Source organism: Phaenicophaeus curvirostris, chromosome 3 (genome assembly GCF_032191515.1).
Source record: "Phaenicophaeus curvirostris isolate KB17595 chromosome 3, BPBGC_Pcur_1.0, whole genome shotgun sequence".
Taxonomy (NCBI): Eukaryota; Metazoa; Chordata; class Aves; order Cuculiformes; family Cuculidae; genus Phaenicophaeus; species Phaenicophaeus curvirostris.
Window position 1 is genome coordinate 35003044 of NC_091394.1, and position 60948 is coordinate 35063991.

A 60948-nucleotide genomic window follows, 5' to 3' on the forward strand; every position below is an offset into this window, starting at 1 on the left:
AAACAAAAAAAGTAACAGTGGATTTAATTGTTCCACCACAGGGAATGAGGAGGTAAGAGAGAGCTGGTCTGGCTGCTCCCCACAGCGCATGGGCAACCCTAGCATTTGTGTTAAGCAGAAAATTTGAGGAGCAGTGGCAGGTGTAGGAAGTAGTAGTAGCCAGGGTAGATTGTGTCCTCTGAGGCAATGCCCTGTGCCCCAGCACAGCCCAGGCAGTGTGCTCTGCCCCAGAAGAAGGGCAGGACAGCACAAGGAAGAGCCTTGCTCTTCAGGGGAAGGGGATGGTTTCTGCTCCCAGAATGGAGAAGCAGGTGTTAAAATACGACTCGCATATGTGTAACGCTGGCTGTGAGGAGTGGCAGGTGGCAGAGCCCCAGCCCGGTCAGAATTTTCAATGTTATGCAAACTGGAACCAGGCTTATCCCCACTGACATCACAAAAGCATGATGTGCCCCACATGCACACCCCTTATCCCTTTACACTACCCAGGAAAGCGCATTTCTACATGTTATCTTACACAGCCATGGTATTATCTTTTACATGCGTGCTTACGCCTCTTTTAACACAAGGCACCCTCAAAGGATGAGTCCTCAGGCACACAAGACACTCCTGATGGGAGCTGCCAGTCTGTACTGGAAGGTAAAGGTTGACACCAATGTGATCACAAAACACCTTCCTTCTCCTCACAGGGATTTAAGCTCAAATGAGATGCAATTGGATTATTAAAGAGGTGCAGTCCTTAAACCAAAATCCATAGTAATGTTGTGGAGACTGTTCTCAATAGTATCCATGTAGCATTGGCCAAGAAGGATACATTTCCATCCTAGGTAAAAAAATATAAAGCACAATTTAGATATAAACATCTGTTGTATTAAGAGCAAGGACTAGGACCCTGGCTTCAGTGAAGGGAAATCAAAAACTCCCCTGGAGTTCTGCAGGACTGGTATCTCACCTGGGTTTCTCTCACTTAGAGCAATGCGGTGGTTCTCATATGCTCATATGCATCTTAGACTCATCTCCCCTGCTGTATCTCCCTTCCTCCCTTCCCTATGGGTGCCCTCCATTCACCCCCACACTCTTGCCCTGTCTGGGCACCCCCTAGACATTCCTGCTGCTGACGAATTGAAGCTTCAGGAATCAAAAAGGACCAAGAGGGACAACCATTCTCTCTCTTTGCCTTTGTCACTCCTTCATCAAGCAGGTTCAGAATATTCAGTCATCTAGTTTCTCCAGAGTATCAAGAAGGTGGAATAGGTGCAATGTCAGAAATTGGCATCTTGCTTTAGGCACAAGTGTGCCAATAATGACTTATGTTAATAATTCCAGGAAAATCTGTGTTTATGAAATGTGGCACCCGATACCTTCCATGAGACAACAAGAGGTCATCTGGGTTGGACAGCCACCAGTAAATGCAAATAGCAACACATAGTGTAGTGGTTACTGGCCTTCAAGACTACAGCTACAGCAAAGATCTGCTCAGAGGGAACTGAGCCAAGTGAAACTCTGCTTCAGTACTAAGGGCATATGCACTGCTCAGTGGCCAGAAATAATGACGTGATTTGCTCACAGAATATGCCCTTGCAGATGGTGGTACTTGGTTTCTGTAAGACTTTTTACAGCCTGAATTCTCCAAAAAATTATGTTTGTATACTTTGGTTTTATTTATGTGTCTGTGTCTGTCCTTTTATCTGTTTGTGTATAATGCTATATCTTTGGGAATAACACAATGAATAGATCTAGATCTCAACAGAGATGTAGGTATAGATAGAAGAAACCTATGAAGAGGTTACCCAACACTGCAACAGATGATGCCATGTGTGCACATCCAAAATTCATGGGCTGACCCCACACCTGAACAGATAAATCCCAATTTTAAAGCTAAGGACAATTTTAAGTATTTCTGCATAAAGAATTCAGTCATCTCTGAGGCAATCATCTCCATATCTTTAGAAATACAGTCCCTGAAGAAAACTTGAAAAAAAGAACCACAAAGACTTGTACTATTGCCTTACTGGGAATAAAAAAGAAACAAGGATGATGTCTAAGCAACTAGCTAGTAATTTGCTAATATGTGCACACGTGCACACACAAAACTTATTGTTTGTTTTACCATAGCTTAAAAAAAAACCAGACTTAACCGATGCTATTTTACCAGCCTTGAGTTACAGGCATTGCTAACTAAACTTAGCAGCAGCTCTTTGCTTGCCAAACTTTGTGGCTGCTGAGACACGTCACAGACCCTTAGGGGCCAAGCAGCTCAAGCCATGTGTGAGAGCCACAGAGGTGTTTCACACCCCACAATCCACCTGCTCTCTCATTAGCCTCGTGGGCAGCTCATGCCTTGGCATAAACGGGCTGAATGCTCAGAAGTTGTATTTACTGAAGACAGTGGCCACTATCACATACTGCATTCCTATGTGTAGAACTTGTGAATTCACCAGATTTTGTGTAGAGGTCATCTAGATGCCCACGTATTTGAAAGTCTTGTAGATCATGCTTACATGGCCTCCATCGACACACCTGGTTTGAGGGGAATACACAAGTTGTAGTGTAGATGATTCCTAGTCCCTGCTCATGAACAAAAATTAATTTATAGCTATCAGAGCATAAAAGAACTGCATCAGTAGCAACTACCACAGTTTTCTTGAAAACAGGACAACTAATACTTTTGAAAACAAATCTCAAGCTCAAGATTCCTCTCTCAGACTCCAAGGATTTTTCTGTTGAGTCAGAGCTGTTGTGCACAGCTCAGCATTTTGTTAAACCAAGCCACGTACTGAGAGTTGTCTTGATATTTCCTCTCCTTATGGGCCCATTCTAGAAAGCTGTGGCTCCCGAAACAGCAGAGGAGAACGGGAGTGTTGACTCGCTGGAGCAGGGCTTGTACTAATTGGATCTCCCAGTAGGTCTCATCCTGTCTGTAGTCTCAGCATAGGACTTCTGAACAAGGCACTGCTTTGCTGAGGCTCCAAGTAGCACTGCTGCTAGCTTCGGTTTAAGCTGAAATTTCACAGAGACATTTCACATAGATGGTCAGGTTCAAAAAAAACCCCCTCAAAAAACAGGAGGTAGAACCTGAAAAATTAGGAAATTATAAGCAAATAAGGAACACAGGAAAGAGTATTGCACACAAAGGGCAATTAACATATGGAATAAATTAGGAGAGTAGGCAGTGGAAGCAAAGCATGTAAATGAGTTCCACAGACACCTATGTTTGCTGCTGGAGAAGGAGGGGATGGGGGAGGAGGACGGAAAAGCAGGAAGGTGAAATTAAAAGGGCTTTTCCTGTTCCCGTAGCCTTTTCTCATGGTTCTTGTATTCTCCATATGCTTAGTATGCTGAGACCCCAGACCAATAAGTACATGTTATTTGTGGGTATTGTATGTACAAGCACACCTAGACACACACTTTATCTTGGTTTACATCAAACTCCCAGCCCACCTTCAAAAACAGTATTGCGGTCTCTATCACAAATTAAAACATGAATGTAATAATTTCCCTGAAAATTAGAACTCTCAGTTTTACTGTCCTCCTGGGAGGACAGTAGAGAGTATTGATAAATACATACATACATACACACATAAATAAATAAATAAGAAAAGATAAAGATTCACAAGCAAGTTCTGACTTGAAAGAGTAAAATACAGTATGCCTATTCATGGGAGGGAAGCAACAGATTTTGTAATATTAAAAATAGTTTGGTCACAAGCTCAAGCTGCCAGAGGTAATTTTAGAGCACTAGTTTAACTGGCACTTTGATGTCTTACCCAGAACTTAACACGACATTATTCACGAAGAAGTTTGTTCCCACTGCACAGAACATACAAACATCACTGCTGTTAGCAGGAACAGGAGATCAACATAAATGCAGCAGAGAGAACAGCCCCTTGTGCCCATATACTTTTTACAATAATGCTCCAGACTTCACTTTCAGGAAGGAGGGGTTCTACCTTGAGCTCCACCTGATTCACTTATGATGGTTTCTTAGCTGCGGCCAGGTTTGGCTCCCATCCCCGGGCTCCTGCTCCAGGACCAAGGGGACGTTGCCTCATCAGCAAGGCAGAGTTGCCCACTGCAACAGAGGAACAACTAAATGTAGGCAGGCTTTCTCCTGGGTTCTGTAGGCATTTTAATTTATCCTGGTGTTAACAAAGCATTTACTGTAGCCCAGGCAGCAGACGAGGCTGGGGAACAGCAGTGGCAGATGCTGAGGAAATAAAAAGAGCTGGGTGAAGTGGTGTAAATTGAAGATTTTACATGCTCTGCCAAGAGTTTTGATTGAGAGATATAGCGAGGTAGGAGATCATCACAGACAACCTAATCCACAGCTCACACAAGGGGGCCAAGGCTGCCAAATGCTATGCCAGCCCTTTGCAAAGGGAGCACTTGGACATGCAGGAGGGTACTCACCTGCCACCCTCTCATTAGCAGCACTGGCACTAACTACAAGGCCAGACTTGTGTTTTGTGTAACAAAGGTGACCAGTGCTCCACACGCTTCAAATAATGCAAGCCTCGCAGTGGATACCTGTTTCTGTGCATATTCCTACTTTTTTTTGCTGCTGGGTGAATTTGGAATAAAACACAGGATCTTTTAAAATGGCTTTTGAATTGCATCTTTAAAAAGCAAACAGTGCAAAAGAAAAATACCACCGCCACCATGTAGGCACTGCAAATTCACACATCAAATAGGAATTAAAGTTGAATGGAAAACTTCTATGCTCACATTCTTCTTTTGCAATATCCTTACATTTAACTTCTGCATACCTCCAGCAGTGAGTTTATAGCTATAGTCTTCTGCCTGATATAAGTAATGCAAGCACACAAGACTGGCACATCAATGGGATTTAGTTAAAGCAAATTTTACTCATGATTCCTTCCATGGATACAGGCCTAATCCTTCTTTGCACCCAATAATCTAAGAAAGCAATTACAAGGCGCTTGTAGTTTGCTTCCTGAAAATTCATGCTCTGATGTAAACTCTTTCCTATCTTTCTTTTATTCTGTACATCTATACGATGCTTATTTTCCCTGTTGCACAAGAAATCCCACATGGCTCTAAGGGGAGGCGCAGAGAAAAGTGGTTTACAACAGAGTTTGAAGAGCAAGAGGCTTGCATTTACTTCCAGCTCTGCATGGGGCGGGATGTTTGGCCTTGAACAATTTCCTTAACAACTCTGTGCTTTGATTTCCCTCACTAAAGGGCTAACACTGGCACTGTCCTACAAGCGTGACACAGAGATGTCATCCACTGTAAACGCACAGCACTCATATGGCTTTCATTCCTGCTGGAACTGCTGTACTGATGAGTGAAACAGCAAAAGCTCCCACTTCCTCTGTTCAAGACTGCTCCTCGCCCCAGATCCCAGACAGCCTGATCCCAAGGCCTTTTCCTGCTAACAAGAACTGCCCAAATAGAAGCTAATTTAGGAGTAAGCCTCCTGAGTGGGGCCTGTGTGCTATGCATTTCCTAGGGAAATTGCTTCTGTCTTTGCAAGCCCCTGCACTGCTGAAGTTTATCAGCTCTCCTGTCTAATATCTATTATTACAGTGGGAGGAGAAGGAGGAGGAGGAGTAACATGCTTGGCTGTAGTTGGGGTCAATCAAGTATCTCACTGGACACTTACCATCAAAAATCTCTGCTCAGTAACTATACAATATGCCTAGCTAGATCTTTTTTTTTTTTTAGGAGAGGATTTATTGTGTGCGCCTTCTGCTGCTTCAAAAGTAAATAAATATGGAAGACCTTTTTGTTCCCCCATTTTCATTTCATACAATTTCCTGTTCTGTGCTTAAAAGAGGATTTTTTAAAAAGCCCCATCTTAACAGGATTCCTCATGAAAAACTAATGGATTGACCGAAACATCAACTAACAATGGAAAGTGAAATTACATTTTTAGAATAAAAACTCCTCCTTCCTTGGTGGCACTTCACTATAATTGACAGAGGGGTCACTTCTCAATTTCATCATACTGCTAGTAACACATGGCCATATCTCCAGATATCTGCACTGTTGCAGAAGGTGCAGCTTGATGCAACAACAGCTTTACTTTTACAGACAAGGACCCCCTGAAAATCCCTAAATTTATCACCTGCCAGTCTCCTAGCCCCAAGATATCCAAAGTCCTAGGGCCAGGAACACCAGCATATAACCCTTGACCAACACAGAGAGATACACATAGACCCGTTTAAAAGGAACAGGTATTTGCACCACCCACTTTACAATCAGCTTTAGGTAAACCCAGTAAGTAGCGAAGTCTGGTAGTGAGAGTCCCCTGACATCAGGGTGGCCACTTAGCTAGTTTCCTTGGAGACACACTGGAAAGGAAACAGGAACAATTACCGAGCTTGGCTACCTTATGTTCCACAAGTTATGGCTTCAGATGCTGGGGTGCTGGCAATATACCCCCCTGTACCAAAACCACACAACTCCTGGCTGAGTGGCTCCAAAAGCAATTTTGTCTCACCAAGCAGTGCTGTAAAGGGCATGCAAACACTGCAAGCCACCGCTCCCTCCTGACTTACAGAACCTCTCCTTGCCTAGTTGACTTATCTGACTCACTCAGAACAAAATTTGGAGAAGAAGGTCTGATCGTGCCCTCACTTGCCTGGGAGGCATTGCTGAACCATCATCGGAAATGGCCTGATTGCTATGAACAAGGGGAAGCACATCTTGAAGAGGCCTAGGCAGGGATGCCAAGACATATCACGTAGCTCAGCTATGTTCAGAGTCCTTTTGTGGAAGTTCACAGGAGGCGCTTAGGGACAGGATGAAGGGCAACAGTTGAGGAGCCACAGGTCTGTCCATCACTCAGAGTGCCCTACGGAAAAGTCTGCCAGGACACATTCTGCCAGCAAGATTCACGTTGAATACCAAAGACTGGTCTGGGGGAGGCCATTGAGTTTAGGGACAAACCACTGCTTTGAGGAGCAGTCAGGGAAATGTGACACAGATGCAGAAGAAATGCGGTGGTAAATGCATGCAACTATTCCCACCCTGGACACTGCCTGGGCAGCACCAAGGAGAGAATCTGAAGTGACAGTATTGCTTTCTTGCTCAATGGGGTGAATCCAGGACATAGGCACAGCTCAAAATGTGACTTCCCCATCACTTTGTGTTCAAACCTTGGTGTTATTTATAAGCAGGGTTATGGGGTTCGCTTCATTTCTTTGAGAATGTTTCCTTCTCATTAATTTTATCAGTAAAGCCAGAAAGACGGATCTGTTGGTAAGGGCGTGAGGGATGACACGATGCCTCTGCTGCTCAACCTCTTTGTCCAGTTCTCCAAATGCTGAGGCATGGAAGCATCTTTCCTATAGTAAGGAGTCCCCCTGAACTCAAAGGATGCAGACTGTCCCATGTATCATTATCTGCAGGATTCGGCTCTCCATCTGGCAAATGTAAGCTTGAATAGCATAGGCTCAAAGTAACTTTTTTGTCTTTATTTTCTAACTTGCACTTAGAAACAGACCAGTGAGTATTTTTGGCAATGTTTTCTCCTGCTTCCAAGTCAGTTAGGCTGATCTTAAGATAAGGACGCAGATACACAGAGATCAGATTTTTAAAGCACTGAAGCACCTGAAAGTGCAGAGAGACACCTAGCTGTTTCCCATAGCTGTCAGTGCAGAACTGGGCACAGACTAGTGAATTTAATCCTAGTACCTCTACACTAGAAAAATGTGAAGAACAAAGTGTAGCTTACAGAAGGGATATGGTGCCTTTTGCTTCTCTGAATCGTTGACAGCTTGCATGTCATGTTTTGCAGCTTAATCCACACCTGCAGGTTGGAGACAGTATTAGTGCAGGAGCCTGTGCTAATCAGTTGTAATCTATTGTATTCCTCAAACAGACAACAGAAGCGTGGTACGTGTGTACTGCGTTATGATCCAATCTAGTCCTATCTATCCCCCATAACAGAAGTAACAGAAGAGAGTGTAGGTCTTCCAGGTCCCTGTCTGCCTTCCAGTCTCCCCACCACCATCACCTCCATCCCATCCAAGAACACCCACCAAGCTATCAAGCTGGCCATGAGGTGAATGAGCAGCCCCACTAAAAATGTGCCTATATAGCACACGCTATCAGTGTTCACACTAATAAGAGTGAAATGTTCATTAGTTTGGACCCTAAGCATGTCAGTGTTTATTCTTACGGCTTAACCAATCATCATGTGCAATTTTTGTTAAGAAAATCAACACTTCCCGTTGAAGAATGTATATGAGAGCAAATTTTTACTGAAAAATAGTAAAGAACTTCAAGATTATACTGGCAATGGAACTGCAACTGACATGGCAATTAGACACAATCTTAGTCAATAAGCAAGATGAACAACGAGATTATTGTGTTAACCTGGGAAAGACGGACAAAATCCTTCCGGCTCTCATGTACCACTTCCTTTAAGGTGATGATGACCGTAATTTATTAGATTCCAACTTCTCCAGTCGAGAGTCCAACTGGCTTTACAATAGTGTAGTTACTAAAGTCCCTCTCTCAAGGAGTTAATTGTGTACAAAGCTGCTACTGCATTGAATTGCTTTTATTTTTAAATCTGTCTGCCTATTGCTATTTTTAAGGTAATTATCCCAGTGAATAACTTCACCCGTGACAGACCATGTCTCATGCAAAGGGGAGTCAAGAAAACTCCACAGCTTCTCCAAAATCTGTATTCCAGGCTGTGAGTTTCATTTAAAGCCTGTCTTTCAGATATAGGCAGAGCACTGTGAGCACCCTCCTAGCATGGCAGGGTTTGAGCTGCCTCACAGAGGGATGCTTTACGCCCTACTTGAAGTAGGGCTTCTCCTCTTGTGAGACCTGCTAATGCATCTTCAGTCAGCCTGGTGCAGGAGCCTGCACACCCAGGGGGGACACAGAGCAGCATCCATCTCAGGGAGTATGTGGGGAGCACCCCTGCAGTGCCAAATATCAGGGTTCAGCTCCCCTGGGTGCACTAGGCAAAGACCACTGCAGGATTAAGTAGCACAAACCTACACCTGCAAACAGGGAAATGAGACACGGCGGCCCTCCCTCTTCAGTCCTGCCAGCACGCCCCGCAAGGGCAGCAGGATCTGTCTGCAGGTGTTCACTGAAAACAGCACATAAATGTTTCAAACGCCACTTTATAGGTGTCACTCCAAAGCCATAAAGAAAATAGGTGGAGAGCCCCAGCTCAAGCCCTCAAATATCAGATATTCTTCTCCCTCCTGTGTGATTTTACAGGCTGTGGAGTGATGTTAGCTGAAACATCCATTGACAGCTTTCCTTCAAAAACTCAGCATAAAACCACTCTCAGAAGTGTAAGCAACGCTGCCTAGAGAAGACTTATTAGATTTATGGGCAGTAATTAATATTTAACCTTTACCTCCAGTGAAGCAGCTGTGCTGCAAGGTTAGCAGGAGTCACCACATTGGTAAACAATAATTGCACTGCACATACAGCCCCGAGTTGAGCCACCCTACAATTATGAGGAAGGTTTCCTGGGCCTCTTGCAAAGACCCTCAGGTTAGGAAGGCCTCAACTAGGCAAGCTGGGAAGACCCTTCTTCATCCTGTAATACAAACTTTAAGGCCAGGTTGGCCTAGGCAGCTGAAGCCTCTGAGGACAAGGCATAGACAGCACCTAAGAAAGAAGGATCCATCAGGCCACCAATGTAGCGCTGGGAGCAAGAGTGATAGGTGCTCTCTGCTGTGTTTTTGTACACTGAAAGATACATTCAATACCTTCAAGCACTCTGAGTTTGTCTATTAGGCCAGTGGAGAGGGGATAAATGATAATTGAGCTCAGATGTACTTCGCTTCCTGTGAATGCTGTGGGATGGGAGAAGCACTGCTCCCCTCTCCCTCCATTTTGACTTCCAGACCAATTTTGTCCCTTCTCTGGAGTGGGTCCAACCATAGGTCTCTTCAGCTGCTTTGGCTGAAAGAGACCCTTCCCATTGCTCGCCTCACTGGTGGATGGGAATACCTTGGGTGCAGCCCAAGATGCCTGAAGGCTCCAAGAAATTCTCCTGCAAAGACGGATAAGAGTCTATGGAGAGCAGCAACGCTGGTGACTCTTCACAGAAGATCCATCTTCTTGACACCTGGCCAAGTCTTTCTCCTCTGAAAATAAAATAAACAAGCAGTAAAAGGGATTGTCTTCCGTATGAGCCAAGGTAAAGACAGTTTGCCTACTTTTAAATACCAGTAAGACTAGCCAAACACCAATACCAGCAGAACACCGCTACAGATATTTATGAGAGGCCAAATCAAAAAGTCTTGAAGTCATCCATGAGTTATGGCTGCAAGGGCTTCATCTGATCTCTCTGATCCTGCAGTCATGTTAGCTCTGTATTGAGTCCAATATATCGAAACGTGACTGGATTCAGTCGAGTCTTCTGCAGACATCCAGTCCTTTGCCAAAATACAGTGAGGGGTGGGACCTGCTGCTGCCCTCACTAGCTTATTCAAGAGGTTAATTGCCTGCATGTGCCTTATCTCACATTTGCATTTGTCTGGCTCCAGCTTCTGGCCCCCAGTTTTGGAGAAGGTCCCTTCTGTGCCTGGTATTTTCTCGCTAAGGAGGTATTGTCATGCAGGATACTTGTTGCTCACTGCAGGCTTCCCCTCCCAGCCTGCGGCACCAGCCCCAAAGGCAGCAGCAAGTCACAACCTGACACTAAGTAAACACCCTGGCTCCATTTGAACGGAAGGGCTGTCCAAGTCGCCTCGAAGGGAAAGGAAAAAAATAAAAAAAGGGAGGAAAAAAATGCTTGCAGGGCTCTGCTGTATTTGTTCTAGTCCCCTTTTACTGTCCAGGGTGAGGGCAAAGGAGAGGACAAGGGCCTCTCAGCCCACTTCTCCCAGCCCTTCTAGCCCTGGCCGGGAAAGCATCCATCCCTGTCACCCCTGCACGGGCTTTTGGCTCCCCTGGCGCTGGAGACCGAGTAAGACCTCTTGGATATGGCCTCTAAGCTGATAATTGCAGCTCCTTCACTGGCACAAGGCGGCTCTCATGCCATTTTGACCCAAACTATGTCTTCTTTCTGTATATTTTTAATTAGACTCAAGAATGCAGAAAAACCAGCGTGAGATCCTTTCATTTCCCTTTGTTTAATATCTGTTATTATGACATTAAGTGTGGGGTTTTGTTGTGGTGACGAGTTTAAAATCCCCCTCGATTCTGCTGCTGTAGCCACGGGTTCGCAACGGTTTTGTGTACATTAAAGTGGTCATTTTCGGATTAGCTCTTGCTTTCCCTTTGATGCATGTGAAACGCTGAGCCAGTTAGCTGGAGAAGGCATTTTACCTCTTTTGTTGCCCTTCCTCAAAACCAACGGCCGGGAGAGGACGAAAGCCCCCTGGCTCTCTCTTTAAATTAGAAAGGAATTTCCAAAGGGTTTAAGCTTTAGTTGCCACTTCTGTCTGGGGTTGCCTGACCAAAAATAGATGGGGTTTGTTTTCAAAGGAGCAGGCGACAAGGAGCCTCCTCTTTGCTGCTGCTGTTGTTGTCATCATCGTTGTCACCCTGTCTGTTCCCTGGGAATTCAAGAGTTCTCAGAGCAGAACCCGAGCTGAGAAGTGGCACAACCTGAAACTTTTTTCTAGGATACACATGCTTTAGTTAAGGTAATCAGCATTTTGGGGCTATCAGAGGGTTTGGTTTTTTTCCCTGTTTCTTCTTTTGTTTTTGTCATTTTTTTCCCTTTTTCTTCTTGATTTGGCAGTTAATGGGAAGCAGAACGAAGGCTGGACTGAACAAACGCTACATTTCATGGACGCTTTATGTTCTACCGACAGCCCTGTGATTTCTTTCCATCTACATAAAACCTACACTCTGCGTAGTTATTTCTGCTGTATCTCTGATATTTTCTTTTGAGGAGAGAACGTCTTCCAGCCTTGAGCCCTTCCCACTTTAACCATTCGTATTATTACAACTAATTCTAAGAGCTCTTAATAAAGAAAAAAATTTTAAAAAAACCAAACACAACAAAAAAAAATCAGTCAATTGGAAAAAATAGGAAAATATAGTTTAGTAGAAAAAAATCCCAAATACACACATACAACTTTTCTGTCATCCTAGAGATGATCCCAAATATTCTTGTGAAAGTCGGGCAAACCGGGGAGAGGGGTAGAAGGTCAGGAGGGAGAGGGTGTTTATGTCAACACTGCTCGGTGATGGAATAATGCGCCCCAACGTGAAGTCACAGCCGCGGGGCATGTGAAGTCACAACTTCTCCAGGTGACAGGTGCTGCAGCAATTCAGATGCGAAGGAGCCTCTCCCTCCCCCTCCCACCCCACCACCCCCTCCGAAGGCATCAATAACGGGGAGCGGGGGCCGCCCCTGCAATCGCGGCTCCTCTGCTTTACATGCAAGCAGGAAAGCAAAAGGGTCATAAAATATTCCAGATCCACCAGAATTATTTTTATCTTGGGAAACTTGCTTCCTTTTTTTTTCTTTTTTTTTTTCTTTTTTCTCTTTTTTTTTAACGCTAATACGTGCCTAATCAGCGAGATTTGTTTTAATTTAAAAGCCAATAGAGTGCAGCTGAACTACGCTACAGAAATCCGATGTAAGGATAATTTGGAGTATTTAAAAGCGCTGAGTCAGCAACGGAGCCCATCTCCATGGCTAGAATATTGTTTCTAACTCCCGCTGCTGTGTTTCGCTTACTGTTATACCGATTGTATCGTGTAATTATTGTTTGTTTTCCAAAAATGTAATTACTTTTCTCCCCCCCTTTTGTTTCCCGTGCAACGTTAAATCTGCCAAACGCCTGATTAAGGCAGCTCAGAAATAAATAAAATGAGAAAAATATAATAATAATAATAATTTAAGAGGGTAATTAATGAAAGGGGAGGAGGTCTCTTTCTCTCCCTTCAGCCAAAGATTTTTCTCTCTGAGGCATCTTCTTGAATCGATCGTTTAATAAAAATACCAGCACCTGTCGAACAAAATATTTGGGAACGCTCAGCCCGGTGTGAGGAAAGCGTCGGCTCCCGGGTAGCCCCACGCCTTTCTCGGGTTGGTTTGTGGGTTTTTTTGCCTCTTCGCCGGGGAGGGCGGCGATTCCGCACAGAGCGATCTGTGAAGGGGGGGTAATATCAATAACAACAATAATAATAGCGATGGATGGATGCATGCATGCATGCGAGAGGAGGGTCTGTCCCTGCGTGTCACCCTCCCCTCGCCGTAGGCGGGAGGCGGCGGGGATGGGCGAGGAAGCCGCCCAGCAGCCAAGAAAACGGGTCCCCGCCCCGGCATCGGTGGCGAGTTTGACTCCCGGGTGGAGGAGAAGGGAAAGGGGGAGGACGCTGGCGAAAGGTCGCGTTGCTCTTCTTGGGGCAACTTTGAAGGGTCGGTCCGGAGGAGAGAGGAGGCAGAGGGGGAAGAGGCTGGAGTGTCAAAATGCAGAGCATCCTCCGGCTCTCGCAATGCTGGAGATGTCCTGGCGAGAGCCGGAGGAGTAAAACGCCCGGAGTGGTGCGCAAGGAGAGGTTACTCGCTTTCCCTTCTTCTTTAATGTAGGATCCGGGAAGGGTGAAACCGTGTAAAATCCGTTCTCCCCATCAATGACACCCGCTTTGGTTTAAAACGCTGCGGAAGGGTCAAATCCCCCGCGCCCCAGCGAACCTTCCCTTGAGGAAAGCACCGGGCAGCTGAAGGCGCTTCCCACCGCACCAAATACCGCTGCCGGGCTGATTTTTTTCCAAAGGGACAGATAGACAGGGTGGAAAATCTCACCCTCGCCTCGCCTGGGTAGGAGGATCAGCCGCGGCAACTCCTGTCCTCAGGAGCTGGGTCTGGGGCTCCTCAGCAAGGCGAAAGGGAGAGTCACTGAAACCGCAGGTTTTATTTCTGGCAAACAAAGCTTCCCCCAGCCAGCGTTTGTGTGCGAGGCGAGTAATTGCGCTCCCTTGCTTAAATAAATCATCGATGGGTGAAATTACACATGCTCACTTAAAATGTAATGTGATTAAGAGATTATGGGATCGCAGTTAATGCCTTGCCTCGCAGCTTCTGGACCCAATTCCTGACACCAGAGATCTATCAGCCACAACTGTCCCCTCGGTGCGGGGAGGTGGCTCCTCCTGACACCGGCTGGCAGGGGGGGTTCTCCCTCCCCCGCTGCTCCCGAGTGCCAGGGAAGGCGAAGTTTCCGTTCAAATAAATAAATAAATAACTTGTTGTTGCTGCTGTTTGGGGGGCGGGGGGTGGTAGAAATAAGTTAGGTGGAAAGGCAGGAGATGCGGTGACGGGGAGCGAGGGGCTGGGGCTGCGCTTGCAAGCTGATTACCTCTCATCTGAAAGCTGCTCTATTTCCTCACGCATCGGGTAAGTCCTTTATCATGAGGTGGCACAAGCCCTGCCGGGGGCTATTGGTCGCCCCGAGGAAGAAGCCGGGATGGCAAGCGGTATCCTATCATCAGGCTGCATAATAACCCCAGGCTCGCCACAGCTGCGCTGTGACCCTTTGTGATGGAGCCGATAGCGCTCCCGTGAAATAATGTCCTCCTTTTGGGTGTGAAATTACCATGTTTATTAATTGAGCTAGACACGAAGGTTACCTTTTTCTTTCCAAGCCATGAAAATTTGTGATTCAGGGTAAATGGTTCCCCCTTTATTCCCTCACCAAGTTGCGTTGCCAAGGGGTTGGGAGAGTAGGACCAGCTGGGGAGAGGAGATGGTTTGGAGGGTCGAGAGGGACCGGGCTCCATGCGCCCCGCCTTCCCACGCACGCACTGGGGGAGATGGGTCTTGCCAAAGGGTACGGCTCTTCTCTCTTCCCACGCACATTTTTTTTTTTTTTTGCGTTGCAATTAGGCTTGTAACGAGCTTATTGCAGTATGTGTTTCTGGGCCAATAATGCTTGTATTTAACCTAATTAAAGCCGACCTTTTAAAAGATCTGAAATATAAACACGCCTTTCTTTCCTTTTTTTTTTTTTTCCTCCCCCCTCCTTTCCCACTCTGGTTTAGCAATTTAACGTTTGAATCTCTGGGCTGGAACTCGCAACCTTTCACCAAAGCACGGAGGGAGAGGAAAGGAGGGGGGCAAATTAGCAAAAACCCGCGGATGAGGTGGAGGGACTGGCTTTCCCCGAGCATCCGCGACAGGCTTCCAGGTAGGCAGCTCCCCTCACCCTCCTGTGCCTCCTGGAGCGATATCCCGCACTTTTCCCCCTCCTGCCCTTGCCGCGGGACCCATGCCGGGACACGCAGCTCCCGGGGATGGGGGGGTGGGTGTAAGGACAGGGATGCGCTTCCCCCTGCGCGGAATTTTCAGCCGAGCGCTGCCTGCCGGGGGGCGGGCGCAGCTGCGTGGGGCCTGACACGAGCTTCCCTCTGGAAGCTGCTACAATCCCGCCCGCCTGTCGCTTCCCGGATGAGGGGAGGCTGAGAGGCTTGGGCAAAGCCCCTGAAACAAGGCGGTAACGACCGTGTCTATTAATGCCTCTTACGCTCATCACACGGGAACTCAACGAGCCTATTTCCCGTGACAGCCCATCCTCGCAAAATTTCAGCGGTTTTTTCCCATCAATGGGAATTATAAACTTTTTTTTCCAGTGCAAACACGACACTATTTTTTTAATTTTACCATTTTATATTTTACTGGATAATCAAACTTATCCTGAGATTCCCCCCAGCCTTCCCCCCCCCCCCCGAATGACATTACAAAGAATTTTGTTAAAGAAAGCCAGACTAATTGCTGCCAGAAGAGTCTTTTCATAGAAAAGTCTGGTTTTCATAAGGCAGTTTCTGTGGGTGTTGCGGTTAAATCCAAACCTAGTGGAAAAGGGTTTTTTATTTTTTTTTTATTTTTTTTTTCAAGGCGATTTTTCTCAGCAGCAGGAAAGACTCACGCTTTAGTTAAAAACTATTCAGGGACTCACGGGGCAAACACTGTTAGGGGAAAAACGCCGGCGCGCTCCTGAGCCGCCGCATGTCTATCTCCCCTCTTCTCCGGTGCTCTTGCCCCTCATCCGCAGCCGAGGTGTCCCGGCAGCTTCCCCCGGACTGGGGCTCCGCGGGAGCTCCGGGGCGAGGAGGATGGAGGGGCGAAGGGATGCCCCGACACCCCGCTCTCTTGGGAAAGCCTCGGTCCTCGCCTGCGGCGACCCCAAAGAGCTGATGGGGGAGGCACCCCAGGTGCCTGGCCCTCATCAGACGTCCCAAGCAGCCTCACAAAAGCAAGAGGTGAGAAAGATCCCAAGAGTCCCACAAGGACGTAAAGATCTTGCACATCCCTCTCTCTCCTTCCGCCCCCCCCCCCCAATTTTACATCTCCCAAATTTTACATCTCCCTTGGGTAAACATTTTGCTTTGCCTCTCGTCTTACCCCTCAGCCTCAGGGCTGCTAACAGGAATTCTTAACCCCCTTCGCAACAATCACCACCCCCTCGCCTGAAGGCGACGGGAGGAAAAATAAAGAAATAAAAGTCGGAGGGCTTCTCCCCCACCGGGCAGAGATTGCCCCGCGCTGCCCCCCGGCAGGAGCATCCCTGCACCTCTCCTTTGTCCAGCCGCTCCGTCCCGCCGGGGCAGAGGGAAAAAGCTGAGAGGAGGGCAGCTTCTTGCAGCCACCCCCTTTCTCCCGGCCGAGGGGAGTTTTCCAGCCGCTAATTCCACCTCTTGCCCCATCACCAGCAGCACAGTTACCAAGAGGTGGAGATTTCGCGTGCATATACGCATTTCCAGCCCCTCTCCTTGCACAGTTTGGCTGGCCGGGATGACAACTGGACCTGCCCCCTCTTCACCACCCAGCGGGATGGTTTTTCTTTTTTCTTCCTTTTTTTTTTTTCTTTTTCTTTCTTTTTTTTTTCCCCTTTTTTTCTTTCTTTTCTTTCTCTTTTTCCTTTTTTTTCTTTTTTTTTTTTCCCCAGCAACAACAGCAAAATACTAAAACGCCACAGCCGACAGAGCAAACTCAGCCTGGTGTTGCTCGGTCGCCCTTTTGTTCCCGGTGGGGCGACACCCCGAGGGAAGGGGGAACCTGCCCAGCTCAGCCCCGCCGGGGAGCCCGGTCCTCCCCTCCCTCCTCTCGCCGGAGCGGGGACGTGATAAAAGGAGACAGGGCTCTGAAAGGATTTGATTGAAATGGCGTGTGCCAAGCTGATGGGAGCCAGCGAGGGACAAAGCGCCGAGGAGCCATGGACACTCGAGCAATTATTCCTCCACGCTGAAGGTGGATTAGCGCAATGGAAAGAAGCATATGTTCGGCCTGGGGCGACACTCCCCCTGGCTGGGTTTAGAGAATGAGAGCGGAGAAAGAGGCTGAACCTAGAATATCAACTATCCGGGAGACAACCCACCCCACCCCCTCTTCTCCCAGCCTCTCCAAAAGTCTCTGGGATGGAGAGATAAATACACACGCCCATAAAGATAAACAGATAAATACATGTGCACGCACGAACACCCATCAAGGCAGATGCGTGCTCACCTCCACATACAGCCACACACATACACATGTCCACACACGGATAGGCAAGGAAAAAGAGGCACCCTAGGTGGAAAACCTCCTTGGGTATGACAATGTGAACAAACAAACAGCCAGCCCCTGAGAGGGTCGTAGCAGCAGCCACTTCTGCTGGTGGCTCCTGTTTCCTCAGCCTTTTTCCAAGAAACTTTCCAAAAGCAGCTGTGGCGAGGGATGGGGGGAATTTCTGTTCCTCCTCTCAAGGTCTCAGTCCAGGCTTCCCTGGAGACACAGGGGAACCCCCTCAATTGCCCCTTTTCCACGCGGTTTTCTTCCAGGCCACATCCACCTCCTGCTTTCTCTCCCTTTTCCCAGCTCCCTGCAAAACTTACTCCTTTCCAGAGGGGTGGGTGCAAGCCCTCACAAGGGTGTGGGGAGAAGCCCCAGCAGCCAGCCTGCCAGCCCCCACCCCAAACAGCAGCACCCCAGGAGCAGCCTGCATCCAGGCTCTGCGGCAATGGGACACCCATCAGCTTCTGGCCTGCATCATCTACACCCCTACTAAGAGCTACCGGCTCTAACATGCAGGCAGGGATGGCAGGAGCATCAATTTAGCACTACGCTGTAAGTGTAGTTCATCGGACCTAACAGAAAAAGGAGTGCTGAGGCCAGGAGCAAACCCTATTTTCCCCCCAGTGCTTCCCCTGCCTGAGCACATCAGTATGTGCCACAGCATGCGGTGTCTCCCCATCTATCGTCCCAGCATGAAAACCTGCATCACAGGAGAGGAATGACCACAGCATTAGAGAAAAGACAGGACAAGCACCCAGTAACAAGGGAGAGGGCAAGGAGGACCTGCTGGAGGGAGGAGAGATTGTCAATAGCCTTAGAGTGAAGGGGAAAAGAAAGAGAGAAGGAAAGGGAATGCAGCTCTCCCCTTTCTCCTGGGAGCTCCAAAAACCACTCTGCCTTACAATCAGAAACCTGCCCCAAATACTTTGCACCTCTACTTTTCATACTCAGCTTTGAGGATCAGGGTGGGTCGCACTCAGGGAGGAGGGGCCGGCTGTGCCCAAAGCGGCACTGTGGCAGGAAGCTTTGCAGGAGGAACAAGCAGGTAGGAACATAACAAAATCATCTAGTAGAAGCAATATACACCCCTCAGCCTACAAATACAACTGCACAGCCTACACTTCTGCTAGAAAACAAGTCTCTATTTTGAGTGCCTGCGTCTGCTTTCAATAGAGTATTACAAGGTGAATTAACTATACCACAGGCAACAACAGCAATGGAGCATGAGAGCACCTCTTAGATGAGGAAGGTCTTCACATAAATGCTGCAGATCTCCTATACAAACTAGGGGGTGCGAGGTGGTGTGCAAAGCACACTCAAGCAATGACATGGTGAAATATCTCACGCTTCACAGTAAGCAGTTCTTCACCATCCTGCCCCAAACACAAGACAATTTCTTCCTGACCGAGGCTATGCTTTTCCAGTTTACCCTCCTTACACTGGTTTGAAGGTATCAGTGCAAACAAGCTCTGTAACTATGAACAGGAAAATAACCAGAGAATTTGGAATAACTTTGGGGCCCTGGTTTTGAGAGGAAGGGACTCACATACTTGTACAGGGAAAATGTAGGTTTTGAGTGATGGCACCTGCCTTGCAAAATCAGGGCCTGAAATAAAAGTGCCGCTGGGAACCAATGGGTCACTCCTTACTCTGCTAGAAAGCTGTCATTGGCCTTAGTCTCATTTCTACACTGTGCTCACCCAGTGAAGGTGTTCTAACTACTCCCTTGGTTAGATAAGAAATTTTGGCCCAAAGTTGAACCTAGCCTCAGAGAGACGCGATTACAGTGGTTGTAAGAGGGAATACAAGACTGGATCTGCCACCTTTGTATCATCTACAGCACCAGGCACTAAAACAGAGGAGTAACAGTTCAAGGGCACAAATCCTTGCTGCTGTCGTAAGCTATATTCCTATTTACCCTGCTCAAAATATCATCTGCGTCAGCCAGCCAGGAAAGCCTAGAAACTTCAACTAGAAGAAGAGAAACCAGGCTATTTTCCTCTTCAAAAGCCAGTAAGGCTCCACTAGTAACGGGTCATGAAAGACTTTTATTTTTCCTCTCTTTCCAAACACTCGCTTTAAGCTTCTAAATTTGGGGGGTTTGGGGTGACTAAACTAAATATTTCAAACAGAGAGGCTGCAACCTATGCAGAATAGATGATTTAAGAACCAGGCTTGGCTGATTTCTTTTTCCCTCTGTATTGGAGATAAAAAGAAAGAACACATTCTAGTAATCCCTGCTCATTTACACAACCATTCTTGCACCTGTAACTCAAATAATGAAGCCATTTGTTATTTATATTACACTTTCCCCTTCATTCTTGGTTTCTAACGATCTGACCCTGTTTTATGGCCTTGACAAAGCCTGAAACTGGTGTGGACTTCCAATAATTGAACGATAGAGGAAAAAATCTTCAGCTGGAATGAAGCAGATGTTAGCTTCATGCAGTCCCCTAACTTGATTATTTTTTGGACACGTTAAACAAGCATTAGTGATTGATAATGATGGTAATTAACCCCTTTCCTTTCCGAAACAGCAAACTAACGTCAGCAGGACTCTGCAAACAACACACACCAAGTATAGTGTATACCAATATCCTTTCGAAGTGGATCAGTAACACGCTTTAACTGCCCAGCGCTCAACAAAAATCTCCCTCCAACACCGAGCCGACTCCAAATCTGCTCTAAAAGTTAACAGCTTCTGCCGCTTACAGGGCAGGGAACAGAGACATAGTCCTTTGATTCAGAAAAGGTGCACAGGACAGAACCAGAGGCACCATTTATTTTTTACACTACTGACCTTTCATGTTTGATTATCAAGCTGTTTTAAATCACTCTGCCCTCACTAGCTAGGATGGGCTTCACTTTGCTCCCCGTCAGAAGTGCACTTGTGATTTTAGCTGCACTGTATGAAGGCAAGGGCCAACACTCTGGGAACCTAGTCTGGGCTGAGACATGCACATACCAAGGAGGGAAAGGGAAGTGCACATTCTGGAATTTAAATGAAGAGGAGTAAACAAACAAGGAGATGATCTGATTACACAGTAGAATTTATCATGGACAATAAAGAAATCATCTCTAAATGTAAGGGTTTGGATAAATGAATACTCCTAGCAAGTGAATAAAATGTATTCAATTAGCTAAAAACCTTGTGCACTTCTGAACTGAAGTGGAATCGACTGTAATTGATTTATTTGAAACCAGAGGTTAAGGACTGAATTAGCTAAGTACAACTGGGTATTTCGAGCCACTGACTTCTCAAATGTCAAATCCCTTCTATTTTAAATATTATTTCAGCTGCAGGGCATTGCTGTCCTGATGGCTGTTCCACCAGTTAAATCTCAAATTATATTAATATTCGATTTTTGGAGGGTGGGGTAAATTATGGTACAAAGAGGAGGGCTGTCCTTGTTCACGGTGAAAGAGCACCGAGCTGTATTTTGGTTCACATGTAGGAATTAGCTTAGCGTGGCAGCAATGGTCTAACGTTCAGCCACCACTCACACTCATTTCAGCCAGTCTGGGGAAAAAAAAATAACAGCAGATTTTTGTTTAGTGTATAAAAAGCACGACCTAGAATTTTACTGCTGCACATTGATCACAATGTTAAAAACGCATCCAAAGAATGCTAAAGTAATTAGCACGTTTTAGAAACTGCGTATTGGTCACAGCAAAAAAGGCTGAACCAAGGCTAGTCTGATTTCCATTATCGCCTGTAAAATCCTTCCTTAGAAATAATAGCAATAAAGAAATCTACGCAAGGTCATTTCATTTCTGTTTTCTGGTGGCTTGCTACTGCAGCAGCAGGATACTTAAAATACGCTCTCCTAGCATAAAGTAGCTAATTATATCTTTAAAACATTATTTATTATGACCTTATAATGTTCTAGCATAAGACTGCTTTATACATTGCCCAGTATAAAACGATTATATTGGGTACAGGTTTCAAAAAGTAAGCATCTGTAAATCCAGATATGAATGAATGGTATTTAATAAGATTGTTTTCGTTTAAAAATGAGTATTTATGTGTTGCTGTAGAAAGAGCAGCAATGTATTGCTGTTTATGAATGCTATTGTGCCTGAGGTTAGGATCCCACACACAATCTGAGATGCAGCCAAGAAAAACAGCCCTGATAGACAATGCTTCACTTCACCTGCTACAATACTGTGCATTTCATTTATGTCAAGAATATGTACAGTTAGGGTTCATTCACCTCATTATTTTGTTACATCTACTTTACAGTTAACCAGCCTCTCTTGGAAATAATAAATAACTGTTTTTAAAACAATTGCAGCTTTGCATTTAAAAGATCCACTTTCAATTTATAGGAAAAAATATTCACCATTTTTATAAACTGGCTGGCTCTCGAAAATAGAATTTAGACTCCACCAACTCTCTTTCTGCTTGGCAAGATTGATTTTACACTGCCTTCCATAAGTAGATTACGAAAGCAAAATGAAACATCTTGGGCTTTATCTAATGCTTTGCTTCACCAGCCCTACCAAACGTCAAAATATATGAGCAAATGTTAATTCTCTTTGCAGCTTTATTGTAAACACCTCCCTCTTAACCTCTTCAATTTCTGCCTGAGCAAAAATGGAAAAAAAAAAAAGAGAGAGACAGAGTCAGGGAGTGAAGGAAAGAGAGGAAAATCAGCCGCCACCACCAAATACCATCAGCACTTAAAGGAGACCATCTCTTTAAAATGCCTTTACATTCTAAACTGCATTAGCCTCCCTCCCTATGATATAATATAATCCAGCCTGATCCTGACTTCACCTACCCCCTGGGCCAAAGAAAATAGATTCAAAGTCTGAATTCTCACATGTTTCTACAGCCTATCTTCAAGATGTACACTCCATTTTTTTTTAAAGCAAACTTCCCTATTTTACAACTGGTTTCCACAAGAAGAAACTCAAGATAAAAATTTCAGTCCCTTATAAAATGACACAACGATCTCAAAATGTCAGTCTGTGCATTCCACTCAAACATGAACCATCAATCAGAAATAATCTGTCTCCTGCAAGATTTCACTGAAGTTCACAACCATGAGATGATTTTGTTGGCATCGACTATGGAGCTTTTTTTTCCTGGAGGGGGAGGGAGCACCCGGCACTGATTCACCAGTATATAATTTTTTTTCATAGCGTCTAATTTTTGGTATTTGCTCAGTAAAGCTTCTCTTTTAAAATGTCCTTCTTGAGACAATGTTTGTGGTTTTTTTAATCTCTGCTCTGTTACGACAACTACACGTACGAAATTTTATAGGCTTATAATTCTGCATGCTATATGTAAACATAAATAAAAACCTAGAGGTCAACATAAATAAAATAAAACTTTATTTTTTAAATAAAATTATGTTTTGGTTAAAGAAAAGATAGTGTGTCATTTTGTTAGTAGTACAGACAATTTTTTATCCAAAAGAATACATTGTGCTTTATTGTGTCATTTGTCTGAATACAGACTCAGTGGAATATCTAAATGATACCCTGCTCTGAACTCCAAGTTGAAAGTAAGTTTTTATTATACTTGAGGGAAACAATGGGTTCAGCTGCTTATTGCAAGGAGCAATTGTCAAGGGAGAGTTAAACTCAATTACTGTAACCATACTGAATAAAAAATACTGCCAAGAACAAAAATACGCCTGGGTAAAGACAGCCACTGAATAAAAAAATCGACATAAAGCGTATCAAATATTTATTTATCTGGGCAACAAAGGACTATGATACATTGACAGGCATGGAAACTACTGCCGGCACAACTCAATACAATACAACTATAACTGCTTCCAATATGGCCAGTGGAAATACAGGATACCAGGTGGTCCCGAATGTTTGAAGTTCTTTGGAAAAAAAAAGAAAAAGGGAGAAAAAGAAAATCAAAAGAAAGGGAGGTAAAAAAAAAAAGAAAATGAAAAAGAGGAGGAAAAAAGGAAAGAAAAGCTAAATCTTGTTTTAAAAGACAATATTAATTTATTGCTCCGATGGTGCTTTCAGGAGAAGGACAGTGGATGAAAATAACTTCTTTCATTTTCCACAACACATAAGGGTTGTAAAACCACTAACATGTTTAAAAACTTTGTCAGGGTCCAACATCACTTTATTTTATCTTCAATGAGAAACTAAATGTCATACTAATTATATATAAAAATTCATGTTTTTTAATTTGTTCAGCTGCTTCATTGTCGCCTTTAACATGCTACAACAGGGCTAAAAATGATGAATCCCAGAGAAAAACCCCCAAAAAACCTCTGATATCTAAATAAGTACCATGAACCACATGATGAACTAAGAGGGGAAGATTTAAAACCCACTAAACAAGAGGTAAACGAGATCACCAGATAAATAAAAAAAGGCTTAAAACAGACTCACCATATTTACAATTCCCATTAAATTACACATAAATAAATATATACATACATGAACACTGATTCCCTTATATAATAACCGTGAATCGTGTTGCAATATAAAGTTCAAGTTGGTCGCTTTACCTTGGACAGGAAAAAGTTCTACAACTGAAGATATGACATGGAACTGCTTGTGTTTTGTGTTCAAGTTTATTCACAATACTGATAAAATGTCATCAGTCCTTTTTGCCTTTTGTTTGTTTGCCGTTTCTGCTGCTGTTGCAATTTTTTCGCTTGTTTCGTTTCTAATATGGCTACAATCTTAACAGAAGTTTATGTAAGGGAAGGTGGTGATTCAGTCCGGTGAAGCTCATAGAATTTTTAAAGTATTATTTATTTCTTTTTTGTTTTGTTTTTTTTTTTAATTATCGTTTTTTATATATTTTTTTAGGAAAAAAGAAGTCCTTTTCTTTTTTTTGTTTTGGGGTTTTTTTGTGGTTTTTTTTCTTCTTTTGTTTTATTTAAAAAAAAAAGTTCACAAACTCAAGACAGAACTTTTTTCCTTTGCTGGCTCCGTCCCCCTGTTCTGTTCTCTTAGGCTCCAAACTGGGATAAACCGATGGTGGCAGTGGGCAGACAGGGGGAAGTTAAGAGAGAACAAATGGAAACAGTGGATGCTGGGAAGGGGTGTAGGGAGAGGGCAGAGCCGTCCTGCGGAGTCAGAGAACAGGACTGGCAGAAGGACGCTCATTCTGTTGCTGTAGCCTGGGGTGCTGGGTGCAGGGGAGAGGGAGGAGGGAGATGAATGGATCGATGGGCTTACGTGGGGGAAGGGAGAGGAGTGGAGGAGGGAGGTCCTCACTTTCGGTGCTTCTCTTCTTTGTCACCGCTTTTGGTGCTGTTGTCTGTGTGGCTGTTGGGATTGTTGCTGAGGTACATTTTGTCCATGGCCTTGAGCGCCTCGGTGAGATAGTTCTGCAGGGCAGTGACAGCAGCACACACCGCTGGGCTCCCGAAGCCGTGCGAGATGAGGTTGAAGTGGGTCAGGCAGCTCTGGATGCCCGGCTCCAAAATGGGGTTGGGCCGTGAGTTCCCCAGGGGAGATCGGTCCTGAGCCAGCAGGTCGGTGAACTCTTTACAGATCTGTCTGTAGCACAAATGGAGCATAGAGACAGAGGGAGGGAGGGGAAGGGAGAGGGAGACAAATGAACCATCACTGGCGGCAGCAAAGCCTGTGCGTGCTCCCTGCTAGATTACACAAGCCCTTGGATCAAGGGGGGCACACGCGCTTCTCTTGCCTCTCCCTCTCCTCTGCACATCCCTCCCCGCAATTCTCACCCTTTCCCAACACGCACAAACCTCTTCCCTTCACCTTGCACGCACACATGGCTGAGCACACACATCACGCCCCAACGCCAGCCAACACTCAGATAAATAACAGGCACACGGGTACACATGCACCTCCTGCGTACCCCTGCTGGTCCCCATATCAAGGCCCCCAACACCCTCCCTGCAAATACGTATTCCTGCCCAGACGGTTTTTGGAGCAGACAGGCAGTTTAAAGTTCCCTAGCAAACCGTAAGGGAATAGATGGGGTATGATACCCGAAGGGGATTTTTCTGCATCTTGGAAGATCGATTTTTGGTTTGGAACTGGAGAGAGGCATGGGCCTCTTCCTTCACAAGGCTAAAACATGCTTGCGTGTTGGGAAAAATGAGCAAGGGCAAAGAGGGGAATCTAGGCTTTAAATGAGGGTGTTCTGAAACATTTATATATGTACATCTATATCTCCAAATCCAAAGGGACCTTCCCACAGAGGGGAATGCTGACGCTAACTGGGGTCTGGAAATTTCCTTCCAGGGAGGTGGTAAGAGAGACTACAAGGGCACGGTGCAGAAGTTAGGTTATATCATCCACTCACTGCACAAATGGTTGGGGAAATAACACACCTTATAGCAAGAGAGCTCAGAGGCGTGTTGAAACAGTTTGTATTCTAAAACCCTCGTTAATGTCTTGCAGCTATAAAGCAGCTCCCATCTTCTGCCTGCGCCCTCTGGCACTGTGCCCTTTGGTGACACCTCCATTGGTAATTAAGGGCTACTAAAGAACCCTTTTAATTTCCAGCAAACATATCAAAATGATCATTTTCTTTTCACACACCACCTGGAAGTCTAGGCAGCCCCACCAATGATAAACTCCACTAGCATTTTAACTGCGTACAGATTGTCATTTAAAATATATTTTTAATATCCTTAAATTCACTAAGTAACAGAGCTGCTTAGGCAGAAAGAACCATTGCAGATTTTAATGAACTGAAATCAGTTTAATGCGCCAGTTTGATTTTACTGGCAATGGAAAGCCTTCCCCTTCTACCTAAATTGATAAGCTAAGTGGAAAGGCCCTGGAAATGTTTTGCTCTGAAGAATTACTGCTTTTCATTTATCTAAAGATCCACCCACGATTTTCACAACTTGCTTTCAAGGTAATCTGCACAAACTGACTTGATGGAAACCAAGACAGGTTGCAGAGTTGTCCAGTAGAGGAGAGTAAACACACCCCCTTATAATTTACAAAACCATCGGCCACTGGATATGTGGCAGATGCTCACAAATAAAAGCGGCTCACAAATAAAAGCGCCAAACCCAGGTTCATCGCCCTCCCCTCACTTTTGAGCAACCTGCCAGAAAGGTAAATGTCTTACTTTGTAGCTAGAAGCATGTTTTTTCTTGTGACTTGCTCGTTTGGATCGGAATGTTGTCGGTTGAGAAATTCAGCTACTGCTTTGGCAGGAAATTCTGTCTCACAAACGTACCCAAAATCTCTAGCTAGATGTACTGCTTCTCCTGAAAAGGGAGGCACGGATGGGGATGGGAGGGAAATACACAGCTCATCAGTACACATCGGAGAGAGGCAAAAATCCATTAGAGAAAAAAAAAAAAGCAGCACTACATTCTACTTGGGCCTTTCTTCTAAAATGCTTGGACTTTTTATCTTTGAAAAAGGTAGGGTAAGAAATGCTAATCGAATCTTATCTTGCAGGAGTTTTCTTTGCTTCAGTTCAGGCAATGCAAATGCGTATTTTCATGACAATCGTTACAAGTGAAATCTTGCATAAGAATTTTTTGAAGTTTACATTGACTAACAGAGACTTTCAGACAGACAGGCTCCATCTACCTAGAATGTGTGCTTAGATTTACATATCCATACCTATACACAGCCATTTACATACATTTCATTCTCAGCTATTTACTCTGGAAATGTTTGTTTGCCTCAGCCCCTTCTCTATATTCTCTTGCAATGCATCAATGATTAATATTGATCATAATTACTCCTAGAGCTCTTCTAAATAAAATGCATTAAACAGCTAAGTGTTTAAAATTTAACTTGATCACATATAATTATATGTTCACCCCCAAACGATTAACCATGAGAATTTTAGGGTCATTCCACTGAGCCTGTCTGTTTTGTTGATTTTCAAATCTTTGGTTTTAATTTCCTGAACCAGTTGGTTTTTACTGCAGGGCTTCCTGCCATTAGCTCTAGCTCCGGAAGAACGCATGCGCCAATTAGAGCTTCAAAGCCTCAGTCCAGTGAGCTTGTTTCCATAAAATGGAGCGGATCATAAACAATAACAGTACTCTAGAAACTGCCTCATCACTACAGGACATAAAGCCCCAGCAATGTTTATATCATCACACCCCACCCCCCACACCCCCAAACTAGCCACCATCACTGAGTTATCTGGAGATCAGGCCTCTGGTTTTGTTTTTTTTAAAAATCATTCTTTTAAAGGCATTGTATGTGAAAGCCAAACAGAACAATAGATTACAATAAAACCCTCTCCATATTCATTAACATCACAAATAATGTGAAGCATCTACCAAATCTAGACTTTTTGCAAGTTTTCCCCTTGTGATTTTTTACTACAGGCCCATTGATGCAATTGCAAAGCCTTATAAAAAACATGAAGACAGTCATTTTCACACAATGTAAATATAGTGCAACAACCAATCCCAACATTTAAAAAAAAAAATGAAGTCTGGCGTCACGCAGTGCTTCTCTTCCCTGTTCCTTTGAACATGAAACATTTCTCACAGAATGCAAAGTGACAACAAAACAAAGCAACAAAATTCCCTCCTACACAACCAAACTTAAGCTAAACCTGTGCAGCCCGGGCAGAGCTTAAAAGCACTTTGCAGACTGAACCGGTCTAAAGAGGGAAAGGAGGAGGATCTGTTTGCTGGCCTTGGGCTTACTTTGTGCCAGTCAGTCTGACACAGCAACTGCTTCAAAAGTAAATTCCTATAAACTCTTGAGCTCCTGGTTCTGACAACACAGGACACCTCAAGGCACTAAAAGTAAGTTGCACCTTTTCTGGCCAGAGCAAAGCAGAGGAGAACAGTATAGCCAAGAGAACACGTGTTCTGAAAATGAGAACCAAAAGGGAGTGAGGGGTGGCGGTGGTGCAACTTTGAGGCTTTCAGGACACCATTAATTCATGGCTGAGGTCAAGGATTCCCAAATTAATTCAGGAAGTAATGGTCACGCATTTCTCAAATGCAGATGTCAGAAAACTAAAATGATTTACTGTTGCGTGGCAACAGACTGGGAGGGAGAACAAACTTAAAGTAGCTGCAGCCTCTGACATTTAAAATTGCTTGGCTGTCCACCTGTGGCAGACGGACAGCAGCGAAGCACTAGAGGCTCTGTTCCACGTCACTTCCAACTCGACACTCTAGAGGTCAGTTAAGCAGCTGGGCCTACAGCCCCTGTTTGCAGGGATCCTTCCCATGCCTCTTTCAGTGAGACTCAGTTCCTCTGAGGAGGGATTGCTCACTCGAACATGGGAGCAAGACGGGGCCCTGAAAATGTTTAGTTTAGAGACTTACAAACAATTATATGGTGGAATGGGATACTCAGTCTGCAGGACTCACCAAGTCCATTTCAGGTTAAAACAAAAGGCAAAGGCACACAATTAATATTCTTTTTCTGGGGCATAGCAAATAATGACTTTCCAATTTCCAACAAGCAGCACTGACTCAGGATAAAAAAATCCCCAACCCACCACGAAGACTTCTCCTGCTAGGCAAAAGCAACAGGGATGTTTTTCAAACAATCCCTCCTGGCTTTTTCACTTACCCTCCACCAGCGATGTGAGCAGGGTAACGTTAGCAGCTTTACGCCTCCCGGCTGGCAGGTTTAATCCTATTTTGTCCAGTTTCTCCCTCAGAGATCTCCCTCCATTTTTAGACTTCGCCCTGCTCCACACATAAAAACACACTGAGAAATGGGGCTGGCAGGGGGCACCAACTCCCGCTTCGGCTTCTACCCCTTAATTGCCCTGGGAACATCACTCTCCTGTGGAGGAGAGTAAAAGGTTTGAGAGCAGGTGGAGGAGTGGTTGGTAGGGAGCTTAAGAAGCGTTGAAAACTGAGTCTCAGGCATAGGGATGAGGCTTTGGATGGTTGCATGTCTAGGAAACTGGGGTCCTCACCAAGGTCCAGATCAGCCTCTAGTCTGGTAGGGAGCTCTGGGCACATCATGGCCAGGGCTGAAAGCCTGAGGCATCCACCAGAGCTCCCAAGGTGCCACGGACCTGGGGACAGCTTCTCCCACAGCCCTTGGGCAGCACCCCAGGTGTTATGCGAGAAGGCTAATCTCTAAGGTCAGCAGACCCCATTGCCACCATGGAGCATCTCTGCCCTCACTCTAATCCCCGTGTCACCCATCTGCAGCTTTTCGGCAGAGCTGGACCAAGTCAGGCTATGGAGGTGGGAGCTGGCTTAAGTAATCATAGAATCACTAGGTTTGGAAAAACCTTTGAGATCATCAAGCCTGACAATACCTGTCCACTATTAAATCACATCCCTGAGCACTTCATCTACCAGTCTTTTAAATATCTCCAGGGATGGTGACACAACTACCTCCCTGGGCAGCCATTTCAAGGGTTTGACAACTCTTTTGGTGAAGAATTTTTTCCTAACATCGAATCTGAACCTCCCTTGGTGCAGCTTGAGGCCGTTCCCACCCGTCCTGCCACCCAGGAGAAGAGACCAACACCCACCTCCCTACAACCTCCTTTCAGGTAGATGTGGAGTGCGCTATGGTCTCCCCTAAGCCTCTTCTTCTCCAGGCTAAAATCCTGGAGGTAACCCTGGATGTTATTCCCTGCCTGGGCACTGGTGGCTGCCCCAGGGCGAGTCCACAGGGCTCGGGGCAGCAGGGTGGGAATCCCTGCTCTTGGGGAAGGGGTGCGGGGGTGTTTCCGTGGCGCGATGGGGGCTGTGAGGCGGTGATGGAGGGGTACACACAAGGCTGTGCGTTGCCATGGCAACGCTGCGTGCCCCCTGTATCCCACCCCCCCCGCAGTATCACCGCGCGCGCCACGCCCCCTAGCGGCGAGCGCCGCCAGCCCCGCCTCCACCGAGCTCCATCCCACTCCCCCCACCCCGATCCTTTTCCACCCCTCCCTCCCTCCCTCCCCCGGTCCCATCCCGCCACTCACCTCCGGAGCACTCCGCCCAGCAGGGAGGCGTTGAGGCACTCGGGCGGTGAGAGGCGTCTCTGCACTTCCGCCACCGTGACCTTGTACTTGGAGGTGGAGCTGAGCAGCGAGAGGCGGCCCGGCACCGAGCAGAAGACCTCGTTGGGGTTCACCACCCCGCCGAAGAGCGTGTCCTTGTTGATGGGGATGGAGGAGACGGCGTTGTTGTTAGACTTGGAGAGGGACACGGGGCCTGCAGGGAGGGAGGAGCAGGGAGGTGAGGGAGGTGAGGAGCGGGAAGGGGCGGGGGGCGGGGTGAGCCGGGGATCGGGGAGAAAAGCCACCGCCGGGCACCCCGCGCCGGCCCCGGGATGGGGGGAGCGGGGGCGGGCGGGGAGCGGCGGGAGCATCCCTGCGCTCGCTGGCCGGAGAGGGGAGCGACCCTCGACCCCGCAGCAAAGGCGGTAAAGAACAACCGGGTGCCTCCCCCTCGCCCCCCGCGCTGGATGCTCCCCGGGACGCTTCAGCCGTCGGGGCTGGGGGGGCACACGGGGGGGTGTTTGCCACGGCGCATCCCTACCGGGCCCTGCGGGGCTGAGACGGGTTCCCCCGCCCCGCAACTTTGGAGCTGGGAAAAAAAGCCGTAACGCGGCACCGGTCTCTTCCCAAAAAACCTCTCCTGCTCCCTCCTTCCCCGGGTGGCAGGGAAGGACCGCGCCGCCGCTCGGGATGCGGTGCCCGCCAGCCCCGGGTCGCGGCCGCCTCCCCTCCCTCCTTCCCCACTCTTTTTCTCGGGCGCAGGCCAGCCGAGCGGGGGGCTCTCTCCGTTTTGGATAGATCGCTTGTGACATTAATAGCTCTGGGAAGGCTAATAGATACAACTGGAGTTAAACGAACTCTTGAGATTACTAATAAAAGAGCCAATTATCATGTCGACTTGGAAAGAGCATCTCTTAAGATTTATCCCTTGCACATCTAATTTGACGTGACAAAAGCTTCACGGGCGCGGGGGGGCTTGGTGAAACTTTGAGCTCGCCGGCTGCGCGGAGGATTAGGGTCGGAGGGGAGAGTGGCTCCGTACGGCACCTCGCTCCGGTGCCAGCCGCAGTGCCCCAATCCCAAGCGGCTGCCCAGCCCTGGCACCCCTCGGAGCGGGCTACACGTTCAGCCCCGCGAGTTTTACTCCAACAACATCTCCCTACGCCGGACCCGAACGCAAACCGCTCGCTTTCCACCGAGAGATTCCTCCTTTGCAGACTGCCCTGTGCCACCTTCCCCGATCCCTCGGTCATCCAGACAGATGGGAAAAGAGAGCTGAGTGAAAACACGCCATAAATATTTTGCACGATTTGGGGACCGGCTTCCAAGCAATTTGATTCCAAGTGAAACAAGCACACAAAGCCAACGAAAACCAAACTGCCTTGGCTACAGACAGCAGTTTCCAGAAATTCACCGCTTGCTCTCTAACTGCCCATCTCATCGCCGCCGTGATTTAAACGAGAAAACCCGAGGAGGGGGGGGAAACAGCGTTTCCTCTTTCATATCCCATTTTACCAACAACGACCTCAGCCAGATGCTCGGGGCGCACTATGAAACCAAATTGTTTGCCAATGCACTAAAAAACCGTCTCGGATTTTCTAGATCATCTGCTAACATTTTTTTTCCTCCTTAATGACAACAATAATTAAAATACACACGAACGTGGCTGCTTAAGAAGCGGGTTGAAGAGATTTCAATCCGCAGCGCCCAGTTGTGTTTCTCTGCCTCCAACCTTTCGTTCCAGAGAAAGGAGCCCGGGGCTGGGGGACCGAGGGGGGAGGCGGGGGTGGGGTGGGGGGAGGCCAGATGAGTCCTCCCTGCGCATAGTCCCCAGCCTGTGACGACATGTTCGGTATGTGCAAGGAAGCCGCTTACCTTTCTTAATTACAGTTTGATCTGGGATGTTAATACCGGGGTCTTCTACGTGCTGCAAGAAAAGGAATAAGCAGGGATGTAAATGTACAACCGCAACTAAAAGCAAGGAAGGCTAGGGGGTGGGAGTGTGTGCCCCTCATCCCTGGGCACTGTGTGGAGAAGGGAAATAATAGATCCGGTAGTGGGATGAGGGGAGGAGGGAGAGGCACAGCACAGAATTTGGGGAGGATTTCCTTAATCAGGAGAAATCATAGAATCATAATCCCGCATTCCTGCCCGCTCTTCCCTCGTTCCACAAGAAGGAGGAGAAGAAAGAAAATAATAAATGACCCCCACAGCTCCAGGGCTTGCCGGCCGAACCCGACGTGCAATTGCCCTCCAGCTTCTGCGGGCTTCCTCCTCTCTTCCCTTCCGTTGCCTTCCTTTCTCCCGGGGAAGCATTCCTCGGCCCTTCCCTGCCACCGAGCCCGCGGGAGGGGAAGCACAAAGGAGAGGCAAGCAGTGCGGTGCCGGAGGGGGACACACACGCACGCATCCCGGGGTCCCCCACTATTGTCCCCTCGGGGTCCCCCACTATTGTCCCCTCGCGTGTTCCACGGCTACAGCTGGGGTTCGCGCGGCAGAGTCACGACGTGATTAGAAAGTCAAATGAAATCATGTTTTCTAATTCCAAAAACTGACAGGCAATATAATGTCTGGCTGTGTTTACAAATTAACACCAGTGCTGCTGAGATAGAAGATTTCACAATCGTTACAAAACCCAGGCATTACCATTTAAAAAACTATTACTTCCTTCTCTAGTCTTTGTCCAACAATAATACTGATTCTAACATTTTCCATTCTGTCTTGGATTTATGCTCCTGTTAATTGTGCCTGATCTCAATGATTCCGGGTGGATGGTACTAAGTTGCTTTATTACAGGTTTTATTATACTCAATGCTCTCATTTGTAACTTGCCTAAAGTGCTTCTGGATTTAAGTATAATTAAATTGAGAAATGTTCAGAAATGACTACTGCTGCAGTTCTTGTGTTTTAACTATATGGGGAAATATGATCCCTTTATGCATGCACCCTAAACCCATAAAGTAAATGTAGTGTGGCATAATACTTTTATTTGTGTTATTTCTACACATATTCCATACAGGGAGGACTGTTAAGTTTAAAATCCCACAGAGATATTTATGATTAAATAATTTTCACCATCTACTTGATTTTCTTAAATATTTAGTGGTCGTTTTTATTAAAGGTTAACTGTTGCGGCAACAGAAAAAATAAAAAACAATCCCTTCCCAACACAGATTCCTGCAGCAGATTATTTTTTTCTTTTTTTTTAATAACTAGATAAAACACTCTTAAGAGATACATCCTCTTATTTTTATGTTTTCTTTCATGCAGCCTGGTGAATTGGTTTTACAGAAAGAAAAAAATTGGCTGGGCTGGTTTAAGGATTTAAACCAGATGGCATTTGGTTCTCATGAAGTATAGCAATGCTATTAATTCATAGATCCCTGAAAGGCAAATCAAATGATTTGTACTTAAAATATCTGCAGAGGAGGCTTCCCGAATCAGCCGACTGCCACAGAGCACCACTGAGGAGAGGAAGAATTCAACAGAACATTTTAGGTCATGTTCCTCCTACAGTAATCAGGGGCTTGCAGTCAACAAATTAGTTTATTCTTACCATTGCCTCCATGTTATTTTATATCAAGTTTAAAGAATCGACCTGCTTTTAACAGATCCAAATTGCTTACTAAATCCTCCACTTTGGGAAATGTACGCGTTTATTGCAAAACTGCTAAACATAACCAGCAATTTTCTGTGGCTAATTTAGCCAGAAGAGGACTGTAATAAATTCACTATTTTCCCTGAGTATAATTTACAAAAGATTTCAAAATGACCCTCAAAAATAGGTAAGTTCATCTGAACATTATCCTTGCAACATGAAACTGTACTCATTAAACTGTCAGCGAATATATTGTTGTAATATTTGATCCTGTAATTTGGGATGGCATTTCAGCAAAAATCACATCCAGATACCACAGCTCCCTCCTCCTTTTTCCTCCTGCAAGTCGAGTAGCTTCAGTCCCTTTGCGCGAGCGCTGTGGGCTTTAATAAATTTATTGGCATGTTCTAATTCCATTTTGGGGGAAAACCCAGAAAGATGAACTTTGATCACGACCTATCACACTGCATAAGGGCACTTTCCTAACTGAACAATAGCCCTGGCTTGCTCTGTAAATAGCCTGTGTGCTAATGTCATGCTTAATTAGAAATCATTTTTTTAATCTGTATTTATCGATAACAGAATTAGGTCCCCCAAATAATACATCCTCCAATAGGCTTCCAACATTTAATTTAATATAGGATGTAGCAGGTCTGGCTTCAATTTGATAACCTATAGCTAATGATTTATGAGGTCACCCCTTTGCACTGCTGCTAAAAGAATAAGGCAGCGTTTTAATATACCTCTTCCCTGATTTGTCAATTAATTCCTTTGGAGAAGAGGATCTGCCCGTATCCTCTTACAACTTCAGATGTCGTTATCCCAAATGCCAATTCTGTAATCACGGGAAACGGATTTTTTCTTCTTAGGCCACTTTCACCCACTTTTTTTTTTTCCTTCCCCCTTTCCGTGTGCCTGGGAGGACATTTAATGAGATCTCGCGTTTCAGACTCATGTTTTTCCCAAGGCAGCAAGAAATCCCCAAATGCACGGCCCTGTGGTAATATTATATAGTCTTCCAATCGTAACAGCTTATTGTCATTGAGAAGGAAAGATATTGTTAACGATGACAGTAATTTGATTTATTTATATTTTAGCGGGTGCGTTAGCAGGAAGGAGTCGCGCGGGGACGAGCTGCGAGAACCTATTGTTCTAGGTGGGGGCTCTGCCTTTCCCTGGGAGGGGGGGTGTCTCTTCCCAAAAAAAAAAAAAAGCAGGGAGGGAAGAAGAGAGAGAGAGACACACACAGAGGGAAGGGCAGAGCCCCTTTTTTTTGGGGGGGAGGGGGGGTCAGGGCGGAGAGGTGTGCCCGAAGTTGGTCTCCCGCGGGGAGGAGGATGGAGAAAAGGGGGTCGAGCGTGTCCCTCGGCTTACCGGCACGTCCTCGATGGCGTGGGGGATGGAGTGGAGGGGCAGGTCGGCCAGCCCCGAGCCCAGCCCGTGCGGGGCGTGCAGCAGGTCGTCGTGCCGCCGGTAGTCCCTGCGTGGGTCGAGCCCGGAGAGCTGGTGGGGCAACCCCCGGTGCGTGTGGAGCAATCCCGTGTCCTGGCTCTGCCTCTGTCCCGGCCATCCCGGGTGCTGGGGCTGCGGCTGGGCGTGGAGCGGGTTGAGGCTGTAGGGGTCGTTCACGTGGGAGTAGGGGTCCTGAGACTGGGGGTAGATGGGCTGGTAAGGAGGGGGGAAGTAGGGGGGCTGGAAGTCGGCGTTGGGGGTGTGGGAGAGCGGCGGGGCGCTGGTGTAGGGAGACTGACCCACGGTCCCCAACTGGGGTAGCCGGGCTGTCCCGTTGCTGGTACTGTCGTGGCGCTCCTGGGGGGGTGGGGGTGGCGGCAAGGGAAAGGGGGGGGGGGGGGAGAGGGGGAGGGGAGAGGAGGGGAAAGAAGGGGAAGAGAAGAAAAACAAAGATCAAAATCAAACTGTTTCTCCTCAAAATCGGCTTGAGAATTTCCCCTATGGGGGAAAGATGGGCAACTCGTCCGCTCCGGGCGAGAGAAAAGAGCAGATCTGGGAAGATTTCCCCGCCTCCGATTTCCCCTCGCTCACAATTAAGAGGCAGTCTCGCTTTTTAAATAATAATAACGGCAATAATGATAACAACGGTAATAGTAATAATTATAACAGGGCTGCTTACAATAATTAATAAAAACATTGCGGCCGTACAGCGTGGATTCCCAACGGATCGCGCCCCGGCGTTTCAGAAGCAGGTATTTCCCGCAAATAAGAATAATTCACAAGCGGGTATTGTTAAAACAATTATTCTATCACGGCCCCAAATCCTCCCGCCGGCCCTGAACGGAACCGAAACAAATACTTGTCGCTGGCATTACCGATAACGCATCCCAAGAAAACCCTGGAAAATCCAAGCCCACTGCCATTTTGTTAGCAGGAGACGCCGGAATAGGCTCTAAAATAAACCAGTCGTCCCCCCGGCGAGTTTTACAAATGTTTCGGGGCGAAGGCGCCGCCAGGGTCCCCACCCCGCGGGGAGAGCCGCCCGGGAGCCCGGCCGAGCTCCCGGTTTGGGAGCGGAAGGGCGAGCCGGGGAAGCGGAGGAATGCGCCGAGGGGCAGCCCCGCACCGACGGGCACCGAGCGGCACCGGGATGCTCCCGGCTCGGCTCTGCGGCCGAGGAGCCCGGGGGTACGTCCCGGGAAAAGGGCATGGCCTCCGCGGGGTAGGAGGAGGATTCGAGGGAAAGAGCCCCGATCCCGAAAAAGGGAAACGAGAAAGCGGAAAATACCCCGTTTGCAGGTGGCAAGGTGAAGAAAACGAAGCGGTAGGGTCCAAGCAAAGGCTTTTGCCTCTCGCTCGAACCAGGAAAAAATAAAAAAAAAAGGGGGGAGTGGGACAAAAAAAAAAAAAAAGGAGAGAAAAAAAAGAGAAGAGGGGGGAGGTAAGCCACCGAATTTATAAAAATGAAGGAAAGGAGAAAAAAAAGCCCTCTCCGGAAAGCTGCGTGCGAAAACCCGACCACCACTGCCACCGCCGACAACAATAGCAACACCCAGCGCACACCAAACCCCCTCCGAGAGAAACGTGAAGCAACTCACCATAGCCGAGAAACTGTGCACTAACATCTGCGAAGAGTCGTGAGTTACAGGTCAAGGTAGAGAAAAAAAATAAAACCAACAAAACAAAACAACAACCAAAAAATAAGGCAGAGAAAAGGAGCGTCGAAGCGCGCAGCCCCCGGCGGAGCCCGCGGGCGCGGAGGGAGCGCGGCCGGAGCCGCGCTAGGAGCGGGCGGTGGGACCGGCGCGCCGGGGCTGCTCCTGCACCGCGGCCACGACACTATAATCCATCAGAACTTGCACCGATCTCTGCTGCCCTTCATCGGGTGTTGCCAAAGCGAGCTCTCTATCCTGGCGTGGTGTGAGGAGTCAAAGTTGGTCGCTTTTTCTTTTTTTTTTTTTGTCTTTTTTTTTTTGTTTGTTTTGCGGGTTTTTTTTCCTCCTTTGGTTTGGTTTGGTTTTAGCGTATGTGTGTTTCTTAATCCTTTTTTTTTTTTTCCTCTGTCTCTTTCTTTTTCTCCTTTGACTTAGCTGCTGCTTCACTTGAGCTCCTAATAACAGATCTGCTGCCTTCCTGGAGACTCCTAATAGCAGATATTCATGACTATTAATATTACACGAATACTTAATAAGGGAAGAATGGCTGGAAATCGAGCGTGAAGCGAGAAGGCAACTCAAGGCAGAGCCTGTTCTAAATGACGTCCATTGAATGAAGAATCAGTGTATCTAATCAGAGATGGGGGAGAGGGAGAGGGAGAGAGAGACAAAAAGGGAGAGAGAGGGAGCGGGAGAGAGAGAGGGGGGACATGCTGCCGCGTCTGACGAATCACAGGAAAGGGGCAACATTTTAAAAGGTTGCAGGGCATGCAAAAGTGAAAGAGAAAGAGATCCGGAGAGAAGCAGAGGGTGGGAGCCAGGAGAGGGGGGTGCGGAGGAGGCGGGCGTGGAGGGGTAGAGACAGGCAGAAGGAGAGAGGGGAGGGGGCGCGGGGACAACCCCCCCCACCTCTCTTCCCCTTCCTCCCCCTCCCGCCGCCTCCCCCCTGCCCCCAGCTCCGCGGGCCGGCGCGGGCGCACCTCGGGCTGCGGCTGCTGCGCGTAGCCGGCCTCGAAGCCCACGGAGAAGAGCGGCTGCTGACTCCCCGCTCGGCTCTTGCCTCCCTCAGCCGCGCCGCCGCCGCCTTTGCGCGGGGTGGGCTCCGCGGGGCCGCCCGCCGCCCCGTCCATGCCTCGACGGCGCCCCCGCCGAGGGGCTCCCCGCGCTCGCCGCCGTGCCCCGCGTCCAGGAAACCGGCTCGGAAAGTTGTTTTAGATTTTTTTTTTTTTTCTTTTGGGTGGCTCCCCTTCGGGGTGTCAGCCCTCCTCCTCCTCCTTCTCCTCCTCCGAGCGCCCGGGGTTGGGGGGGCTGGGGAGCCCAAGGAGCATCCGCCGGGCTCCCCGCGGCCCCCCTCTCGGAGGATCCGGGAAAAGACGGAGGGGAGAAAAGGCAGGAGGCGGCGAGGCGGGGAGGGAAGGAGGGCGGGAGGGACGCGGGGGAGAAAGAGAGAGAGAGGGAGCCGGGAAAAAGAGGCAAGGCGTGCGCTTCTCCCGGCCCAGACAAGCCGGGGCTCCGGCGCAACCCGTCGGACTGGCTGTACGAGTCGCTAACAACTCCCTCCCTCCGACAGGCTCCGCTCCGCTCGCCGCCGCTGCCTCCCGGCCCCGCGCTCCGCCCGCCGCTGCCGGCCCCCCGGGCACCTCGCCGGGCACCCATTCCGCTTTCCTTTTTTGTCTTTTCAAGGCAGGTCCTCTCCCCGCCGGGATGGGAAGCCACCCTCCTTCCCATCCTCTCTCTCTCTCTCCAAGTCACCTGGCATCCGACCGCACGCACAGAAGCCGGCGGAGCGGCCGCTGCTCCCCCCGTGCTCCGTGTCACCTCGGTGCAAATTCCCATTAGCACAAGGCAACAAAAGCCATTCCCGATGAAACCCACACGCCCGCACGTGTGCGCGCTTGGAACACCGATCCTGGCGGAGACACACTTTTCTCCCGAAATCCAGCTGAGGAATATATAGGTATATATACATATGTTGGTTTATATTTTTTCCGTCTTAAAGGAAAAAAAAAACCCAAACACCAACACCCCGACACTTCTTTCCTAGAAATCAAGCATCCGCCAGCGAGTGGATCTAAGAGCTCAGCTCCCGCACCGGGAGACAGCTTTATCCCAAACTCGGCGATCTGGGGCTAAACCACCAAATAATTTAGTCGTCGGTGAGTCTGGTGAGTGCTCGGTCCCTTTCCTAAGCTACAGCGTGGGGTCGGATAAGAGCATACACCCCCCACTCTCCCATCGCCCATGTCCGCAAGGCTCTGCCGAGGATGAGGGGACCTTCCGCGTGGGTCACGACCAAAATAACTACGTTCATTTGCTAAGTGGAGTCCTTTATTGCGCGGTTTAAACGCTCTGCACAGGCAACATTTGCGAAAGGGGTGACAATAGTATTCGTTGGGTTGAGACTAAGCATGAGTGCTGGGCATCACTCTTCTTTTTCCTCTTCTTCTCCTTTTTGTCAGATTAAAAGACACTTGCCTGTTTCTGAAAATATGGATAGATGCACACACAGGCATATACAGAGATGAGCGCAAACAGACTGTGCTGAAAGGCTCCAAAACCAGATTAGGTGGAATTTATTTTTTTTGCAAGCGGTTAAAATATTATTGCTCAAAGCCGTGGGAGCATGGCCCTGAAAATCAGGATGTTTGGGCAGCAGCACTCCCAAACCTGTGATTTCACTTCGGCAGCTAACCCCTGCAAATTTGTGCAGCTCCGTGTAATCAACCCACAGCTGCTTCGAAAAGGCTGAATTTAAGCGTCGATCCTGAGCCAATTTATTGGGATGCCTCGGGTACCTGGCGTGTAAGAATTATTCTCTTCCCTTTGTCTCTTTGCCCTTTCATTCATTCATTCATCCATCCGTCCATTCATCCGGCCGTCCATCCATCTAGCCATCCATCCATCCATATGGATGAGCGTAGCATCCTACAGAGCCTTATCTACAGAGGATCTACCTATAGACCAGGCTGCTGCTGGCTCCTGTTCGCCTTTCCTCATACGCTTCCGACCAAGCTGGGCTTCCACAAGCCCCAAAGTTCCTGGGGAAGGACCCCATTCCTTCTCCAGCTGCAGGACCGCCAGGAACCCTGGCGAAGGAGCAGAAGTTTTCCTAAACGAAATTGAGAGACGGAAGGATGCTCGCAGCTGCGAGGCCGGGGACTCTACCCCGGCCGGGGGAAGCGCTTACCTCACATTCCTCATACTTGATATTATCCGTCAGTTTCCAAAGCATTTTCATGGATTGGCGCGAGAGAGAGGATTGAGCTCTCCCTGCCTTTCCCTACGGTGGCGGTGCCGGGGCGGCGTGGGGAGCGGGGCTGGCGGAGGCTCTGCGGCGCTCCCGTTCGCGCTCGGAGATCTCCCTCTAATGGTGGAAACTTTTCCCTTTTCCAGCTCTTTACCCGCAGCCTAATCGCCTCATTAGCATATCAACAACAGCCCAATTGCTCGCCAGCACAACAACCTGCAGCGATGGACACAGGTAGAAAGGACCCACGAGCGAATAAAAATAAAAATTAATAATAATAATAATAAATTTTTTAAAAAAGGCTTTTTCCAAACCGGGGCGGGGCAGCGGTCCCTGCCCGCCTGCGAGAGGACAAGCAACTCCCCTCCTCTGCCTGCCAGAGGGAAGGGAAGCGGCCAAAGAAATCAAACAGGCGACCGTCCCTTCATCTGCAGAGAGTTTGGGGCTAGCCATTAAGCCACCCGCTTTTTTTTTTATTTCTCTCCTTCCATTTTTTTTCTTTTTCCTCTCCTATGGGATATAAAGAAACCAAAGCGAGGAGAAGCGAAACTCGGGTCTTCCTCTAACGAGGTTATTGTCTGCGGAGGCTTCTATTGCCCTTTAGATTTGATTTGATCTCTTTGGTGGATATTTGAAAAGCTTCTTTCTTTTGTAAACTATTTTGTTCCTTTCGGCTCTGTCGGCTGTTGGTTTCTTCTTAAAAAAAAAAACAAACAAAGCAACTTCAACATAACCTCCCAGATAGAATTGGACGAGCGGTACCGGTGGATGCAGGCAGGAGCCAAAAAGTCTTTTGCAAGCGCTTGAACAAAGGGACGGAACAATGACCGTAGTAAAACTTTGGTACTTTCTTAGGTGGAGCGCTTCGTTTGCTTAACAATTAGCCGCTAAGCGAGCGCTCAGCCCACCCTCCTCGGCAGTTGCTTTTCCATCCTTCTCCTCTTTTATTTCCCCAGGTGCCCGGCCTTGCTCCATCCACCCAAAGGCTTCGTTTCCCCCGATTTTCTTCGTTTTTCTCGCGCTGCTCCCTCCGAACGGCGAGGCCCCCTCCCCACCGTGGGGCTCCTCGCCCGCCGCCCCCGGGCTCCCTCGGAGCCGAGCATCCCTGCATCCCTGCTGGAGTCTCTGCCCCCCGGCGCTCCCCGAAACTTCCCTCTGCCAGCCGCACAACCTGCCTTTGGCGGCCTGGGAGACCATCCCAGGGCCGCTCCCCGACGTAGGGGGAAAATTTGCTGCCTCGAGGAGCGAACGACCCCTGGGTTCCCTGGGAGAGGCCCCGTGAGCCCTCGAGGGGGGCCCGGCACACGCGTCCCCACGCCGGGAAGGGCGGCAAAGCCTCCGGGCTCCTAGGCCTTCTCCTTCACACGTTCATCTACATCCCCAAAACGGATTCTTTCCCCCCCCCCCCCCTTTCCCCTTCCCCTCCTCCCCCGCCCCCCGATGCTCTTTTTCACCAGCGCTTTTGTCTGCAAGTGGCAGGAGAGTAAATTGTTGTTTTTACTCCCATTGAGGTTCAAATGGAGCTGGCAGATTAAGCCCAGTTAATGCCCCAGGCGGGGAGGATGAGAAAAAGAGGAGGGGAGGAGGGTAACGAAGGGGCCCATCGCCCCTTAGCGCCGTCCTGGCGGAGTCGGGCTGGCCGGGAGAGACTCTCACCCGGGAGAGCCCCCACCAGCTGCCGCCCGGGACTCCCGGGGGCCAAAGAACTGGCCCTCGGTCCCCCTCTCCCGCAGCCCCGGGCAGACTGGGCCGTGGGGTCTGGAGGGGAGGGGCGGTTTTCCCCAGGAGACCCCCACGGGGCAGCTCGCGGCCGGGCCCTGCCGGGTGGGGGGAGTGCACGCAGCACCCAGGAGCAAGGAGGGCTGGGGCGTGAGGAAGAGTCGGGAATAGATTTCAAGGCAGATAGCCTGTATGTGCGGTTACATAAGAGCTGACTTCAGTGCAAAAAAAAAAAAACCAACTTCAAAAAGTTCCCTTTTGATCGCGTCTACCCCGACCTGATAAAAAGACTCCACTTCTAACTGTAGAAAGAATTAAAAAGGTGGTTTTGTTTATTACATTTTTTTTTTTTAAGACGACATACTGCTACCCCGAGAAAATTAAATGAAATAAAGCAGTCGGGAGAAAGACTTAGTAGAGAGATTTGAAAAGTTCGGAGCAAAAAAAAAGAACCTAGGCTCCCGTTTTGAACTGGACTGGCCTGGGGAAAAAGAAAAAAAAAGAAGGAAAAAAAAGAAGGAAAAAAAAAGAAGGAAAAAAAGAAAAAAAAGGAAAAAAAAAAGGAAAGGCGTTTTGAGTACTAAAAGCCCGGCTGTTTGAACAGGACGGCTCCTCTTCCCTTTTATCCGCCGGCAAAACGCGGCGGTGCGGCCCGCGCTGGGATGCGCGGATCTCCCCAGGTAACCCCACGCTTGCCGCGGGCCCAAGGCGCGGCTGGGTCCCCCCGGGCCGCGTTTCCCACGCGTGTCCGCGCTGGCCGGTGGGCGCCGCTTTCCCCCGCCCCGGGCGCGTCTCCTGCCGTGCGGCTCCCGGCAGCGATATTTCTCGCTCGGGGGGGAGCCCGCAGCCACGTTTCAGCCTCCGGGGTCCCTGCCCCGCGTGGGATTCGCCCCCGAGGTCCGGAGCGAGCAGAAGGACGGCAGGACGCCCCCCGGCCCGCCGCTCTCTACCTGTTGCCGGCGGCCGGAGCAGCTCCCGGTGCGGGGAGCCGCGAAATCTCCGAACCACGCTCGCCCTCGCTTGCTCCCTCCCGCCCCAAAATAACGATAAATCCCCCCCTTACCTGCCAGTCCCCCATTTTGGCAAGGATAGACATCCTGGCTGGGAGCTCCGGATCCCCAGGTTCCTGCTGGTCATGGACTGCGAGGGCGAGCCACCCGCTCGGGACGCCTGTAGGTAAATCCTCCCCTTACCTGCGCCGGGACTCTCTCACCTGGCCATAAAGAGCTGGGTGCTCTCTGCCCTGCGCCTGCGCGCTGCCTCCGCGCTCCCACGGCTCCCAGCCCGGCCCCCCCCGGGGCTGCACTGTCCCCAGTCCCCTGGGAGACCCCCCCGGCCATTTCTCCACGGGGGCAGCTCTTCCCTCCCGGGTGGGGGAGCCCCCAATCCTCGCCTCCCCCCCGGGGGTCCGGTAGGTTTCCTCGGGAGCAAGTTGCCAGCGAGTGCGTGCTCGCAGCAGTAATAATAATAATGATAATAATAATAATAATAATAATAATTAATATCTCAAAAGTCAAAGCACCAGGGGGGCTGAAGAAGTAGCCCAAGAGGGCGATGGAGGACATGCAAGTAGCCGGGGTGCCCAAGGGGAAATAAAACAGCCCCCAGGGTCAGACGGTCTTTCCCAGCCCGTGGTACGTGGGCCAGGAGGGGGATCAAGGGGGTGCAGCACCCCGCGGGCTGCGCAGGAGCAATGCGGGGTGATAGATGCTGCTACCTCCTAAGAGAAGGCGGCCCGGGACAGTCTGTGGCCCTGGGACATCACGGTGTTCCTGCCTGGTTTTCCTCGCCTCGGGGATTCAAGTGTCACAGGGCCCTGAGAAGTTGCCAAGCAGTGGTTGCCGGGTCTGATTTCACATCCACATGGCAGGGAGCGGAGCCCCTGTGCCGCATCCAGAGTCTCGGTGCAGGGGGAGTCGGGGCAAGCAGTACTACAGCAATAGGATTTTGGGGAGAGGCGCAATTAATTTCCACTCTGCAGTTGCATAGCGAGCTCTTCGCGTTTCAGAGACAGGAAAGCGGCGTCGTGTCCCAGGTGTGGGTCACTTCGAGGCCTCTTAAAAGCCACCCCAGCTCGGGTCTTAGGATCCTGGGCTGGTCTCGCTCTCCAGCTGAGGGAAGAGGAACGCACCCTCTTGCCCTCGCCCTAAGAGCTTGAGGAGAAGGATCTTGCAGAAGGAGCGTCAGGCCCTGTCCCCGGGCAGGTGAGAAGGAGGAGGCGAGAGGCGGCCCCCTCAGCCGCCGGCACTCGAAGCCCCGGCTCCCGCAGCGCCGCGGGGCTCCGCTTCCCACGGGGATGGGCAGGGAGCGGGCTCCTGCGGGACGGGGTGCGGGCGATGGGCCGTGCGAGGCGCGCTCCGCGCCGCCTGCCCGCCGCGTACTGTTAGCGTCGAATTACAGCAATTAGCCGGGCACCGGAATTTAATTACCCAGCCCTGCCCCTTACCCCCGCCTCTGGTCCCGGGGAGGCTCCTGGCCGGGAAGATGCGGAGCGCAGGCTGCCCCGTGCGGAATGGGAGAAGGGATGGGGCAGGTAACAAGAAGGTTTGGGGGCTGTGGGACTTGCCTCCTCTCCTTTCCCCTCGTCCCGGCCGCCCTGCCCCTCCGAGCCTTCTCCAGGATTTTGGCCTCGTTATGATTATCAAAAATACTACTTGTTATTTATTGGTTCTTTGGTTTGGGTTTTTTTTTTTCGGGCGGAGGGAAATTAATCTACTTCGAAGTTGGCCTTCGGCGAAGTGTTGCCGGTAAACTCGGATGCCACATTTCTGTTGGAATCCCGCTGGGATCTTGCCCTTCTCCCTGCCTCCACGACTCCCTAGGCCGAGGAATATCTCCCCAGGTCCCGCAGCCCAGCTCTTGCAGGACTCTTAGGGCTGTGGGGCAGCCCTTGCTCGCACCGGGCTCATTTCTGCCCTTTTTTTTTTTTTTTTAAGCCCTGGGGAGAAGGGCAAGGCCTGGGCATGAGACAACAAACCCCCAGGGGTTGTGGGGCGCTCCTTTTCCCCTCCCCGGGGCGTTCGGTGACCGCACTTCGGGTATTAATTCGGCTTCCCTGGCCCAGGGCTTTAGGAGACTCCTTTCCCTGGCAGCCTGGAGGGCAAATCCGCCACGTAAAGGTGCAGGAGTCTGAACCCACCCCATCCCGGGCTGCTGTCATCCTCTAGGGGCCAATTCTGGGTGTCTTCTTCGTCCTGTCTGCCCTGCCGCTGCCTCCTCCCCGCGCAGAGGATATGGGAGGCTGCCGAAACTTTTCTCCTCAGACAAAATAATCTCTTTTAAAGCAAAGACATAATGCATCTTTTTTTTTTCCTTTCTTTCTTCGTTTTTTTTCCTTTTTCACACCGTCTCGTTCCAGGCTGGGAGCGATTTTGGCAGGTGGATCGGAGTCACCGCTAAGCTCCATCCCCTCTGATTTATTTCCGATGGACGCGACGGGTCCCTCCCCGTGTGTCACAGCGCGGGTGGCAGGACAAAGCCCTGCCTGCCCCCGTTCCGCCAGGAATTGCCGGGGGGGAGGGAAGAGAAACTCTCGGGGAGCTTTCCCCTGCCCGGCGCCGAGGTTTGAGTTACCGACGGTCCTTGCACCCCCGAGTCTGGACTGTCCCCGGCTTCCAGCTCCCAGCCACATCTTTCCTTCTCCCTCCTGCTTACGCTGCCTGCCCCCCCCGGGTGAGCCCGCAAGAGCGGTGGGATAAACCGTGCTCTGCGGGGAATTTAGGGTTGGTTATCCCTCACCACTGTTGCTTTTCCCTCCTCCCCGCCTCATATGAGGAGAGGCTCACCGCGGCTGATTTCCACCAGCTCGCTGACGCATTATAGCTCTTTTAAAAAGAAAATATAAAAATATTTCATCTTTTGGCAGTGGCCTGTGCCCGTGGGACCGCTTGCAGCCCGTTCCGGGGCAGCGGAGAGGGGTCCCTTCTCGTCGGGGTCAGGAGGGAGCTTCCCGGGTCCTCTCCCCAGGCTGAATTCCCGGAGTCGGTGTTTTCGGAGGGAGAAAGGAGAGGTTAAGGTCGGTGTGGGTCTGCCTCGGCTTTAGGGGGGTCGGGGGGCACTCCGGGATGAGGGTCGCATCTGCCTCGGGGACCGAGGCGTCTTCCTGGGGGCATCTTTGAGCAGAGCGGGGCGCGGAGGGAAAGAGGCAAAAGCTTGCAGCGCATTAACAAAAAGAAAAGAAAAACAACAACAAGCAACAAACAACCAAAACCCAAACCACCCTAAACCCTGCAAAACAAAGATTAAAACAAACAAAAAAATAAAATAAGAAGAAAATAGACACCTCCACCCTTCCTCGCCTCGTACTTTGCGGTCCGGTATAATTCAATTAATTTTGGGAGGCTGGTGCCGAAGAAGGAGGGAGGAAGGGTGCTGTTAGCGGTTTTTCCTCAGTTAATCTAGGGGTTTGCGCCTCGCTTTTATGCCTTGCTGCGGGAAAGCCGGCTCTCGGGGAGGAGCAGCTTCAACTCTCTCCCCGGCGCGTCCGGGGAGGTTCTTTTCCATGCGCGGCTTGGGGATGGTGTGAAGGAGAGGAAAGAAAAGTTAAGAAGAGGAATCCATCCGCTTCCACCTGCGACTGGCCTGCCCACGGTGCCGTCTTCCCGGCTGCTCCTTTTAGCAGAGTTTGTTTCCCTGTAAGGCCGTTTCCCACGGGAGGGGAGCTCACCGCCTGCGCGCAACAGGTCGCTCCATCCGCTCCCGGGAGCTCAAGGAAACCGGCGCATCCTTCCCTCCCCTTCTCCCTCCCGCTTCCTCCGTCAGGGATTTGCTGCAGGACGCGCTTTGGAGAGGAGTGCTGGGTGTCCCTTCAGGCGTGGGGCAACCAGAGGGAGCGGAGCGGGCTTCCCTGCGCGGCCCCCGCCGAGGATGATGAAGATGAGGATGCTGCGCCCCTGGGTTCGGCGCCTCTCGGGGCGTCCCCTGCTGCCCTCTCCTTCCTTGGGCACCCGGCCCGGCCCTCTGAAGCCCCAGAGTATCGTCAGGGAGTGATCAATTCGGGTATTAGTTCTGCATATAAATAGTTGTGGGTTGTTTATTTTCCAGCGCCAAATGAAAAGGCTGGGGGGGCGGGGGGACACCTGCGTGCAACTTTTTGAACGGGAGACAAAAATTTTGGTTTTGGAAGAGAAAAAGCTAAGTTTTTCCAAGGAGCACGTGTGTCTCCCCTGCTTCTTTAATATTTATTTGCCAAACTAACTGCGCTAAAGCAACTAAACAAGTAAAACCGGGAAGTAATCAAGAGTTAAACCTGAGTGCACACTGCGGTACCAATAGAATTCATCTGCTGGGGACTAGATGGTGTTTGCATGAGCAACCACATGGTACAAATTCCCATGCAATAGACGTCCTATGGAAATGTAGCAGGTACAGTCTGTTTCAGCAGATAACTCTTTCCCAACCTAGGCCCTTTCAGGCTAGGTACTGTCGTTGACATGTCCAGAAAATGAAGTCCTAAAAAGACTATCTCTATGAATCAAGCATTGATGGGAGAAAACTTAGTGCTTCAGCTTTTTTTGATTGCTCAGGGAGCAGTTGTATGGTTTCAGATATAAATGCTTATGAGGAACTTATCTTTTTTTTTTTCTTTTTTTTTTCTTTTTTTTTCTTTTTTTTGTAAAGCAGAATAAATTCACCCTAAAGACACCAAGCACTTTCGTCTTTATAAGAGAAGTATATCTACTATAAGCATGTCAAGATCTGGTTATTTGCTTACTCCCATCTGGCACCTTTTTCTGTTGTACATTCAATTTCCTAAATAGAAAAACTCCACCCATTTTTAAGAAAATAGTTGCATTTGCAGCTGTGATACAAAATTGGAGTATTTTCTGGGCTATTCTGACTGCTCACGTGTCCTCAAAAAAAGCTTTTGCTTTTGAAACACAGGCAACTTTTGCCAACAATCTCATAGCTACCGTAGATTGCAGTTTTACTGACCATGCCATTCAAAAATAATTACAAACAGGTTTTATTTCACTCTTATTTTTAATTTTTCAACAATAAAAACTGTCAGATAAAATCCAGTATGCTGCCTAAGGTCCTTCAAAGCAAAATGCCTGATCAAAGTGTTATTGCCAATACAAACGTTCCAGAAGGGGCTGCTTTTCTTCAGGTGAAGCTTCACTGCCTCCAGCCCCCTCTGCTCCAAAATCCACTGATGAAACTGCACATATCCACCCAACTGCACACATCTTGAGTATGAAACAAAGTTATGCTCTGGCATTAAGTTTCTACATGGAGAGTTTTGCTTGGATAAAGATTTCGAAACTGAGCCCATAATAAGATATGCCATAAAACCTCAAACAACCCTTCTCCCCCAGGGATATTTATCTTACACATTTAATTGCCCAGTAAAATAAATTCTGTGTGTCTACACTTATATGGGAAGGGTTTTGATCTGGTAATTTTGGTGTATCTTCTGATCTGTAGCAGCTTAAAATGAGTCTGTACTAACATCCATGGTGAAGAAGCAGAAACTGTGCCCTGTAAATTAATGTCTATTCAGCTGCTAAATATTTACATATAGGCAGGAATGAGCTTTCCTTGTAAAGCCATCTCTTAACTATATATTAGCATTCAAGAAGAAAAACAAATGCAAGTCATTTAAGCATAGGCCAAATCCCTGTTTCTGCTAAAGCAAATAACAGAGCTCCGCTAACTGCGTGGGGCAGAACAGGGCTCCTTCATGTTACCTTCATGTCATGTTAACAGTGTCGTTTTTATAATGACTTCCCTCGCAAAGCACTCACTACTGTATAATAAGCCTCAACAAACCCTCAAGAGGTACACTGTTATTAGTTTATCTGCTTTATAGATAAGTAAACTGATGTAAGAGGAAGATAAGGAATTTCCCCAAGGTCTTGCAGCTGGTTTCCTGGAGATCAAGGGAAGAAAAGGAAGCCAAGAATTGGGACTGAACTAACTACCAGACCAGTACTTGCTCCTCCTACTGCTGGTGACAATGTGTCCCATAGCCAGGAAAGCAATATCAAGAGGAGCAGCAGGTAATCAGGCACTCTATAAAACAGGTCACTTCCAGACAGGTGCCTAATTGTACTCTTTGATAGCTCAACTTGATCACTCATGTTTTAAACTCTCGGATTCTCTAATGGTACTTTGGTGTTGTATCCATCCCAGCATGATATGATATATTGGAAGAAGAATATAATTCTTTAGTGCATTGAATAAAACACACTAATAACTCCAAGACATGTTTTTTTAAAAAAAAGGTTGGTATTACCCATAGCAGAGTTTAAATAAAATCTTTTTTGATATGTCTATGCTAACATTAGAACTGCCTTCTATAAGGCATATATTTTGAAGTGTTGAATAATTACAAAAAGCCATATTACTGGAAAATGACTGTTGGAGGCTCTGATGTCTGAAACAATATTAATCTGCACAAAACCACTCTTAAGTGATTTTTGTTTTCAAACTTCCAAAGCTGTAGTCTTTAATCTAGCCCAGCTTGAGTGCAGCTGCAATACATTTAGCCTTTAACATTAGCTCTAGCCATTGTCCTAGTACGTGCCTACACCCCATGACACTTTATGGAATTAAAAAACAATGCTGAATGGCTAGAGCAAGTTGTCAGTAAGATATATCACTTGGTGGAGAGCAAAACAAAACAAAATATTGAAAAACATGGCTTTTTTTTTTTTTGTGGCAGCCTATACTATGGGTGTAGTTTACTTGGCTCAGTTGCGTTTGTGTTTTATACCAACATGTCCTGCTTTCCCCTTTGACAACAATGGAGTAAAACCTCTGGAAGTGAGTCAAAGAGAAGGCCATGCACTGGGTAATCTGGAATAAGAGTTTTGTATAGCTGCTGAAGGAATACCAACCTGCTATATGCATAATCTAATGGCAGTCAAACGCTGATGTAATCAGCCTTACACTAAACAACTCTCTATGTCAAGTGAAAATGAGGGTGTGGTTGGAAGACAGAGATTACAGCTGGCCTGTATCTGTTTAAGAGCCATCCTGGGGATTTTTACCTTGGTGTCCACTACAGCAGATGCAGACACCACCACGCTAGATTCAGCTCGTAAGGGCAAACCTACTGGACAGAGATTTGGACCATCATCATCATCATCATCACACTCATGAAAGCAAATAATTACTTGGGGACCAGACAGAAAACTTCCTATTTTCTGAAGGGTGGTATTACCATACTGGAGCAAAATTAGCTGGGAAATCCGTTCAAAGCGACTTTGGGACTGTGCTTGCGAGTGCTGTGCAAGGATGACAAAGTGATGCATCAGCCTTCCACAGGCGTTGGGCACCCAACACCGTCCCTCCTTCTGCAGCGGCTCCTTAGGACTCAAGTTGCAGGAGGCATGAAGTTTTTTAGCAGCCAGCAGCTACCTGGCCTGCTTACACCAGGCAAGTTTAAGCGATTGCGAAGCCCCAGCGCGTTTGCAGATGAAATCAGGCCCAGGCTGATAAACTGCTCCGTTAACATTACCCGCTCTGGAGCAGAGCCCTTCTTGTTCTCTGACTTCACCGGGTGCCCAGGAAAGAGCTGTGCAGGAAAAGGCTCTGGCTTAGATTTCTTTTCTTAAGTCTTTGGCGCCCCTGTGTGTCTCCTTTTTGGGAAATCCAGTGGCAGAACAACCTTAGACTTTTCCTTCTTCAACATAGCACCAGAAACACCACGCTTGAATGTGGGATTGCTCTGCAAGGACAGCCTGAATAATGCTACCCACCAGCCTGATCCTAAGATGAGGTATGCGATTTTCCTCTCCTTACTCCTCCTCCTCGAGATGCTGGAATTGCCCTCTTTGGCAACTTTATCCAAAGTGACTAATGTTTTTAAAGTGCCACTTCCTGAAGTCACGACACTTATCAATCATCTTTTCTACATCTTTGTATCTCCCAGTATGCATGAGGTGCAGATTGGAAAAAGCCTTAAATAAATAAGCAAAAATAAAACATTTGAAGTGTTTCATGTTCTCATGGGGAGAGATTTACAAACTGGACAGTCAATACTGTCCTTGTGGGAAATACATGTCTCTATCTCTGCCACGGGACTGCAATTTAAGTCCCTGTGTTCTTCAAAGGCAAAGGCAGAAGCAGAGGAAATTCAGCATAAAAACATAGAAAATACTGTAAATATTTTCTCTGATGTAGGTGGCATTATTTATCCTGTATGTTCAAGATAACTGGGACACAGAGGAATGAAGTGAGTCATCTAAGGGTACAGGGACAAGGTGAGGGAACTAGCCAAAGAGAAAACACATCCACCCTGAGTTCTGGTGAGATTTATTCTGGTGGAGATCTCAGTATGAATGGGCTTTGCAGAAGCGAGTCTCCTAAGTCCTTGCCTCTTTTCCCGCCTTCTAGTTGTCAGTATTTATTTCAAAATGTGTAAGAGATGTGATCGTCTGAGGGGTGTGGTGTTTGTTTGGGGCTACTCAGGAAACACACACACACACACACACACACTCTGCTAAATGTCACTGCAAAAATATGGCATGCAAATGGAGACAGGCTATCACTTGCCCCAGAATCAGTATCACCTGCTTCACACTTAACCTAGCTCACTCTTCCTCTCCTGACGCCTATTTTACCCTTCCCAAGCCTTTAGACAGATGGCCCCAGCTGTAGGCAATGTAGATGTAGACCTGCCCTGCCTATATTTATGGGTGGGTGGTTGCCCTGCCTTTGTTTCCCACCTGGAGTGCTTATTACTGCTTTCAGCAGCTCTTCCACGACAGCCTCCCTTGTCGCAGATAAATCTGGCCCCTAAGGCCACAGCTCCTCACACTGGAAGAAGCTGTCCCAAAAGGCATCTCTCACCTCCCTCCCCCTCATTTCTTGTTCCGTTTCCACCCTTCCCCTCCCTTCACACAGTATCGGGTTGCACCACCAAAGCTCTTGGTAAAGCACGCTGCTGAAGTCAGCCAGTCAGCTTAAAATAATCTTGAAGAGAAAAGGGAAGGGAGTGCTTAAATCAGGAGACTTGTCCTGGGTAAGGACCCAAGACACCTGCCTTGCTGCCCACCTTCCAGCTGCTTAATCCATGCTTCGTCTTGCAACATGTTGAGGTTTCAAAACTTGTGAATAAACTACTTAATAGTCTTTTAGACCCATCTTGGACCTATCTGAGCTTCATTTACAGTCCTGTGTTCATGTGGGCCCTCCTCAGGAGGAAAGCCTTTCCCCACATTCCTGTGAATCCCACTACCACAGCATGAACAGTGGGAGGATAGTCTTAATCTCAGTGGGTGAAGCTCTTTTCTTACCTCCGTTTTGTGCTCTGCCTGCTCAGAGGGTGCTGCTTCATTTTGGAAGGCCCGTGTTGGTTGCAAAAGCTGGCGGCTACTCAGCTGGGTGAGTATGGGGGTCAAACTCAACTCTGATCATATGAAATTGATTTCCAGTGCAGGAAAAGGGTTTCTGTGTTTTTTTTTTTTTCCACTCAACGGGACCCATTAGCTAAATAGGGGATCTATCCCACTTATGAGGGAGCTGTAAGCCCCAACTGCCTACACTAATGGGTCATGTGTTGGCTTGACCCGGTTTACAGGCTGTTGATTGAGCATAAGAATTTAGAGCAGGAACAAAAAATTGTCCCATAAATAGGCTGTCTGCATTTTAAACTAAATTAGCCCAACAGTGAATGGCCTCCTCTACTGAATTACAGCATGACGGAGCCTGCGTTGGGGATTGAAAGAGATTCATGTGGCTGGTTAAGAGCAGCATTATTAAGATTATTATTGGGGCTGGATCAGGCCCAATATGACTGCAATTATTCAGGACCTTTGAGCTACAATTATGTGTGACAGAAGAAGCCTGAGTAGCTGATGGCAGAGAGTATTTGGACTTTACGGCCATGTAACTCATATACAAGCAGACAGGGCTTAGGGCACTGACAGACGGGTTGTGGTGAAGCTTGCTGTGCTGGTTGAAGATGTTGCCATCTCCAGCCGCTCACTCCAATAAAAGAGCTGGCAGAAGCGAGTTGGTTCCTGAGCCTCAGTCGCTTGGGGGAGAAGCTCAGCACCTCGGGCTGCGGTTTCATACCACGGAGAGTTCAATGACAATAGGAGCCTTAGGGGATTCACACCCTCTTCCTCAGTCTCCTGTCAACTTTTTGCAGACCTGCTGGACTGATTCAGGTCATTAACGAAAAAATAAAATAAATTAAAAAGGGAGGTGATTACCCTCTCCTCCAAATTTAAGCAGATCAGTTCCTGATAACAAGATAACAGTCTGGCCAAAGCTCTCCAGTCCATGGAGCCAAAGGTGTAGGACAGGGACAACCAGCGTTGCTGAGGGCAGCCACCAATTTGGAAACGAGGGCCTTACCTTAAACTGCTGCCGAAGGTGTTTTTCTCCTGCCTTCCTTTCATTCCTGTGCCTGGAAAGCGACCTGACTCCTAGTGGCGGGTCTGCCTGCAGCTCTCCTGTAGGATGGGAGCACTCCCCCTTGCAGACAAGCTCTTCTGGCTGGACTTTGTCCTGCAAGCAAGGAGACAGAAAAGCATGTGTGAAATCAGAGTGCAAGCAGCGTTGAAGAGTGTTTGGAACAGCGTGAGTTTTTGCATGTGTTTTCATCTCCAAGTTCTCTTTACACACAGCAGAAAACACTACGTCTTTATAATGGGTGACTACCTACAATTTATTGGAGCTGAGCTGTTGCTAAACACATGGAGTAGCGATGTATTAACACATTGTAAAAGGCTGTTTGATCACCATGGGATTCCAGATGAGCTAACAACAGAAAATAAGCCATGATTCACAAATGACTCATTTCAGCATTTCTCTTTGATGCAGCAGTTCAAGCAATCCCTGTCTATGCACATTCAAATGAGTTCACTGAATAGTCATTGAGCCCGGCAATGCCATGCTTACAAAGTCGTTTTTACAAAGTCGAGTTTTTAAGTATAAAGAATTGGGCAATTTCTAGCAAGCGGTGCCAATGTGTGACTCTTACTCACTCCTGCCGGGAACCCCTCGATACCAAACACTAGTTTTCCATGATTCAAGTCCTTCAGATCCGGGGGTCCTGAGGAAGGAATCACTCTCTGCGAGTCGTGCATCTGCTGTCAGGTTGGAAGTGACACGATGTTCCAGCGGGACGCGTTTCCCACGGACTCGCCTGCCGGCTCTGCCTACCCACCTCTTTCCCCACCTCCCTTCTCCACCTCCAGCCTCCGCGATCCTTTAGTCAGCATTGCCATCCAGTGGCACAGGGGACAAAGGACAGCGGAGAGGCTTCTTCCTCCGTTTAATCGCTGTTCCCGGCGATGACGTGGCTCGATAGGCTGCCCCAAACTAGGACAGCAGCCGGCTGGCTGGCTGGATGGATGGATGGGTGGATGGATGGAGAGAATACATCGTTTATTGCTAGCTTGCTGTTAATCGGGGTGATGTGGAGAAGGGAGGAAACATTCGATGTAACCAGTGGATTAAAACAGTAATTGACCTCTTTCAGAGAGTGGCAGCCAGTGGATCCTAAATCCTGCTTGGATTTGGGAGTTTCTTGGGAGGGTATTTTGCAGGGGTTTTTGGTGGTTTTGTTTTGTTTTGGTTTTTTTTTGTGTGTGTGTGTGAGTTGTTTGTTTCTGACATAGATTTTTGTGCTTTAGTGGGAGGAAGTTTGCTTTATAGATTATAGAGCTGAGTAAATTACAAATGGTCTCTCTAGTAAACTCACCTGGTCATAGAGGTGGTTTTTGTTTTTTTTTCCTGAGATGCTGCTAGCCAGGATGCTCCCCAAACCCTCAAGTATTAAGTAATCAGCGCAGAAGACTTTGTAAAAATTATCTACAAATAATATAGGGTCATTTTTTTTCCCCAATAAATCTTGTAATATTTACATTCATCTGGTCTGAGCTTTGGAATGTATCTATCACACACCTGCTCTTCTCTGCTTGGCCATGCTGCCATTTCTTCTCGCCCAGAGGGAAACCCTCTGAATCAGCTGGGTTGCAAAGGACCAAAGCCCAACCCAAAGGAGCAAATGAGCATTTTCCACTACTAATTGGAGGAAAAAAACCCCAAAACAACTGCTTGGGTTTAGGTGGCTCTATAAGAAGAGTCAGAAGAACTGTTCTTTTTGCAAAACTGGGTGGACAAGACGGCTCAGGGGTTACTTCACAAGCTGCTGGCCCCGTGTTGTGAAGCATGTCCTGCTTCATCAGTGGAGATAATCACCACAGAACAGAAGGTGCTGAACACTGAGGACAGACTCTCTGGGGGTGGTATGGTGGCCTGCAACAGTTTTGCCCCAAAGAGCTGATACACAATCCCAGCATCTATGCAACCTGAACTAGGGTTGAATATGAGATACTTATGATCAGGCAGCCAAAAGAAAGAGGACCACTCTCCTAGTGTCCCCACAGAAGCAGTCCGATCCCAGTAGAAAGTGAGAACTTGTCAAGGCTTCATCCATAGCTTCCCAGCTGGCTGTGCAGTTTTCCATTTGATGCAGCAAGGACTGACTGAAGGAACAGAGAGCAAGAACCCACCTTTGCTACAGAAAGGTAAAGCAGGAGGACATCGTCAGGCATGGTGTGCTTTTAAACCCAATTGAATAGTATGTAAAACATCACAAATTTCATGCTGTACACATGCTGGCATTGCTAGTGCTCAGTCCCTGAGCAGGCTGGATATTAAATTGATCAAACTGGTAATGAAAGTGGGAATTACTCCATCTCAGCTGACACAAGGCAGGTGACCTTATTAAAAAATATGCCAGTGTATTTAATGGGGTAGGGCAGTTTCTTGGGGAATTCATGATTAATGTGGCTATAACTCAGGAGATCCCACAGCTAATGCCCCTGGAAAAAGTCTTAACTTCCACTATAAGATGGCTCAGCTGAAATTTTTGAGATGGGACTATTTGAATACGGGTACATGAATTCAGCCACTGTTTTCTGACAGAGAAGCCAACTCAGTCAGAAACTGATGCATTGATTAGAGGATGTGGTGGCCTCATGCTAGACATGACAAGCTGGGTATGTAAGAAACTTCAGAGCATAATGAGGGATGCAATGTGCCTCTCTGTGGTCTGTTCAGACTAACCACCAGCAGCAACTTAAATTCCCACACTGTTTTAGTCATCACCAAAACAACAGAAGCCACTGTTTGAGACATTGACTGCGTGTAACATCCTGAGCAAGACCTGACTTGGAGAAACCTCAGTATCCACTGACAACCCACTGCCTGGAGCAAGGCAGTGTTTGTGGCTGTCTTGAACTATGTGCATGTATACGAAAAGGAGCTGAGAGTGAGAAAACAACCATTTGTGCACTTCAGAGAGGGAGCAGGAACTTAGGAGTGTCATAACATCCCAGCCCAGTGTTGTGTCCCCAGCAGGTGCCAGAAGCTGAGGCTTATGGACAAGCAAAGGAACAAGCCAAATAAATGTGGCATGTTCCAGGCTCCAATCATTTGCAGATCAGGGTCTTCCTAAGATGGGTGTGGTTGCTGTGTGTCCAAGAATCGTCCTCTCTCTTGTGAACTTAACCAGCCACTTCTTGAACAGAGACCGCAGAGAGATGGAGTGAGCAGAGTTTTAGGAGTAAAGCAGCCTGGTTTTTTTTCTGCTTGCAGTAGGTATGGGGGAAAGGGGTATTTGTGCACATTCTTTGCAAATAAAAAGGATTACAGCAGAAACTAATCTAAATATAGGCTTGGGGTTTTGGCCAAGGAGTGTTATCACTGTGAGCAACAGGCGGGAAGCTGTAAGTAGCTCCCAAACAGAGGAATTGAGCCAAAGTGGAAGGAAACAAAAAGATACTTGCAAAATTTTGAGACTGCAGAGTGGGATTGCAGTTCAAGGAAGGATCTGGTCATGGTGCAAGAGGAAGGTCCCAGAAAGCCCCTGTGAAATAACCCGTCATGGGACAGAAAAGCCATGCCAGGGTACCAGCTGCCAATTATATATGGTAATCTGGAAACCCAGTAAGAAAACCATAGCCTGGGAGAAGCTGCTTAGCAGGAAGGGACCAGACAAGATGAAGCTGGCTGGAGGAACTGAGGAATGTGATGTTGTGCAAGGCAGGAGATTTCCAGTATTTTTCTAGCCTCTTTACAACCTGCCAGTGACCTGATATGGGGAGACTAGACTGTCCCAGCTATGGTAATGCCAGGGTCTGTCTTCAACCTCATGGTGACTGGTGATTGCAGCCCCTGCCCTTCCTGTAAGAGAGCCATAAAAGGTTTTTCTGTAAGCAGTAAAATAAGAGACCAAGACACAAGCATGAGGCTGCACCCAAACCAAAAGCAAACAGGAAGGTGTGTAGCAATTTGAAACAGAGTTTAGGGGTTTTGTTGGGTGCTGTTGTGGGTATGCATTCATCAGCATCTCTAGAAGATAGTTAGGAAAAACATGTAGAGATGGATGTGAAAACTTAATACAGCATGACAGCAGGGCTGGTTCTCAGAAGTGTGATACTGGTTAATTGGTGTAGCTGGCAAGGACAGGAGAAAAGGACTGTCTTCACAGCATGGCAATGGTGATTTTAAGCGTGAGTTTGAGTTTTACACAGTGTGAGGCAGATGGGTCATCTACACAGGTTGCTTTGCCCAGACTGTTGGTTATACAAAGAGGAGACCTTGGCATAGACCAAAGCCTCCACAGAGAAAAACGAGGCAGTGGAAGCTAATCTTAGGCTAAACCCTAAGGAAAACATTGTGCTTGGGGTTGCAAAAAGCAACACTTCTGCTGGCAGGAAGAAAACTGCAGCTGCACAGATTCTTCCCCAGTCTGGCAACCAGCATTTGTCATTGGTTACAAGTTAACTTCTGCTAGAGGCCTATCATTTCTCACTGAGAACCTGGCAGGCTCTAGTGGCCATGGATGTCTTAACATTATCACACAAACAGAGATCCCCATCACACTGGAGTGCAGTGTGATGGGGATACTGTCAATCCTAAAGTCCTCTGGAATATTCTGGAGCCCTGCAAATGAGGTGGCACCTCACTGCTGCTCACAGCTTGGTGGGGTTGGAAAGAGACTTTTTCAAGGGAAGTCCTGGCTTGGTTCTACTCAAACCTAATAAAAAGTCTGTCCCAGACAGGAAGACTTTAAGACAGATACCTACCAGAGCCCTCTGAAAGATAGTCCTGATAATTCCCTGAGAGAAAACTAAGCAAAGAGATGGAACAGGCATAAAGCTTATCCATTTTCTGATGAGAAAAGACGTGAGGTGAAATAACCTGCCAGTAGGTAAACAGTTACAGATTTATCATTTATTAAATTTTCTTTTTGTGTTCATGAAGAATCATACAATTGCTTTTCCTTCTAGTGTGGTCCAGGAATACTCTGAGCTTTCCAAAATTGTAATGTTAATGGTAAGTAGTAGAGATGATGAGTATATTTGGAGTGATACTGAAGTTATTTTGTTAACAGTTACTAGATGTAACAAGATCCTCAGCCGGGCTACAGACAAGCTAAGACATGGGGTAATACAAACAGTCAAAGCAAAGAGAGTTGGAGAAGACCTAGAAAATTACCAGGTCTGGACCAATATGACCTACAAAACTGCTGAAAAAGCAATGCCTAACCTACTCCTGGAAACCATCAGCAGGAAAATTCCAGCCTCTCTAGACAATCTAATCCACATTTAACTATTTATCACTACAAAGCTCCCCTAATGTCTGATCTTCACCTATCCTGATGCTATCTAAGATGATTAGTTCTTGTTCTGTTCACAGAGAACCTGAAGAATCAGCTACGCCCTTTAGGCTATTTCTGCCTATTTTTGGTTTATATTAGTGCAAAATAAACATATATTTTTCAGTGATTCCCAACAGGTGACATTTTCTAGATCCCTAGAGACTCTCTGCTCATTTCATATATGGCAATAAATTATACTGCCAGAATAAAGAGCATGATAATTGTAAATGTTTAGTAGAGCCATCAGAAATAAAAGGAGTGATCCATGTAGCTGCTTCCTCTCTGGCATAGAAACTTGCAGATGGAGTTGCTTCATTCCTCCAGCCGCTAAGGCACCTATAGCTGGCAAGGGACCCATGGCTATGCAGAGACCAGGCTGCAGGGACACTGCTCTGACCTGATACGTCCCTAACGATCTGACACTAGCTGCCACACTTCACCTACTGGAGGGAACACCTTGGGTTCATGTTCATAAAGTTAGAAAATGCCCAAATGTTTGCAAAATCCAGTGTAAGCTACCTTTGGATACTCCTCCATTGCAAATAATAGCTGTATGTGCACGTTTGTATCCTACAATAATGTGTACATTAATCTGCAGTAAGAAAATGTATCTCTCTCTCTCCATACCTTGACTACACCAATGTCACCTATAAAATCTAGTTATATTGAACAGAAGAAAAGCAACTTCACCACCGCAGCCTGCCTGTCCTCTACTAGGACATGTTTAATTATGTCTTGCTTTCTCTGCACAGGAGGATAAATGAGCAAGGAAAAGAATGCTGTGCTGTTGCTACTGAGCAGCTGATGAGGAGTAGTTGTAGTTTTTCCCTGCTGGAAATTAATTGAAGTAGGAAGCAAAGTGCTCTTCTTTGGATGAGCAGCAAGTCTCTCTTGCAAAATGCACTCTGCTAGAGACTAGGCATCTTAGTTATTCCTGAAACCTTCATGGTTTATCCTTTAGGATGAGACGGTGCATTGCCTGGCCCCTGCTGTTTGTGCAGACAGATGTGCTCAGTGACTGCGTAAAATTAGATTACTCAGTGATTTTACTGGACCACGTGAGCTGAGCTAGTGTTCGCCTTCATGTGTTGTTTCATCTCTCCTCCCATTTGCAGCGAGTGCTGCTGTGTTGTGACTGTTCAGTGCCTGCACATCTGCCTGGGAGCTCCTGTTTCAGGTAGGCTTGTATTTTCTTCTCTTTGAAGAGTCAGATGATTGCCGGCTGGAAAGTGCAGGAATGCCAGAGACTGCTCTGAACAGGAAAAAAGAGAGAGCAGAGGAAAAGAGAGAGGAATAAGCTGTAACTGCTCCTGTGCTCAGACTCTGCTTTGTCCTTCCCTATATTATACTGTGCCTATGTACCTTCCAGCTCAGGTGGGGCATGTTAAGTCACATATTAAGGAAGGTTGATGCCAGACAAGGCTGCTCCAAGAGGAGAGTTTTGGGGAGACCATACCCATTGCACAACATCTGAGAGCTGTGCAATTCTAAGGAAGTTTTATCTTTGTATGAGAAGGTGTGAGGGATGAGAAGATTCTTCATTTGGGTGTAAAACAGTGGACTGTGGCTACCTGTGTTTCCTAAATAGCAAAAAACACACCGTGGAGAAATTGTTTGCTTACAACAGCCTTGCTGTGATTTTAACAACAGTGCCAATTCAAACTAACAGCTTTGTATGTGAGCATTGTGAAAAGGAATGTCATGATACTGATGATTTTGTCCTAACAATAGAATAGAAAATACCAAGAGACTCCAAGAATACATGAAATGTGTAACATTTGCCACTACTGAGGACAAGCAGGAACTCCAAACTGATGTGCAAAGCCTGTGCATCTTGATTTTTATAACAACTTAGATGTCAGGAGCGTTTACTGAATGCTGACAATATTACTAAGATAATATCCTTGTTGTTTGGCAAAGGTCTGTTTCCATTCATCCACAGGGAAGCCATTTCAATTGCTAATCCTACTAGGGAGTGTTTTCACTGCAGAAACCACATCAAAAGCTCTGCTCCTGCTAAAAGGAGAATTGCTACCTTGCGAGACCAGGGAACAACAGAAAGGAGTGGCACTGCAAGTTTCAGTCAGCAACAGTTTTAGTTTTACCATCACAGTCTCCCCTTTAACACTGCCTCTGTTGAATAGCATGGTAAATTTGATCTTCTGTCATCTTTCGGTCCAGTAACTCTGGTTTTGTACCCAAAAATATGATGAGGTCCAATACAGTCCACAACAGGAGAAGCCACAGGCATTATGAGGTCTCATGTCACCTTGCTACTTTTTCACTGACATTTTTCATAATATGGTTAAGATTTA

General features: G+C 47.7%; 1 protein-coding gene across 7 annotated transcripts; it reads right to left on the reverse strand.

The window, feature by feature from the left end:
- Positions 1–24295: 24295 nt before the first annotated feature.
- Positions 24296–43190, reverse strand: TFAP2A (transcription factor AP-2 alpha). 7 transcript variants are annotated; one of them, XM_069853620.1, is made up of 8 exons: positions 43067–43190; positions 35682–35739; positions 35305–35580; positions 32208–32259; positions 30315–30546; positions 28949–29067; positions 26511–26652; positions 24296–24955 (listed from the first exon to the last, which is right to left on the reverse strand). In XM_069853620.1, exons 1-8 carry the CDS (start codon positions 43138–43140, stop codon positions 24667–24669), a joined length of 1242 nt encoding a protein of 413 aa, XP_069709721.1. In that variant the 5' UTR covers positions 43141–43190; the 3' UTR covers positions 24296–24666. The 7 variants fall into 7 exon arrangements, with proteins under 7 accessions (XP_069709721.1, XP_069709722.1, XP_069709718.1 ...); XM_069853621.1 differs by lacking the exon at positions 43067–43190 and adding an exon at positions 40225–40478; XM_069853617.1 differs by having other exon boundaries at positions 35305–35739.
- Between the last annotated feature and the right edge of the window lie 17758 nt (positions 43191–60948).

What these genes read in the sequence shown, in the direction of transcription:
- TFAP2A (XM_069853615.1), bottom strand. Translation starts at nt 38,167, where the DNA reads ATGGACGGGGCGGCGGGCGGCCCCGCGGAGCCCACCCCGCGCAAAGGC. An exon ending in CTGGGCGGAGTGCTCCGGAG is followed by an intron (nt 29,068 to 30,314) that starts GTGAGTGGCGGG and finishes TGTGTGGAGCAG; the next exon opens with GGCGAAGTCTAAAAATGGAG. An exon ending in AACATGCTTCTAGCTACAAA is followed by an intron (nt 24,956 to 26,510) that starts GTAAGACATTTA and finishes TTTGTGCTACAG; the next exon opens with ACAGATCTGTAAAGAGTTCA.